The sequence below is a fragment of the Solanum dulcamara genome, chromosome 6 (genome assembly GCF_947179165.1).
Source record: "Solanum dulcamara chromosome 6, daSolDulc1.2, whole genome shotgun sequence".
Lineage (NCBI taxonomy): Eukaryota > Viridiplantae > Streptophyta > Magnoliopsida > Solanales > Solanaceae > Solanum > Solanum dulcamara.
In genome coordinates, this window is record NC_077242.1 from 5,661,487 (window position 1) to 5,731,977 (window position 70,491).

The 70,491-nt window shown below is 34.1% G+C and overlaps 8 protein-coding genes and 1 pseudogene across 10 annotated transcripts; 4 read left to right on the forward strand and 5 right to left on the reverse strand.

The window, feature by feature from the left end:
• The first annotated feature begins 1,617 nt into the window (after positions 1-1,617).
• Positions 1,618-9,179, forward strand: LOC129891265 (phosphoenolpyruvate carboxylase-like). Its single transcript, XM_055966562.1, has 10 exons — positions 1,618-2,145; positions 3,533-3,924; positions 4,219-4,303; positions 5,134-5,356; positions 5,824-5,927; positions 6,037-6,124; positions 6,314-6,468; positions 6,997-7,995; positions 8,279-8,665; positions 8,754-9,179. The coding sequence occupies exons 1-10, from the start codon at positions 1,981-1,983 to the stop codon at positions 9,048-9,050; spliced, it is 2,895 nt and encodes a 964-aa protein (XP_055822537.1). The 5' UTR covers positions 1,618-1,980; the 3' UTR covers positions 9,051-9,179.
• Positions 9,180-9,978: 799 nt separating this feature from the next.
• Positions 9,979-15,997, reverse strand: LOC129891957 (protein CONSERVED ONLY IN THE GREEN LINEAGE 160, chloroplastic-like). 2 transcript variants are annotated; one of them, XM_055967463.1, is made up of 10 exons: positions 15,525-15,997; positions 13,883-13,932; positions 13,727-13,802; positions 13,542-13,637; positions 13,066-13,146; positions 12,794-12,885; positions 12,257-12,352; positions 11,724-11,792; positions 10,603-10,782; positions 9,979-10,269 (listed from the first exon to the last, which is right to left on the reverse strand). In XM_055967463.1, exons 1-9 carry the CDS (start codon positions 15,831-15,833, stop codon positions 10,644-10,646), a joined length of 1,008 nt encoding a protein of 335 aa, XP_055823438.1. In that variant the 5' UTR covers positions 15,834-15,997; the 3' UTR covers positions 9,979-10,269; positions 10,603-10,643. The 2 variants fall into 2 exon arrangements, with proteins under 2 accessions (XP_055823438.1, XP_055823437.1); XM_055967462.1 differs by having other exon boundaries at positions 10,599-10,782; positions 15,525-15,996.
• A 1,124-nt stretch (positions 15,998-17,121) lies between these two features.
• LOC129892278 (protein AGENET DOMAIN (AGD)-CONTAINING P1-like) lies at positions 17,122-17,958 on the reverse strand. Its single transcript, XM_055967843.1, has one exon. It carries the CDS (start codon positions 17,651-17,653, stop codon positions 17,234-17,236), a length of 420 nt encoding a protein of 139 aa, XP_055823818.1. The 5' UTR covers positions 17,654-17,958; the 3' UTR covers positions 17,122-17,233.
• Positions 17,959-22,840: 4,882 nt separating this feature from the next.
• Positions 22,841-32,401, reverse strand: LOC129891717 (F-box protein CPR1-like). Its single transcript, XM_055967171.1, has 8 exons — positions 30,883-32,401; positions 30,673-30,763; positions 27,092-27,154; positions 26,948-27,011; positions 23,820-24,003; positions 23,376-23,628; positions 23,092-23,277; positions 22,841-23,002 (listed from the first exon to the last, which is right to left on the reverse strand). The coding sequence occupies exon 1, from the start codon at positions 32,314-32,316 to the stop codon at positions 30,916-30,918; it is 1,401 nt and encodes a 466-aa protein (XP_055823146.1). The 5' UTR covers positions 32,317-32,401; the 3' UTR covers positions 22,841-23,002; positions 23,092-23,277; positions 23,376-23,628; positions 23,820-24,003; positions 26,948-27,011; positions 27,092-27,154; positions 30,673-30,763; positions 30,883-30,915.
• A 3,183-nt stretch (positions 32,402-35,584) lies between these two features.
• LOC129893287 (heavy metal-associated isoprenylated plant protein 28-like) lies at positions 35,585-37,201 on the reverse strand. Its single transcript, XM_055968796.1, has 3 exons — positions 37,143-37,201; positions 36,981-37,056; positions 35,585-35,976 (listed from the first exon to the last, which is right to left on the reverse strand). The coding sequence occupies exons 1-3, from the start codon at positions 37,149-37,151 to the stop codon at positions 35,606-35,608; spliced, it is 456 nt and encodes a 151-aa protein (XP_055824771.1). The 5' UTR covers positions 37,152-37,201; the 3' UTR covers positions 35,585-35,605.
• Positions 37,202-38,834: 1,633 nt separating this feature from the next.
• LOC129891875 (F-box/kelch-repeat protein At3g06240-like) lies at positions 38,835-40,187 on the forward strand (annotated as a pseudogene).
• Positions 40,188-41,719: 1,532 nt separating this feature from the next.
• LOC129891761 (14-3-3 protein 9) lies at positions 41,720-47,218 on the forward strand. Its single transcript, XM_055967243.1, has 7 exons — positions 41,720-41,918; positions 43,167-43,473; positions 43,578-43,665; positions 45,364-45,473; positions 45,580-45,728; positions 46,707-46,762; positions 46,880-47,218. Exons 1-7 carry the CDS (start codon positions 41,846-41,848, stop codon positions 46,880-46,882), a joined length of 786 nt encoding a protein of 261 aa, XP_055823218.1. The 5' UTR covers positions 41,720-41,845; the 3' UTR covers positions 46,883-47,218.
• A 3,126-nt stretch (positions 47,219-50,344) lies between these two features.
• On the forward strand, positions 50,345-60,301 carry LOC129892264 (bifunctional riboflavin kinase/FMN phosphatase-like). Of its 2 annotated transcripts, XM_055967825.1 has the most exons (11): positions 50,348-50,513; positions 50,618-50,741; positions 51,345-51,531; positions 52,547-52,677; positions 53,374-53,443; positions 55,501-55,566; positions 56,593-56,747; positions 56,827-56,904; positions 56,993-57,129; positions 57,643-57,735; positions 59,878-60,301. In XM_055967825.1, exons 2-11 carry the CDS (start codon positions 50,654-50,656, stop codon positions 60,022-60,024), a joined length of 1,152 nt encoding a protein of 383 aa, XP_055823800.1. In that variant the 5' UTR covers positions 50,348-50,513; positions 50,618-50,653; the 3' UTR covers positions 60,025-60,301. The 2 variants fall into 2 exon arrangements, with proteins under 2 accessions (XP_055823801.1, XP_055823800.1); XM_055967826.1 differs by lacking the exon at positions 55,501-55,566 and having other exon boundaries at positions 50,345-50,741.
• A 700-nt stretch (positions 60,302-61,001) lies between these two features.
• LOC129891269 (ketol-acid reductoisomerase, chloroplastic) lies at positions 61,002-66,218 on the reverse strand. Its single transcript, XM_055966567.1, has 10 exons — positions 65,757-66,218; positions 65,452-65,544; positions 64,396-64,461; positions 64,105-64,245; positions 63,336-63,563; positions 63,131-63,248; positions 62,921-63,060; positions 62,640-62,807; positions 61,950-62,105; positions 61,002-61,515 (listed from the first exon to the last, which is right to left on the reverse strand). Exons 1-10 carry the CDS (start codon positions 66,060-66,062, stop codon positions 61,147-61,149), a joined length of 1,785 nt encoding a protein of 594 aa, XP_055822542.1. The 5' UTR covers positions 66,063-66,218; the 3' UTR covers positions 61,002-61,146.
• Between the last annotated feature and the right edge of the window lie 4,273 nt (positions 66,219-70,491).

The window sequence follows — 70,491 nt, forward strand, 5'->3', positions numbered from 1 at the left end:
GAAATATAATACCCTTTATATAAGCATGAATTAAAGTTTTGGACAAAGTAGCCTCTAAAAAATCCCAACTAAAATACGACAGAGTCATATAAAATTTCTATGTCTACGATCTACACTCCCTAATGTTTCATTTACTTGGTTCACAGTGACTTAACATTTTTCTTACTTTATGTAGTTATTTAATGATGAGTAATTGAGTATAGTATTGAAAGAAAATAACAAATTTCTCTTAATTTACTAAAACAAATCAGTAAGAGGGAAAAAAAATATATTAAAATGTACCCATAAAAGAAAATAAAGGATCGCCGACCACATGTGGTCCTTCAAAACATTTATAAGACCAAAAATAATACTATGAATTAAATGAGTCAAAATCAATTGTTGCTTAACTGTTTGGTCACGATTCTTATTTTCTAAAGATGACACACTTTGATTTGATTTTGCTTTCAACTAAAAATTTTGAAATTCAAATTTTAAAAATAAAGTCACCTTTTAATAATTAACACTTACCTAAAATGAGACTCTTCAATACAATTTAAATTAATTAAATCGTAAAACAGAAATAGAGCACAAAATAAATCTTCTAGAAGATATCCTTTTTAGTATTACTTATGTTATTTATCATACTTTCATATTCTTAGTTTGTTCGTTAAAACAATTTCAAAAATTTCTATATTACATTGATTGATCTTTTTTATTTTTTATTTTTTAAAATCATCATATAAGGTCATGAAGTAGAATAAAACGTCTTTGATGAACATTTATGAAAGAGGGAAAATTTAAAAAGAGAGAATAAAATGTAAAATCTTTGTGACCAAATCTCAAAATTACAAAGTTTAATTAGTCAAGCATTTGCAAAGAATATTATACGGCTAAGTGTTAAGGAAAGAATAAGAAAAGAGATTATACTATTATGCCAATAACTTTGGAACCCAAGACCTTTAGAAAGGCATATAAGTAAACAAATAATAAATAAATAAATATAAAGAAAAAGAGTTTAGAATAAAACCTCTAGTAAATGTTTGATCATAGATTTTAAATGTTTTTCATTTTATTTTGAATATATAGAGTTACATTTGGTTATTTTTTTTGTAAAAAAATATTATATTTACTTGTCTTTAAAAGAAGAAAGTGAATAGTGAGTCAGAAAATAAATCGTAAGTTATTTTTAAATATGAAATTTAACTTCAAGTTGATTTTAAAAGAAAAAAATACAATTTCAAGTTAAATTTAAAATTTTCGTGAAAAAATATTAATTTTTAAATAAATATGTTTTGAATAATTATTATGGTCAACAAGATCCTTAAATACGAGTTAAATTATATAAAAATACCAACAAATATTGTAGTGAAATAATAACTCATAAATATTCTTAATTAGATATCTCGAATTTGAATTCATTTAGACATTAGATGAAAAATCTAAAAAATATGTACATGAAAAGATAATTCCGTGGAATATTCCATCTCTTATAGGAATCTAAAAATTCTTTGATATTCAATTTTCAACTCATAAAGTTACCATAATTTAAAAAAGACACCACTAATTTGGACTCTTTTGGATTTCTAGTCAGAACTTTCCACTCTATTCTTCTCGTCTTCCTTCTATAAAAGCTGAAGCAAAATCCCAAAATTCTCTGCAACTTTTCTTCAAATCACTTCTCTTTTTTTTTTCTTCTCTCTCGTGACCCATAAATCTTCTCCTCTTTCCTTTTTCTTCTGCATTTTTCTTCACGGGGATCTTGAGATTACCCATAAATAATTGACTCTCTTTCATAATTGAACTTTACTTTTCATATTTTTTTGAAAAAAAATTGTGATTGTTTTCAGTTAATGCTAAAGATTGTTGACACCCAGTTTTCTCCGTGATATTGGGTGGAAGAATCCGTGATTTTTTTTCCTTTTTCACCTTTACTCAGAAAAGTCTAGAAGAAAGAGTAGATAAAAAAAGAGTGTTTTTTTTCTACCGAAGGAGACAAAGATGAGTAGGAAAATTGAGAAGATGGCTTCAATTGATGCCCAATTGAGGCTATTGGCACCAGCGAAAGTGTCTGAGGATGATAAGCTTGTGGAGTATGATGCTTTGTTGCTTGACCGATTTCTTGATATTCTGCAGGATTTGCATGGAGAGGACATTCGAGAAACGGTACTGTTAGTTAGTTTGTGTGATAGATTTTTTTTGGGTGTTTTTTCAACTTCTATTGAACCCCTTTGCTGTGTTTCTTCATAATTTGTGGTATGAATGCAGTATGATAATTGTACATTATGCTTAATTTTGCGTTTATCAACTTCTGTTGAACCCCTTTGCTGTGTTTCTTCATAATCTGTGGTTTGAATGCAGTATGGTGAGTGTACATTATGCTTAATTTTGTTGGTACTTGGTTTAATTTCGCGTTTATAAGCTTCTGTTCAACTCCTTTACTGCGTTTGTTTTGATGGTTATGTGGATTAGCAAAAAAGACTGGTAATTTAATTTCTTCATAATTTGTGATGCGAATGCATTATGCCAATTATACATTTTTGGTTTATTTTGTTGGTACTTAAGTTTAAATTCGTGCTTATCAACTTCTGTTCAAAACATTTACTGCAATTCTTTTGATGTTTATGTGGTGTGAGTAGAAAAGAGTGGTACTTTATTCATAGTTTCTGGTTTGAATGCATTAGACCAGTTTCCATTATACCACGTTTTGTCGGTTCGTATTAATCGTTATTGTTAAACTCCTTTTTTCGCATTCTTTTGTTATGTTTATGTGGTGTGAAAAGGCTGGTACTTTATTAATATTGTGCTCTAGGCTAATTTCCATTAGGCTTGATTTTGTTAGTCCTTGACTAGTTTATAGCATATAAAAAGTTTTGAGTTGAGTGCTCTTTCAAATTATACTTTTGTTCTTTTGTTTCGGGGGGAATGAGGTGGTGGAATCTTAAAGACTGGTAAGTTGTTCATAATTTGTGATTTCAATCACTAGGAAATTCTCATAATGTGTTATTTTAGTTAGTCCTTTGTCGGTTTAGAGCATATATAAAGTTTTGAGTTGAGTGTTCTGCTTACAACCAATAAAAAAGAGGGAATGGATTGTCGAGGGTGATGGAGCTTCTTTTAGTTTGACTAAGATATATAGTTGTGCCATTTGAATCAGTAAGGAGAAGTCTTTATTAGCCTTTAATCAGGGACGACATTCTTTTTAAATATGTGCAAAGTAACTTCTTTATCTTATGAAAAGAAGAAGAATTTTACTTCGATCCACCTTGTTCCTTATCTGTTATGATCTGATTTGGCATCTTCTGTTCTTCTACCAAATTAGTTTTAGCTTTGGTCCCTGGGTAGTACTCACATCTCCTTTAAGGTCTTCCTCTATCAAATAATGTTTATCTGGGATAAATGTGAGTCAAAGTTTGACTTTCGATTGTTGCACACCGTTTCTCTCTTTGCGAGGGCACGGTAAATTTTAGGTCTTGTGGTCTTAATCATTACAAAATATTAGCAATTTCTGGTAAAAGTGGAAGGAACTTACTGTGGTGCTACATTGTGTTAGGTTCAAGAGTGTTATGAACTATCTGCTGAATACGAAGGGAAGCATGACCCACAGAAGTTGGAAGAGCTTGGGAGTATGCTTACCAGTTTGGATGCTGGGGATTCCATTGTAGTCACTAAAGCCTTTTCTAACATGCTTAACTTGGGAAACCTGGCTGAAGAGGTTCAGATAGCTTACAGACGAAGAAGTAAGCTAAAAAAGCGTGATTTTTCGGATGAGGGTTCTGCACTAACTGAATCAGACATTGAAGAGACCCTTAGGAAGCTCGTCGGACAGCTAAATAAATCACCCCAAGAAGTTTTTGATGCTTTGAAGAAGCAGACCGTGGATTTGGTGCTAACAGCACATCCTACTCAGTCTGTTCGAAGGTCTTTGCTTCAAAAGCATGCAAGGTAAGTTATGATTGCTGAAGTTAACTGTAAATGAGTGCTGAAAATAGCAGCATATCCTATTCAATCTGTTTTTGTGGGGCTGTGCTGGCAAAAGATGCATACTTTTTGTAGGTTACCTAACTATAAGTCTATTTCTGAAGATGTAAAAAGAGGATGAAAAGGAGACAGTACTTTTTTGTTTGGTTCATCAAATATTTCCATCGAGAGAGCAGCTCTTTTCTTTCTTTTTCTTTTTCCAATTTACTTATTCTTAACTGGACAAGATAAGATTCTCATTTCCCACTTGCTGTCCAGGATTCGTGATTGTATGACGCAGTTGTACGCCAAAGATATTACTCCTGATGACAAGCAGGAGCTAGACGAGGCTCTACAAAGAGAGGTATGAGGTTCATAGTGTTGGTTTTTCTTGTCGTCTTCCTCTCTTTTCTATCATGCCAATTTCCTCCATTTCAGTAAGGGGGTCTTTTTAAGTTTTGGAAAGGCTTAAATTTTATATGGTATACAAAGTTGGTATACAGAAATGTTGTTTAGTGAACTTGTGCTAAGCTGAAATGGATGTGAGGAAACACCTTCAAGAATGGTGCTTTAGTAAATTTCTGTTGGTTGTAGAGTATTCTCTTAGTGCTTTTTCACTCCCCTGGTGCATAAATATTGATATTGGGGCATCTCTCTTTCCTTCTTCATGTTAGGCAAAGATGATATATAGAGCTGATAACAAAACTCGGATAGGAAGATCATTTGTACAGTGAGAAATATAGGTTCAATTGTTAAGGAAGCTAGTCCTTTCAGGAACCATATCTTAGCTTTTAAATGGGAAGAAAGAGATTGACCTCCAGAGAGGTGTTCTAGCTGCCAGATAACCTTTATTTTTGTGCATTAAAAAGGTTGTAAGCTGTTAGACACATATAAAAGCAAAGTTCTTAAAGGGGGAAAAACTAAGAAGAACTGAAGTACCTGCATTAGTGTTAAGAAGGCTAGTTGGCAGGTATTTAGTTTTTAAAAAATGAATAAATAAGGAGAGAATGCAGTAGAGTCCGTTAACAGGTGTCAGAACTATTTGATTTCTATATTTTTGCAACGCACTTCTTGCCCTCTACCGTGATTTTGGGTATTAGGCATTGCCGGAATATCACATTAGTCCTCAATCCTCTGCATAAAGAATATCAACAACTATAAATTTCTGTGACTCTGCTCTTTCGCTGAATACAGATACAAGCAGCCTTTCGCACAGATGAAATCAGGAGGACTCCACCAACTCCACAAGATGAGATGAGGGCGGGGATGAGTTACTTCCATGAGACAATATGGAAGGGGGTGCCGAAATTCCTACGCCGTGTCGACACTGCTCTGAAGAATATTGGAATAAATGAACGTGTTCCCTACAATGCCCCTCTCATTCAGTTTTCTTCTTGGATGGGTGGTGATCGAGATGGTATGGCCTTTCTTTACAAGTAGCACTGTCTTTCCTTTCCTTGTTCTCTCTCATTGAAAGTCAGATTAAGTACATATTAAAAGGAACTAACTCTGATACAAGCGGAACTTATGGTTGATTAAGATGGTTTAGTTTATTGAAATTCTCAAAGATCAATAAGTTCCGTGTATCCTTATATAAATCCATGGATCATATGTTGCAAATCTATCTTTGAGGGACAAAAAGATGGTTTTTGTTTAGTTGAAGTGTTCTCAACTCATTCACGATTTCGTAGTATCTGAAACATCACAGCTAGATGGTAAAATGGTACTTAAGCTTTACAATATGCTGAGGTTAGAGCAGTAGAAGCATCTTGCTTCTGATTCTCGAGTGAACATAAGAAAATATTCTCCTTGAAGCTTAATGTAATTGCATGCCAAGTTTGAATGTTTTTGTAAAGGTACCAACAATTTATGATGTACATGCAGGCAACCCTAGAGTAACCCCTGAAGTGACTAGAGATGTGTGCTTATTGGCTAGAATGATGGCTGCAAAACTGTATTTCTCTCAGATTGAGGATCTTATGTTTGAGGTGACAATTGGTTACTGGATGTTGTTGCCTGCAATTTGCCTCTGATCCCGTAGCAGTGACTTGACTCTAATAATTTTTGTCTTGCCCCATTTTATTTTGCTTATGCCAGCTTTCAATGTGGCGATGCAATGATGAGCTCCGTGCGCGTGCAGAAGAACTTCATAGGACTTCCAAAAGAGATGCAAAGCACTATATTGGTATTTACCTCCATTCTCTGGTCTGCTACCAGACTGGTTTTCTGAAAGTGTATTAGTTTGGAGCTCACATATTATTCTCTTCCACCTTGTCTTTCTCCTGTTATGATTATTGTTGCTAATATTCTCTAGTCGCTGTCCCTCCTACCCTACAACTACTTACTGTTCTTCTTGTTTAATCTACTAATACAGAATTTTGGAAGCAAATTCCACCGAATGAGCCCTACCGTGTTCTTCTTGCTGATGTGAGAGATAGGTTATATAATACACGGGAACGCGCTCGTCAGTTACTAGCCAATGGGTTCTCTGACGTTCCTGAGGAGTCAACATTCACACATGTTGAACAGGTGTCCTTCAGTAACTCTTTTTATTTCTGCTCACCTCTTCAATAAACTAGAACTTGTTAGCTTGACTTCCAAATTTACCAATGCTGAATAGATATCTTTCTATTTCCAATGTGTGTGTCAATGATATTTTCATCTAGGATTCTATATGTGACTTTAATTATTTTTTTTTGAAAGTGGATTTGGATGTATTAGTAGCAAATTGATAGAGTCTGTTACTCTGTTGATTAAATGTTGAAAGACAGAATAAAGTAGTTTCTGTAAGATAATAAGAAACAAAGTCCAGCGAGCTTTTGAAATTCTTGTTTGACAATATTGATCTTGCTTTAACAAAGTTCTAGCATACTACAACACCAAATTTGTGAGCTAAGTTCTACAGGTTATTTTGGGATTCTGTTTATCACCCGAAAGAGCATGGTTCTCATTTCTCAAATGTGTAAACATATTTCATGGCATTCGGATCTGCTAAAAAGCATGCCGATTTTGGTATGATTTGAATATGTGAATAAGATGGTTGTCTTTATCCTGCAGTTTCTGGAACCTCTGGAGCTGTGCTATAGATCTCTATGCACTTGTGGTGACCGACCAATTGCAGATGGCAGCCTTCTTGATTTTCTAAGGCAAGTTTCCACCTTTGGTCTGTCGCTTGTGAGACTTGATATCCGGCAAGAGTCAGATAGACACTCTGATGTTCTAGATGCTATAACAAGGCACCTGGGTATTGGCTCCTATAAAGAATGGTCTGAAGAGAAGAGACAGGAATGGCTCTTATCTGAATTAAGTGGCAAGCGTCCACTTTTTGGACCTGATCTCCCTAAAACTGATGAAATCGCTGATGTTTTGGATACATTTCATGTCATCTCTGAACTTCCCGCTGATAGTTTCGGTGCTTATATAATTTCGATGGCCACGGCACCCTCTGATGTGCTTGCAGTTGAGCTTTTGCAGCGTGAATGTCATGTAAAAAGTCCATTGAGGGTTGTTCCGTTGTTTGAAAAGCTTGCTGATCTTGAGTCTGCACCTGCTGCTGTTGCTCGGTTGTTCTCCATAGATTGGTACAAAAAACGTATCAATGGGAAACAAGAAGTTATGATTGGGTATTCTGATTCGGGTAAGGATGCTGGCCGACTATCTGCAGCATGGCAATTGTACAAGGCTCAAGAGGAACTTGTAAAGGTAGCAAAAGAATTTGGAGTAAAGCTAACAATGTTCCATGGCCGAGGAGGGACTGTTGGACGGGGAGGGGGTCCCACCCACCTTGCTATTTTATCACAACCCCCCGACACAATTCATGGCTCACTTCGTGTGACTGTTCAAGGTGAAGTTATTGAACAGTCATTTGGGGAGGAACACCTGTGCTTTAGAACACTTCAGCGTTTCACAGCAGCTACACTTGAGCATGGAATGAACCCCCCTGTGGCTCCAAAGCCAGAGTGGCGTGCCCTATTGGATGAGATGTCTATTGTTGCTACAAAAGAGTATAGGTCTTTCGTGTTCCAGGATCCACGATTTGTAGAATACTTCCGCCTTGTAAGTATATTCAAGTTACTTCATAAGTTGATTTGAACTGCTTTTAAATGACTCTAAATCATTATTTAAAGAGGTATAAGAAAAAAGAACATTCAGAAACCAAAATATTCAAAGAATTAAAGGGGACATGAACAATAGTTTTTAATAGGTGAAAGCAGTTGGTTCTAATAATTAGTCAAAACAGACATGGATGGCAATTGCATTTCAGACATTGATGTCCTATATGCCTTCAGCCCGATGCCTATGAAACTGAACTTTCTTTTTCTGTTTGTCGAAAATGCAGGCAACCCCAGAATTAGAATATGGTCGCATGAACATTGGAAGTCGCCCGGCCAAAAGGAAGCCAAGTGGTGGGATTGAATCTCTTCGAGCTATTCCATGGATCTTTGCATGGACTCAGACGAGGTTTCATCTCCCAGTCTGGCTTGGCTTTGGGGCTGCATTCAAGCATGTTATTGAGAAGGATATAAGAAATATGCAAATGCTCAAGGATATGTATAACGGATGGCCTTTCTTTAGAGTGACACTTGACTTGCTCGAAATGGTCTTTGCTAAGGGAGACCCTGGTATTGCTGCATTGTACGATAAACTTTTAGTATCCGAAGATCTGTGGCCACTTGGAGAGCGCTTGAGATCCAAATATGAAGAAACAAAGAGCTTTCTCCTTCAGGTACAGAAATTGATACTATTATTTTACCTCATCACCAGAAAGCTCACATTTTTTGGAACGTCTCTTTAATCTACGCTGCTTGTCTTAGGTTGCCGGGCACAAGGATCTTTTGGAAGGAGATCCATACTTGAGGCAAAGGCTCAAACTTCGTGATTCTTACATTACAACCCTCAATGTTAGCCAAGCATACACATTGAAACGAATTCGCGACCCCAACTACAATGTGAAGGTCGGGCCACATTTAGACAAGGAGATTATGGAATCAAGCAAACCAGCTGCTGAGTTAGTGAAGCTGAATCCTATGAGTGAGTATGCTCCTGGCTTGGAAGACACTCTTATCTTGACAATGAAAGGTATTGCTGCTGGAATGCAGAACACTGGTTAAGGCTAAGGCTAAGGCTATTATGTATGTATAATAAGTGGTGTCGTCTTTTAACTTATATAAATCCTGTTTCTGTTAAAGAATAACAATCATGAGTTGTTTCTGAAGAATGAGTGTTTGATTTTTGATTCACACGTTCTTGAATATGATGCATGGAGTTTTAAAAAAACTCGGAATCATCGGTCTGACGGTCTCTAATCTAACGATCGGGATGAGTCTGTATGATTTGATGTTGAATTTCAACAACTCATTAAATGAAATTTTTAACCAAACACCCGTTAATAAAACATTATGTTAGTGATACATGTTATGTTATAGTTCTTGCATTATAATTTTTGTTATTACATTGTAGTAAATCAAACTTTAAAGGTTGCTGGGCTATCAAGAAGTACTAAAAGTCCGCAAATCTAGTACTACTTGTCACAAAAATCCTTTTTGGTTTCAAAACATATGACACTCTAAAGGATGGTTTGGTTCGAAGATGAGTTATGGAGGAATTAGTTATTTTGACATTATTTCGTTTTGACTGTGTGGGAGAATAGGGATTGAATCTAGCCTCTGTCTGCTATTCAACCATGAGTTTGAGAGATTTTAAGCCTACTTCTTTAGTAGAAAAGGGGTTTGAGTTTGAGAGATTTTAAGCCTACTTCTTTAGTAGAAAAGGGGTTTGAGATATTTTAAGCGTAATTATTATTTTCATTGATTTATCCCGAAATTCAATCTCGATACTATTATGTTATCCTCTAGCAAGAATAGATAATTTCGATACTAATTATTAATCTTGATATAATGTATTGTGGAATTAATAATCAAACAAAGAGATAAAGATCATTTTCTTATCTCATGTTTAGCAAGAATAATAAATGTTTGATTATAAGTTCGATGTGGGACATATAAAATTAATCGAACTTGCTTTTGTATTAAAAAAATGTGATACAAAATGAAAACTCCTGACAATCGTTCATTAACTAGAAGAATTTACACGAGTTTTGGGGGGAAACGATTCAAAAGCTTTCAACAGGATAAGAAACTTGAGATGATCAACAAAGTTGAGAGCGGGGATCTAGTAGATAGAAGAATTTGCACGACGAAATCACCGATTTGTTCAATCCATTCTGTGATAAATTGAGAACTAAAGTTATAAACATTTTGAATTCCTCAAATTGACAGATAAACCAGTATAGATGTTGTAGCTCATCTTTCGAATCCAACGTCTTTGTCTCTGCAACAAGAATATGGTGTGAGAGAACAAAATGCAGACTAAAATTTGACATAAAAAAAGACTGCCCGATGCACTAAGCTCCCTGCGCATCCGAAGAAGGGATGAACCACAAGGTCTATTTTACGCAACCTTACCCTGCATTTCTGCAAGAGACTAATTCCACAGCTGACCCCGTGACCTCAAAATCACATGACAACAACTTTACAAGTTACCCAAGGCATGATTTTCATTATTTTCATGAAAATTTGAACACATTATTCAATCTAAGATTCATGGTAATTTAAAATAAAGATAAAAGTTGTAGATGGGAGAGTCAAGTTGAAGCATACCTACTATTTTCATTAGAGGTTGATGGAAAATCATAAAAACTAGAGTTAAGCTTGTGATTTATTTCCAATAATTGATAAACCTTCCTCGATTGCTTGGACAAAAGTTGCAATCTTGTAAGTGAAAAATCCGACTAGCATGGGTATCAACTCGAGGTGCATGAATCCATACTCTGGGACTAGGATCCTGGAAATAAAACAATTTGTAAGCTCATATGCATAGGAGACTCTTCATAATGCAAATACATTAATACTTGCTCTACAACAATGAAAGAGAAGTCATTAAGGTATTTTTTTGGATGCAAGTGTAGAAGGAAAAGGGGAATGCGGAAAAAAGACAAACTAGACTGGTTTTTTTGGTTTGTATAAGCAGGAAAATTGGCAAGAAAATGTGTTAGAACTATTCGACAGGAACGACTCTTCCAACTTGAAGAACTAGTTTATTCAGGTGTTGAACTTCTAAAATGAACATGTGCAAGTAGAAAAGAGCTTCTGTTTTATCTTAGCTGCAATTTTCTGAAAACATACATTTTCGAACAACTTTTGACATCAAAAGGAAACGTACAGGTAATGGTTTTTATTGTCCTCAATGTCAAAGAACAAATTCCAGCTGTGTAATAGGTACAGCATACTAGATTATCATATTGATTAAGAAGGTTTTAAATGCATTACTGCATGCTTAATTGAAATGGAATCAACAATTTGGGATTGCATAACAATTTCACTATGACTTTTGGGAACTACACATGATTTGAGTACAACAGAGATAACAGGGTAATAACTAATGGAGAAACCAGGCTGATAACGTCTTGAGTTAACTTCTCCAACTTACTCGAATTTCTTTCTTTCGTTTAGGAGGATAATGGCAAACTGCTAAGCTTACTAAACCAAAAGGTGAGATCTACATCTTGAAAAGGAGGTTAAGAGAGTAAGTTGAAGACCCGTTAAATAGCCCCAACTTATTTGACCGTTACGAAAGCAGATAAACTTATGCTACCAATAGTAGTTTTCAGAAAATAAACAAGAGGTTCTAAGAAGTTTGCATTGAATCAAGAAGAGAAGTTTCATTTAACAGTTAATCTCGAAACTTATATTTTTGGTCGATGTGGTAATAGTGGTAGATCTTACCCATTCCACCGGTTAAAAATCATGACCAAAGCAACAGGAACCAATAGCCTTGGCTGCCCAACAGCTCCCCTGCAAGTAATAGTTTCTGGTAAGCTTATCAATTAGAGCTCAAAACAGTCCATTTTAGGGATATAACAACTCTTCTTAGTCTCAAACAATGGCGTCATTTATCATGCAAGCGTTTGGTTTCAATTACAACTGTGGGTTAATAACTTCTAATCCTGGGATGATGAAACTGGCAATTCGCAAAGAACCACTATTTGAGTGACCTCGTACTACTCTAATTCAAGAATGACAATATCGATTTAAATGTGATAAAGTGGTAATAGATGCTCCATAAACATTTCTCCAAAACGAATTTGGACGGTAAAATTGTAGCACATGCAAAATGCATAAGGAAATTGGGGTTCCTATTTTCACTGGCATTAATCGCCTCCATAGAACACAAAGAAACAAATGATGTTAAGGTTTGAGATAATTCAAGAATGGCATAGAGGGAGCCATTGGCTAAAGATAAACAATCAAAAGTGTACTTGATAAGTGCTCTGGGTCCATCTGACTGCATAGAATCCACACTGTTTCCAAGCATACGCATGTACATCAAAGAACCAACCAACCCTGCACTGTAACTGCAAGAATGAAAAATACAACAGTTCATTAACATCGCAATTTTCTGCATGCGTGCAACATCGCCAAATTCATAAACCTAAAGAGTCCTTACATTAAGTAATCCTAAGCAAAGAGAACCTAAAAACGCCCAGGCCTGATAGAGGACATTAAAAGAACACTAGCAGCTTAAGCTATTGCAGTCAAGGAAAATTCCATACATTTTATCAGTTATCACAAATGTCATTTTCAGAAGAAATAAGTAAATTAAGACTCTCTTTGTCTAGAAATTTTTCGAACTGGCAACTTAAGGTACCAATATATTAATTGGAGGAACGATTTGTAATAAATAGGGGCCATGTCCCACTACAACAATAGAAAATCAAACACGAGTAAGTCTAAAGTAGACACGTAAAGGAATTAAAGTATATAATAGCCATATGGGAAGTCCTATATTGGATTACCTTGCTGCTATTTCAGGAGAATAAGAGATATAAGCTGAAATCACACCAACACCACCAATCCCAACTGTGAGGAGCTGCAATTTATTCTTTAACTGGAAAGAAAAGAAAAGTGAACAATCAAAACGGTGAAAGCGAATTGAAAGCTAAGCAGTGGGAATTCAAAAGATTCCCCCGGGCGAGTGAATTAGGTTTTAGTATTCCTTCTCGAGCTTCAGAAAAGTCAACATATCTCAACAAAGAATGATTTATGCGGAATAAACGCAAACAAGTACCTTAAGATACTGTTCCCTTGATTGAGCAGCCATAACCTTTGGATCCCCTTGAGGACGTTTTATTTCCCTGAACATCACATCCTGTGTGATTGAAAATTTCAGAATTACAACTTAGAGAAGTACATTTCTCTCTCTTATTAGTGAGAGACCAAGGTGACAAAGAAGTACTCCCTCCGGTCCAAAATAAATGAATTTTTGGGGTGTGGTACACCCCTTGAGAAAGTTAGTTAATGACATTAATTAAAGGGTAATTTGCCAATATTACCCTTTTGCTTCTTCCCAAACTCTTCTTAAAGCTAGAGATAGTTGAAAAAACCGAAGGGTAATTCTGGAAAAAAAAATTAATACATCTTTGAGCGTTGAAAATTTCATTCATTTTGGACCATAGAAGTCAAAAATTCATTTATTTTGGACCAGATGGAGTATTATAAACCAAGTTTCAAGCAATGAACTAATCGCAAGCTTTGATGACATACACTGCCCCCAGTTGCAGCCTTGGCAGCTTTGCCCCACTTCTCCTGCTCGCGTCGTGTTGGTGCTGGTCGCCATTTTGGAGATGCAGTAAAATGAGCCTGAAAATCAGTTTAGTTTTCAACAATGGTTGTAGAAAAGGCTAATGGTTAAAGATACTGAAGGCAAGTGTTTTAAAGTTACTACATACTCGAGTATTTTCGACTTCTGGTTCTAGAACAGGTTGTGAAGGGGCTGTTAGCTCCTTGGTCAAGTCAACTTCCAAACTATTCTCCGTATGTGATTAAATATTAGAAGAAAGCAGAATTTCTAAATCTCTATAAAGAAAAGAAGAAAAAGATCACACCTGTCAAGACTCATGACTCTGTTTAAGCTAAGAAATCCTGATGTCTCTTCCTGTAAAGATATCAAGTCACAAGAATATTGGCAACCATTGAAAAAAAAATGGTACTCCTTAAGCAACATGCATATGTTTTCACCAGCATATTATAAATTATAATGTAAAAGGCTAACAGCAACTTCTTACGTTCTTCATACTACAGTACTACACAGATAAAACACATTCCCGCACAATTTACGTGACCGTATTTCCTTTTTAGTTCATTCCAAAAAGAATGAGCTCTTTCTAAATGTTACTGTATGACATAGTTAAGATCACATTGTTTCAAAAGTCTAATAGTCACACAAAGTTATGGCATATTTAAGGCCACAAGTTTCAAAAGTGCTCATTCCTTTCTTTAACTCTGTGCCCATTCAAATAAGTTAACAAAAAGAGTTACTAATTATAAAGAAGGAGAAGGAAACCATTAAAAAAACCAATATGATTAATTGCCCATCATGAAAACCAGGATATACACCAATAAAGCGAAGCCTACCAATTAAAGAATGATTTCATAACTACTCCTTCCACTTTAACTTGTCTACTATACTAAAATCATATGTCCTCTTTTACTCGTCGAGTTTAGAAAATCAAGAAATATTTTATCACTTCATTCCTAATTTACCCTTATTATTAACTATATAGTCATTTCCTAAATGCATTTCCCAAAGCATTGAATGTATTATATTTGGGAGAAGGTGGGAGTGGCATCTGTGGTGGACAAGATGAGGGAAGCCATATTAGATAATTTGGGCATGTGCAGATGAGGTGCGTCGATGCCCCAATGAGGAGGTGCAAGAGGTTGATTGTAGTGGGTATGCAGAAAGCTAGGGATAGACCAAAAAAGTATTGGGGAGAGGTGATTAGACAGGACATGGCATCTTCATATTACAGAGTACATGACTTTAGATAGGAAGGAGTGGAGGTCGCGTATTAGAGTAGAAGGATAGTAGGAATAGAGTGTTGTCTTGCCTTGTGAGGTTGTGTAGTACTAGCCGTGTCCTTGTAGTTCTTGCCATATGTTATTTATTGTATTTCGATTATTACACTATTTCATTACTTTTCTTATTAACCATTATGCTTTCTCCACTCTGTTTTCCTTCTTTTATTTGGGATTGATGCACTTGAGCCGAGGGTTTTTCAAAAAGAGGACATCCCTTGCTTCTCGCAAGAACGGCTCCTCGGTGGACGAGTAGAAGCGCTGGTCCCCTTCAGTCTCGTTTGGTTTCGAGAGCCTCCCTCTCCCTGTAGGTCGAGCCTCTACCCTGCCCAGACCCTATTTTGTGGATTTCACTGAGTATGTTATTGTTGTTGTTGGCATTCTATTTATTGCTACTTAAGGGTATGCCAAGTTAGACAAGTAAACATGGACTGAGGGAGTATTAACTGAACTCAGAACAACACAACAGAGCATAGCACCAACAAATTCAAAAGTTGCGAGAACAATTAACAACAACAGCATACACAGTGAAATCCCACAAGTGGAGTGTACGGAGGATAGAGCTTACGCTGGCCATACCCCTGCCTCGTGGAGGTAAGAAGACTGTTTCCAGAGTAACAGCTTAAAATATGAATGCATAGTGAGGATCAATTGGGCCAAAGATTATACCTTTACAGAAGCAGAAGGAGAAGAAGGGGCCTTTTCTTGAGGGTCCTGAATGTACTTCTTCATGCGACCCATAAACTCACTATTCCATATAAAATCATCAGATGTGAGAGGATCCACATCCTCACCCCAGTACTTCCTGAGCTTAGTGGTGGTAGTGGGTGGGTCAGCATAGTCCCCAGTAGACAATTTCACAGATTTCAGCTTGGATTGTGTTGGAATTGACAATGGGGTTAGATTATTTGAAGAATCTTGAGACATGGGTGTGGCTGTAGAGGTAACTGAGAGGTAGCAGTAGTTTAGGACTCCCATTTTTACTCAATTTGGACTTATGGGTTTGTGTTTCTTGATCTTATAGACAAGAGAAAAGGAAATATCTTAGTGCCAATTGCTACTAAATGATAAGGGTGGACCTGGTTGATGATAACATTGCTTCCTTTTTTATTGTTTGGCCATGAGAAAGTTTGATTGGATATTTCTCAAAGGCATAATACATGTCCGGCCTGTACAATTAGACACATCTATGTGACAATTCATGTGCTATGTTGCAATTCGTAATGTCTATTTGTTTTAACTTTTTATAAGTTTAAATGGTATTTAAAATTAGAAAAAATAAATATCAAATAAGGTCAAACTAAAAGGCACATTTGTATATTATGCCTTTTGAAAAAGTCAAACAAATGTAAGGGAGGTAAAATTGGGTTTGTGTAATAAAAACATCTGTAGTATGTTTCTTTTAAGAAAATTAGACTTTATTTGGAAGCATAAGAGGGATAGATTTTAATTTATTAGATTTGCAAAAGGGCAGTAATTAGCTAATGATATCTGGATAGAATTTAGACACGATTGTAAAATGATTATTTGAATTAAGAACTTATCTTTCATTTCGTCCAAATTCGTTTAAACTTTCTTTTACAAAATTCCTTGGATCTTCCATAAATATTTTCCTTTTAGTTTTAATGTTTACGTCAGATACATTTCTTTTGAAGTTGAAGATAGTGAAACTACATCAAATAAATTCAAACGAAATGAATAATACATTTGACATCCGACATAACATCAAAATGTGCATGTCTGTGACAATTCGTCATTCCCTCCCGGGGTTCATCAAGATCAACTAGTTTTATGTCAAACTCGAAGCTTACTGGAGTTGAAGGTGTTGCACGGGATGATCAGGGCGAGGGGAGTAAACGGATTCTTCAATCGACTCAGTATGATAGCGAGGACAAGCCTTACAGCAGAATTGTGGATCACAGTTTGACCCAAAACATGTATGGTAGCGTAGTATAGAACAAAAGATATAAATAAAGTTGTAAATATTTTTTGTTGTTAAAAATTATGATAAATAAGGTTCATGACCATCAAACCACAAAGTGATCTGTGCACAGTTTAATTTATAATTAACCAGGTATATTGGATTTTAAATTTGTCGAACAACATTTAGCGACAAAGCAATATCGATGTCAAACAAATAACACGCATCCGCCTTTGATAATAATACGTCGTCTTCGAATCCTAAATTCACCTCTATTTTAATCCATACAAACACAAGTATACAATCAAATAATCATTTAATAAATGTAATAGCAAAAACTCAAGATTCATGAGAAATCAACAATAGAATAAACTACAAAACTATATAAACAAAATTCAAGCCTGAATATGAGGAATTCCCCAAAACAGAGACTCAAATAAACACACAAATTTCTACTTCAATAACAATTTACAATCTCTTTTGAACAAACCCATTTCCCATTAATCCAATCTTGATGAACTCTCAAATCACTTACAGCATAACCACATTCATCCCCACTAGATTCAAAGTGTACAAAATACTTACTTCCAATTTTACCAGTAATTCTTCCAACCCACCATCCATCATTACCAAAAGCATCGACTTGATCATTCAAATTAAACCCACTCACCGAAATCTCCGGCGGAACTGGCCGGAGTTCTGAGAGGGTAACAAACTCCGTCAACGGACCAGAGTGGTCATCTTTCAATAGGGTCTTATACTGCACGATGTAATCTTTCTTGAGAGGTTGACACACAACAATTGCCTCATAATAAGAACCCAGAAATCCATCTTCTTTGCTTTCTACTTCAACTAGATCGCCTCTGCTAAATCCCATTTTCAAAAAATGATGTTATTGGAAGAAAAAAATGATTTGGGGGTGATTCCTGAATGCAAGAAAATATATTTTTTGTTGCGTGAATGTAGTGAGATTGGTTTCAAAATTTTTTGAATGTTTTTTCTCTATTGATAATTTGGGCAGAGTAATACTAATCGGATGGTTGGAATCTGTCGACCCTTTATTTTGATAATCTTATTGGGAAAGTATCGCTATTAAATAATAGGAATTGGAATATGGAGAATTTTTTTTGTGTATATTCATTTGTACAATATCCTTTTTTTATAGATCTCGATGTATACAAAAATATAAAGAAATGCAATATTTATACTTGTCTATTTATTAATGTATTGAACTAAAGCTAATAACGTTTAACTGATTATATTTTCTTTTGTGCTTCCTCCTTGCTTCGCTATAGCTGAAAATGAAATTATTGAAATTACGTGTATTGTGAAAATTGTACCCAACACATTTGTGATTAACGATTTTTATTGCTTCACGTGTCTTTATGTGTATGTGTATTATGAGAAAATTCATTTTGAGATTTAGGATTTCTACTTCTTCGATATCCTTACATGCTTGTCTCTTCTCCTCCTTTTTTTTTTTATGTGTACATTTATCTAGACAATATCGCTATTTATACATTTTTATTTATATAAAAATAAATAATAAAGAAATATAATATTTATATTTGTCTATTTATTATTTGTCTAGGTCTAACAACATGTGACTAATTATATTCTTTTTTGTGCTTTTCGCGTGCTTCGCTATAGCTGAAAATAAAATTATTGAAATTATGCGTACCGTAAAAATTTGCCCAACACATTTGTGATCAACGACCTTTATTCTTTCACATATCTTATGTGTATGTATATTATGAGAAAATTTATTTTGAGACAAAGACTTCGACTTCTCTGAAACCCTATATGCTTGACTCTTTTCCTTCATTATTTTTTGTGTATATATTCATCTATACAATACCGCTATTTATACTTCCATGTACACAAAATTATATATTACAAAAATATAATATTTACGCTTGACTATTAATTATTTGTCTAGTGATAACAACATGTAATTGATTATATTCTTTCATGTGCTTTAAGCGTGCTTCGCTGCAGCTAAAATAAAATTGTTAAAATTATGTGAATCGTAAAAATTGTGCCAAACTCATTTGTGATCAACGATCTTTATTCCTTCACATGTCTTAGGCGTATGTGTATTATGAGCAAATTCATTTTGAGACTAAGACTTTGACTTCTTCGATAAGAAGTTTGCCATTTATGGGCCACATATTCCATGTACGGTTCATATGTGAGTGGCCATAGGCGATTTCTTAGCAACTTTTATAAATACGTAAAATCTTACCTTCTCTCTCATTTGTCCTCATCCCGCCCGACTTCAAGAGCTCCAAAAAAATCCTTCTCCTCTCATTCTAATTCTTTCATCTTTTTTTGTGTACATTCATCTATACATCATTGTTAATATATTTCTATGTATACAAAAACAGATAATAAAAAAATAAAGTATTTACACTTGTCTATTTATTATTTGTCTAATGCTAAAAACATGTAATTGTTTATATTTTTTCTTATGCTTTTCGCATGCTTTACTACAACTAAAAATAAAATTATTAAAATTATGTGTACGATGAAAATTGTGTCCAACACATTTGAGATCAATGTTCATTATTCATTCACATGTCGTATGTGTCATCTCACTTTGAGACAAAGACTTTGACTTCTTTGATAAGAAGTTTGCCATTTACGGGCCACATGCTCCATGTACGGTGCATATGTGAGTGGCCATAAGCGATTTCCTAGCAATTTCTATAAATTCGTAAAATCTGATTTTCTCTCTCATTTGCTCTCATCCCGCCCGACTTTAAGAGCTCCAAAACTCTTCTCCTCTCATCCTAACTCCTTCATATTTTTTTTTGTGTACATTCATCTATATATCGCTATTAATATATTTTTATGTATACAAAAATAGATAATAAAGAAATAAAGTATTTATATTTGTCTATTTATTATTTGTCTAGTGCTAACAACATGAAACTATTTGTATTTCTTCTTGTGCTTTTTGCGTGCTTCGCTACAACTAAATATAAAATTATTGAAATTATATGTACGATGAAAATTATGTCCAACACATTTGAGATCATTGTTCGTTATTCCTTCATATATCTTATGTTCGTGTATTATGAAAAAACTCATTTTGAGACAAAGACTTCGACTTCTTCAATAAGAAGTTCGCCATTAACGGACCACATGTTCCATGTACGGTCCATATGTGAGTGGCCATAGACGATTTCCTAGCAACTTCTATAAATACGTAAAATCTGACCTTCTCTCTCATTTGCCCTCATCCCGTCCTACTTCAAGAGCTCCAAAACTCTTCTCCTCTCATCCTAACTCCTTCATCTTTTTTTGTGTGTAGATTCATCTATACATTGCTATTAATATATTTCTACGTATACAAAAACAGATAATAAAAAAATAAACTATTTACACTTGTCTAATTATTATTTGTCTGGTGCTAACAACATGTTATTGTTCATATTTTTTGTGGTTTTTGCGTGCTTCGCTACAAATAAAAATAAAATTATTGGAATTACTTGTACGATGAAAATTGTGTCCAACACATTTGAGATCAATGTTCATTATGCCTTCATGTATCTTATGTGTGTGTATTTTGAAAAAAAAACTCATTTTGAGACAAAGACTTTGGCTTTTTCGATAAGAAGTTTGCCATTAACGGACCACATGTTCCATATACGGTCTATGTGTGAGTGGTCATAGGCGATCTCCTAGCAACTTCTATAAATACATAAAATCTGACCTTCTCTCCCATTTGCCTTCATCCGGCCCGACTTCAAGAACTCCAAAACTCTTCTCTTTTCATCCTAACTCCTTCATCTGTTTTTGTGTGTACATTCATCTATACATTGCTATTAATATATTTCTACGTATACAAAAATAGATAATAAAAAAATAAACTATTTACACTTGTCTAATTATTATTTGTCTGGTGCTAACAACATGTAACTATTTATATTTCTTCTTGTGCTTTTTGCGTGCTTCGCTAAAACTAAAAATAAAATTATTGAAATTATGTGCACGATGAAAATTGTGTCCAACACATTTGAGATCAATATTCATTATTCCTTCACATGTCTTATGTATGTGTATTATGAAAAAAATTATTTTGAGACAAAGACTTCAACTTCTTCGATAAAAAAATTATCGTTTATGGGCCACATGTTTCATGTACGGTCCATATGTGAGTGGCCATACGCGATCTCCTAACAACTTCTATAAATATGTAAAATCTGACCTTCTCTTTCATTTGCCCTCATCCTGCCCTACTTCCAGTTTTGGTGATACATAAGTTATGTATCTGATACATCAACTTTAGATGTAGAATACTTAATGCATATCAGCTATTTATGGTTAGTATTTTAATGTAAGTTTTGATTGGTTATTTAATTGAATCACTGATCTAATTAATGGGATTAATTTGTTTAAAAAAGCAACTGTGATGTTCATGAAGATTCAAGCCAAAAAACAGTGCATCGTCTCGAATGGAAAAAACAGAGCATCAATTCAAACCGAAGTTGATTTCAATTATTTTTTCACTTTTGCTGATACATAAGTTATGTATCTGATACATAACTTTAGTTATAGAATAGTTAATGCACATCAGCTATTTATGGATAGAAGATTGAGATAAGGTATGATTGGCTTAACTGATGTGCATTAACTATTCTATAGCTAAAGTTATGTATCAGATACATAACTTATGTATCAGCAAAAGTGAAAAAATAATTGAAATCAACTTCGGTTTGAATTGATGCTCTGTTTTTTTCATTCGAGACGATGCTCTGTTTTTTGGCTTGAATCTTCATGAACATCACAGTTACTTTTTTAAACAAATTAATCTCATTAATTAGATCAGTGATTCAATTAAATAATCAATCAAAACTTACATTAAAATACTAACTATAAATAGCTGATATGCATTAAGTATTCTACATCTAAAGTTGATGTATCAGATACATAACTTATGTATCACCAAAACTGGAAAAAAAATTGAAATCAAATTTGATTTGAATTTATGCTCTGTTTTTTGGCTTGAATCTTTACGTACACGACCGTTATTTTTTTAACCAAATTAGTCCTATTAATTAGATCAGTAATTGATTTAAAGAACCAATCATACCTTATATTAAGATACTATCCATAAATAGATGATCTTCATTAATTACTCTATAGATAATTGATGTATCAGATACATCACTAATGTATCAGAACAGTTGGAAAAAAAGGGGATATCGGGTAATTTTGGTACAATGAAGAATGTATAGTAATTAGACTTTTCCATTATGGGATTTAGATAAAGTTTACTAAATAAAATATGCAAGAAAATTAATAATTTAAGCTACGGCTCTGAGGAGTGTATGTATAACAATAATAATAATTAAAAAAAAATTAACTTATTAATTTTGATGCAATAAACAGTAACCATATATGTATGGTAAGTAAAGTGACCGATTTTGCTCTTAAACTGTTCCTTTATATTTTGTTCCATTTCTTCTTTTCTACATATTGGTTTTGTTACTAATTTACTCCTGAATAATCAATAATTATAGATTAGACGAGATCTGAAAAAATCATTCTTTACTATTCATTGTAAAAGTTGCCAAGAGATGTTAATTCCTCAATGTCTTTGGTACAGCAGAGAATAATCAAATGCTAACCTTGGTGAAAGGTACACACTTTTTTTGCGAGGAAATAAGATTTCTTACTCTCTTACAATTTAAATTAAAGAAAATGATCTTTCAGACCTCTTGTAAAAGAGACGTAACACTAAAAAAAACTTTGTAAAGAGCTAAAAAATCATTTCTCCGCACACTTTCTATATGATACACATAAGTTACAACAATATGATTTAAAAGAGTGTGAGGTATGCTTTCTGAAACTATAGCTACAAAACCAATTCACTTCTATTTTAGTGGCTGAACTGGTCTTGGTCTAGCATTGGTTTCAGATTCCTGTGATAAACAACAAAAAGGAGGGGGGGGGGGGGGGAAGAAGTCAAGAAAACAGTATCTTTATTGAAGAAGAAAAAGATGTCCAGAAAACAGTATCTTGAGTTTATAACTGAAGAGGGGGAATCAAGAAAGTCTTAAGTTTAATAAGAGTTGGATGCACATATATATAAAGAAATATTAACTATAATGGATAAAACATAATTAGGAAACATAATTATAAACTTATTGCTGAAATTTAATTTGGCGGCAACTTGCTTCATGAACAGCATCTGGGATCAGTTTCATTTGGTTTTCACCTATAAAATTGAAAAGCAAAATCACTTCAAATGGAAATGGATGCATATTTCATTTTCATAAACAAAAATTAGCATGAATAGCTTATTACCTTTCTGTCACTAGTCCAGACAACATCTATGGTACTGTTAGGGAGCCAATATACCTAAAACAATAAAAGTTTGGACTTTGCTTTTTCCTATTATAAGAACCAATATCTGTTTTCCCTTTCTTTTGTTCAGAGCACTATTTCAGCCAAGCAAGGTATGAGCAGCATATGCTTGGTCACTTCCATCTCCTAAAAGTGTATGGTTTCAATGCAAATGTTGCAACAAAAGAATTTACAAAAATATATTTATCATAACCAAACACCAAGAAAGATATCTTTTTACGTACAAAGCAAGCAGTAGCGAATGTAGGGATGTTTTCCCTCGTATCTGAGCTAGCTCTTCCCAAGTCGACAAAGAGATAGATCAGACAACATTCAAGAAAAAAAATAATGTTTGACAAAGAATTGAAGTAGAAAGAACAAACGAATAGGAAAGAGTAAGAAAGCTCTTCTCTGTATTGGAGCAAAAATGTTCTGAGTGCAGGCATGAAAGGCATATCAGTGGAATAAAAACTTGGTTGTGGCTGATGGCATGAACAACTGAAATAAGCAAAGAAAAGTATGTCAAAAGGAAATAACAATATCACCCTTGTTGTACCATCAAGTTTCACTTATTATGTCGTTTACAATTGAACTACAAGTAGAAAGACCAAAATCATCTTATAAGACTGCCCCTCTCCTCCAACAGGGAAAACCACACATATAAGAATAAGCAGAACAGGCACATATACCATAACAGAAGTGTTGAGCAGGCGTAAACCAAAGTTTACTTGGCAGCAGAATCACTGCTGAACAAGCGGTTGTGCCAACGTCTAAGAGCTCGTTGATGGAATATCACTTGTTCAACAATGGTTGTGCTGTCAAGGGAACTATAGTGTAGCTTATGGTAGATCCAATGGTCACTCTTTCAGAATTCTGCAGGGAAAAAGATAAATCAGTTGGTTAATAATTAGATGTGTAGATTTTGTCTAAAGAGGAGAATGTTACCAGTAAAATAAGCAGTGATATAAAGCGACAAAATGCTGACGGATATAGGAAGTGACCAAGTAGGGTTCTCAAAGCCATTCGGTTACGTGGAGTCGAGGCTGTGATCCGAGGGCCTAAAGCGAGAAGTTAACTGAACTCTAATGGTTGATAAATAGTATAATTGTATTGTTTAGAAGACAAGATAGTCGTTGAGGTGTTTACTTACTAAGTAATAAAGCTGCATGGAAGCAATGGATACGTAGCTAACTAACAGGAAAGAAAACCAAAGGCTAAAATCCAAAATCTGATGAAGACGTGCCTTTTGTGGTACCATTACTGGAAAGTTGGAGCAGAAAGACGCTTGTGGGATAAGTCAGTGGTTGAGTATACCTATATCAGTGGGGTCCATACCTATAGCAGAAAGAAGCACATACAACATGCAATCCTCATGTCTACCTATGGAATAGAGATTTAACAGAAGACTAAACAAAGTGATAAGAGAAGGTGTCAAAGTGAAGACGTTAGTAGAAAATATAGGCTAAACAAAACGAACAAAGGGTAAGTAAAGTTATTGAAGGCTGGAAGAGGCATCATTGATCGATAGAGATGCAAATTTTCAGAAAATTAAAGATAAGCATGAGCTCAAGTCAGAATATTACAGAAAGGCAGGAACTCATACTACTAATTAACAATTTTCAAATTAGTTAGATGGCCCAAAGCTGAAGAGAAAAAATGATAAATAAACATGGCCAAGAAGTACATCCAAATCTGCACAACCTAACAACATCATCACACGAACAGAGCTAAGTTCAACATAATTTTTGATGTACAGGTAAGGTTGTTCGTGTTCTAAAAATATTTCATTCTCTTCAGGAAAAATGCAGTGCTCAGAATTAAGTAACAATAAAACAATGCCCATGAAGTAAATGGTTACCTGCGAGAACGTAATGCAGGAATTATGTAGATGCAGAATGCCTATCAAAGATCAGATAAAAAAAGGAATATGGGTTGATTCTCAGTATATCCATTAGTTCCCACACTACAGAGTCATTGACTTTATCAGAACATGCCATTCTATTTACCAATTCATCATCACTATCATAATAGAAGAGTTGCAGATTTTCTGGTTTCTTGTCACCAGGATACAAATCATTTATCAGATGGTACATTCATCCTTGAACTCTAAATGTATAGATACCACAATTTCTGTGCCAAGTCTGTATCGTAATGCACACCAAACGGTGTAAATGCAAATAACTTATGATATGTTCTAATGTATGTCCAAAAGTGCGTATTGTTTTCATGATTTCCTAAATATAGAGCACACAAATTAGTTGGCATTTGGTGTGAAATTATCTTTACCATACGACTGGCACAACAAAATTTACAATTCGAAACCTTTTTAAATAGTACATAGTTTGATCGTAGTTCAATATTCATAGCAGATCTTTATTTTGACAGTGACCTGGATACTCTACAAGGTAGAAGGAGTGAAAGAATAAGAACACATAATGGTATTAATTAAACATGAGACTATTCACTCTGTTTGTATTATTGTAGCCCATCATATCACAATGTATTGTAGTGTATTATTTTGCAGATACATTGTATCGTCGTTGTTGTGAATAATATTTTTCTTGTTTGGCTTGATTGTATCGTGTTGTACTGTAATTGGTAAGTTTACTAAAATACCCTAACCTATTGTATACAGTAAATTTATCACCAAATTCCCCCCCCCCCCCCCCAAAAAAAAAAGACAGCAAACTTCTGCTAATTTGTCACAAATTATGCTTTGCAAATACATTAAGTTATTAAAGTTATGCAAATACAAACAAAATTAATGAACTACGTACATGTAAAAATAAATCAAAATCAAAAATTAGCCACGCCTACCCATTTATAAAATATGGATCTAATCTACCAAATAAATAATTGAAATATATCAATATTGTTAAGTATGAAAGACGAAAATACTGCTAAGAGGGATTTTGACTATGTGAATCAAATTACAAAATTCCACATCTTTTTAATATATCAAGGAAAGCTACAATAATGTTTTGACTTAGGTTTACAAATTTAAAGAAAAAAATCAAACCCAAGCCAAAACCAAACATAATTATATTCATGCAGCTGACTATATGAACATAAACTACTAAACAGCACATGCTACATAGAATATCATCTGCTCCACTAAAAACAACAAGACATGCAACTCAAAACACAATTACAAAAATATTTTTGAAAAGATTCTTTTCTTTTGGGATCAAGTATATCATACATGGTCCAGAACTTATAGCAAAGTAGGCGTTTTTCAACAAGTCGTGTTATTAATTGTTAACTGGCCCAGGCACTCTTTACATCTATTATATTGTTTGCATGTTAAAGTTCATAAGAAATATACGTGATGAAAATAAAGAACTGCAAAAAAGGTTCTCCATAAAGTGAGATATAGTTAAAGCAGAAAAAGAACTTTAAAAATATGGTTATGAACAAAAAAAAAAGTAGCTATAATTTCAAAACAAGGGCAGACACCTGAGCAAATAACATAACTAACTATAAAGAAAGAATGAAAAACAGTACAAACGTAGGATATGGTATTTGGGTGGAGTTAAATAATATAGGGTAAAGGGTAAAATAGAATTATGAAATATTAAGTAAGGACATAATTTGAAAGAGAAATTAGGTAACGATGTGATCAAAAGAAATAGGTCGTTAGAATTATGAAATATTAAGTAAGGACATAATTTAAAAGGGCGCTTTTCATTGTTACGTAACGACAGATTTAGAAATACAATATAATATATTTTAAATAGAAATCAAAACAAACATTGTATTTATAATATATAATAGGATAAAATGGGCAACAACGATCCAAACAAGATGTAAAACAAACCTTTAGTAATGAATGACTGGCTTAGCTGTATTGAAGTTTTTATTACAAGCACCTGATGTTGAACCTAACATAAAAATATTTTTCACTGAGTATCAATGAATTTTGTAGATTTGGCTAAAGTTATGACAACTTTCAGTAACTTACCTTTCTCATAGATGGAATGAAGATTTCCTTTATCAAAAGCGGGAGACGGGGAAAGCTCAGTAACTGCGTATATATCAGGCAATGATCAGACAAGATGTTCAGAATAGTAACTGAAAATACATATTCATGCACAGGAAGAAATATGCATTTGCACAAAACGGTGAAACAGTGTGTGTGTTTTTTGAAAAAGGGTAACTGTAAAACGGTGAAACAGTGTGTTCTATCGAGAGTTCGATAAATTTTAGATCTGATGTGTTAACCTTTTTTTGAAGTAGAGCAAGAGTTTTTCATATTAAGAGTACGCTTTTCATTAGCCATCATAAGTTTATAGAGTTGATGGCACCTAACATTTCTATCATCGTCTTTCTTATCAGAGTTGGGGTGTTTGCTTGCTTGTCCAGCATCCATGGATATAAATTTGTTGCTCCCAATTTTTTTGTCGCTACAAGTGTTCTACCCTCCTTACTACTGTTGGGCCTGTTTCCCCTAACAATTTATAAAATTAGTAGTACTATTTATATGGAAAATCTTGGATAAATAATATATAAAGATAACTTTCAATGAACAAGGTTTTCGATCCAAAAAAACTTCAAAAATCATGCTACATACTTAGATAGCAAATCAAGATGAGAAGTGCATAGTTTATCCATTCAATCAAGCCAAAGCTTGATCAAGACTTTAGCCAAACACTTGATCTGCAAGTTCAACTCTTTCCTCTACTTCACCTTTTAACCCCGATGTCAGTAGAAACAGAACTAAACTACTGGGAAAATGAAAGTCAACCAAACTATCAGCAGATAAACTAAGTAGCAAGTCAGAATATAAATTTAAACCCTTAGGGGTCGTTTTGTAGCAGCATAGAGTTATGCAGGTATTAGTAACGTAGGGATTAGTTATGAGTGAATATATGTATTAGTTTATGCAAGTATTAGTTATTCCACCTTCTAATCTTCTATCCTGCATAAAATAATACATAGATTCCCTCATAACTTATACATGTATTAGTTATGCGGGCATTAACTTTATACATGAATAATTTACCTCCTAATCAGCTACCAAACACAGTATTACTTATGCAGAATTCAATATCTGCATAACTCACATCTAATCCAGCTACCAAGCGACACCTTAATTCAAATAGATTACAAATAATGGTGGTTTCTATGCCACCTGATAACATGATATGGAAAAACCATCAGGATGGACTGTTCTTAATAAATAGGGTGTACAACAGGGGGCTGACTGAAGTAACGGGGAGGTCAACAGGACCCTGGAAGTCTGTATGGAAGAGTGTGGCACCAATTAAGTTGAAATGCTTCACCTGGCTAGTAGTCAGAAGAGCTATAGCTTGTCTGACCCATGACGCTCATTATGTAAGGAGGCTTTAGAGACAAACAACCACCTTTTCCTACAGTGTAGAATTACAGCACAAGTGTGGGCATTATTCATCAATTTGGCTAAGGTGAACTGGTCTATGCCAGAGCATACTGCTAATCTTTTAAGTTGTTGAATTAGGAGAGGGGGGGGGGGGGTAGCAAGAGCCAGGAGATTTGGTGCAAAACAATACCTGCCTGTATTTGGTGGAACATTTTGAAGGAAAGAAATGAAAGGATTTTTGATGGCAAAAGAGAGCTTTATACAGACGATGTCGCATTATAAAGCAAATGGCCAGGCAGGCATGTTGATGAAACAGAGGCCTGAAGGAGGTAACAGTTGCTTCTGATATAAGAGAAATGTACAATTTACTACATACTAACGTTTTGTCTAATGGCCAAAAGCCCCATGATGTTTTCTGGGCTCCTCCTTCAAAGCCTCCTCCATCTTATTTATCGACTTAACTGAATTATACTAATTAGTTACCCTTTTCCAGAAACTTCTAGTTCTCTTTGAGTGTACGAGGAGGGCCGGTTATTCACCTAGACTTACTGAATTAGGAATTCCACCAAGTTCTTGAACACATGCTGATATGAAATTAATGCACTGTATTTGTCTTTTGAAAGAAGAAAAGAAAAGGGAAAGATCTCTATATCTTTACCCTCTCATTTTTTCATCTTAGAATCAAAGATCGACGATATCCCTTTCATTTTTTTATATCCCTCGCTTCTTAGATGCTCATCTTTCTAGGAATTTAATGGTCGTAGACTACCTACTTGTGGCTTTGTTGAAGAATTATTTACCCCTAGAAGTAGCAAGGACCTGCAACTCTCAAAGGGGTTACCAACCACCTGAATCACTATAGCAAACCCTCTCTTTACTTAATGAATAGCGTTCATTCTCTTTCAATAAACAAAATGAGAAATTGGGAGAAAGAAGAAAAGCTAAATATGGTAAATGGAAGCTGGGCAGGACACCACGGTCATCAAAAAAAAAGCTAAATATGGTGATGAAACCAGTGTTGGCATTTGCTACCTATATGCCATTGGACCCTATACCTCACTGACCAAAGACAGGTGCATTGTATTGGACTAAAATACGACCACTGTATACCTGTGTCATTGACAAATATTAGCCAGTCAAGTATACATATTGTTTTGTAGTAGATTTCTTGCAGAACGGGCAAAATCAAAATAATGCTAAAAGAGGAAATACCAGATAAAGAAACCAAACAGTTTCCTTTCTTGAAGCAAAAATACTTCAGCAAAGAGTTGTTGCATGAACTTTCTAGCTAGTACATCAACAGAATCCCTAACGCAACTGCATGTTAATGGCAACTGAAATTGAAATTTCAGCCAAGACGAAGACTAAACTCCTATCAGCAAGATGTAGAAGAGAAGAGGAAGATAAAGGAACCAGTGAAGATAAGCCAATAGCAACTTGTTGTAAGATCAACAACAAGAAAAAGACAAGAATGTGATCATGACAAATTGGCTAGAAACAGTAGTCAGTTAGATTGCAAACCACAATCCAAGACTATTCCACCATTCTTAATGCAAGAGTTTAGCACCCAAGAGCAAAAATATTGACGTGCGCTTTAATTTGAGTAATGACAGGCAACTGTTGGAACTGTGATTACGGTTTATTGGACTGAGTTGGGTTATGCCTATATCCCTAAAAGAACCGTTATGTTGCTGGGAAGAAAGAAGGACCACAAGGCATCTGAAGATAACCTAGAAGACTGTTCAAGCATGTACTGTTTGGGTCTTTTGGAGTAATAACAGCTATGCTACGGGAGCTACCCAAGGAAGAAACACAACAGATATCCTCTAACAAATCCAATTTCAGTAAATAGGCAGTGCAAAAGTTTTCTAGTATACTAAAGAAACCCAAAGTGCCAAGACTGAAGGAAACAGCAAAGCACCAGCCAATCATTCCCTGCTATAAGATCAACAAATTATAAAGAAACAAAAAACTCTACAGCGCATATGAAGAAACTAAGTTCTGTTCATAAAAGTGATTTTTGGCATTACTACTGAGGGTCGACATATCTGGATGGAAGCAGCAAGTCAATTTTTCAACTATAATCCAAGATGGATAGATAGAAAAACAAACAAACCATAGAAGTATCATGCAGCAAACATCCACCAGGAAAGTAATTAAGACAAGTATTTACAGTCTGCCTTTAATACAAAGAGTTTCAGTACCCTAGAGTATTAAATGTGCCATACACTTCTGGCTCATTGAAGTTTTGACCTTCCAATACATCAAAAGAGGTCTTCAGTGTCAGCCTGAACCCTGCAATACAATGTAATGTTTGCATGAAACTGAGAAGACTTTTAAGAGAAAATAAGTTCGCATATGCCTAAGGGATCAGCACCTAAACTTCAGTGAACTAACTTCAATCAAAAACTTACTGAGCTAGAGGACTTCAAGTGCAACATAGCTAACTAATTGGACAATGAAGGTTTTTTGACTTGCATGCTCTTCCTTCCTTTCTTCTGCAGCCATTTCCATTTCATTTTTGACACGTAAAGCAATCCACTTATGTGCAAAAGAGATGCAATCCGCATTTTATATTTAGATTTTTCCCTTGAGATCTTTCTTTTCCCATCTTTAGGCTCTCTCTTCCATAAATCGGATGACTCCTCACAAGCATCTCCAACATAACTATTTGTCCATCTATCAGGTAAAACAAGACTCTCTTTGTAATACGTAACATAACGCGGATTGTAACACCAATCATTTTTACAGTTACCAATGTCAACATCTTTAAACTTTTCAACTGTGTCATCAACTGAAACCAATAATCTTTGGTTACCTTTCCATAAGATTTCACCATTTTTCGTTATAGCCATTGGCTTCACGAAGTCATTAGCAATTTCAAGCTCAGTTGGAGCAGCGCTTCCACAATAAGGTGTCCAGAAAATGTCATAACGAAGAGGAATATTTTGTGCCAGGTAATAATTTTGGATGCTGAACTGTTTCACCCATGAGTCTGGTTCACCATACCCCCTCATCATCCAAATTTCAATAGGTTCACGTTTGTCATAATTATTATCAACCAAACAAAGAGATTCCTGTGACACGAAGAGGAACATTTCATCATAGCGTGCTCTTGACGCATTGGTTAAACTACTTGGCAATATCATATCTGAGAATGTCTCATCATGCATGTTGAACACCACAATCACCCTCCGAAATGTTAGTACCTCCAATTTGGAAGCAATCCAATAAGACGCTCCGTTCACAAACACCTGTGGTGTAGTGAAAATGAATACAAAAGACCCAGACACATGGGTAATGTCTTCCCAAACACCAGTACTTGACTTATAAAGATCAACACGAGGTGGAAACGAATGAATCATAGTGTGTACTATTCTTACCACCTTGTAGTCATTACAAACAGAATCAAACCCAAACCCCAATGTAGAACCAGAAGTATTACATTTATCACATAAATAAGCTGGTTCTGCGAGTTTTACCGTCTTTCTGATTGATAGATTACAGAAATAGAAATCGTTCAAGTTGTCGGCGTCAGCAAGACACAAAATCCCATTTAAACTACCCACTATACTAATGGAATCGTTACTAAATACAAAATCTACGTAGTTGTGATCCAACCTCTCATTGTTTCCGAACATAGCATACATATCTACTTTGGTGTTCTCAAAGTAATTTCGAATCAAGATGTGATCATCTTGTTTCCGATTCAGATGTATGGAGATGAAATTAGGGTTAGCAATAAGAGAATACCATGACTTGCAAACACTTGTGCATCGAAGAATTGATATGACTGGTAGTCTTGTGAAGATGTCAACCAACAATTCTTTAGGCAAATAATCCGACATTTCTCTCCGGCGACGGGTTTTTCGAGAGCTAAACAAACTAAGCTGACCCCTAAAACTGCTCCTAATTTCTTTCTGCACATTTATATCTCGATTATATTTCCAGTTTAACACTAGAACTTTGTTAAAGTACAATATGGTACTTTCGGGAGCAAAAAAAGTTCAGTTTTGCAATTTAGAGCACGTATATACTCTTAATATTGAAACTAGTACCAAAATATTCTTTGTTGATCTATTTGGCTACGTTAATCTTTGTGGTCCTTTATTATCATTATTAAAAACAGTTTTATTAGCTGAATTAATTAGACTTCTCATTTAATACGTGGCATTTATTGATTCATTGAAAAAAAATAATTAATCAAACTCAAACTCGATCCACCTATTAATTCATCCGACCCAACTAAAACACCAATTATATAAAGAAGCAAACTCGTGACTCTAAATCATTCTCAATCCATCTTGAAGATGTGATTTTAGGGAGGCGATATTACGATAAAAATCTCTATGAAAAACTTTGATACTATATTCCAATTGACCTCATACTCTTACAAGTGAAGAACTGGAGAAAGAGTTTGTTTGGATTGATTTTTTCATTTTTGACTTATAAACCAAAAGTCATAAATTAGAAATTCTCTAACTTATAAATTTTGGCTTATTGTTAGTATTTTAGCATAAAACTATGTGTTTGTAAGCATTTTTTTAACTTGTCCAAACACTCCAAAAGTGCTTAAAAGTTATTTTAGCTTAAAAATACTTAAAATAAGTCAATTCAAACAGGCTTTAAGCTTTTATTACGGAAAAGGGTCAAAACTACCCTTCAACTATTCGAAATAGAGTACATATACCCTTAAGTTATATTCTGCCTCAAAAATACCCTTCATATCATACTATTGGCTCACTTCTACCCCTCCACATAGGATCTCCACATAAGCACCTCACCCCATCAATTAAAAGACCTAAACCTATCCTTAACTCCCGTAGTTATGGTTTCCTTGATTTCCATAGTTATGGCTGCCACAATTAATTTGCAGCAATTTTAAGCAACTTCCGTAACAATTTGCGGCAGTCAGACACCCCTGCTTGTTGGCCTGGCTTTAGGAAGAACACTTCAGCTACTTCCAAGCTTCTATGATCACGTTGAACGCACGATTATATTGCTCTGCAGCTCATTCCAAGCCCATCTTCTTCCTAGAAAAGCATCTGCTTGATCAGGTAGCACATTTGCTTAATTGTCATTTTGGAAAATTAAACCTATCACCATTTGTTAGCTATATCTACTGGATGAAAACTATAGTTTAGCAAATTAAATAGCTAATTAATAGTTTGCTTATAAACTGCTGCAAATTAATTGTGACAGTCATAACTACGAGAGTCAAGAAAACCATAACTACGAGAGTCAAGGATGAGTTTGGGTCTTTTAATTGATGGGGTGGGGTAGTGTGCTTATGTGGAGAGCTTACGTGGCGTAAATTAATACACATGGGATGCCACATTTCATTCCCTCAAATGGAGGGGTAGAAGTGAGCCAATAGTATCACGTGGGATATTTTTGAGCCAATAGTATGACGTGAGGGGTATTTTTGAGTCAATAGTATGAAGGGAAGGGTATTTTTGAGCCAAAATATAGTTTAAGGGTATATGTGCTCTATTTCAAATAGTTAAAGGATAATTTTGGCCTTTTTCCATTTTTATTATTCTGTGTTTTATATGTTTTAGTCTTTTGGTTGCATTTGGTCCACTGTACTATAATGTTATCCCAAGTTAGCGTTTTTTTACGATGTATGACATTGAAATTCTATATTGTTTTCTCAAGTTAGAATTATTGTGATTACGATGGTTTGTTTTAGGACTTTTTTTCTATTTATTTCGTATTTTTTAAACCTTGTATATTGATTTCTTGATTTGGTGCGTGTGAAATAGGCATGTGTATGATGATTTTCTATTATGACATTTTTTAAATTTATTTTAGGTGCTTTATTTCATGTGAAGTAGGCATGTGTATACTGATTTTACTCCAGTTCTTACTTGAATAAAGATAATATACTCCAGCTTTTCACCGGTAAGAATATGAGGTCAATCGAGATAGAGTATTGAAGTTTTTCACCGAAATTTTATCGTAATATCGCTGCTCCAAAATCAGTTTCAAGGCGATTTGGGAATAATTTAGGTTATTAATGGGTTTGCCCCTTTAGAAAATGAAATTTTTAGTTGGATCGGCTGAATTAATGGGTGGATGCGGATTGGAGTTGGGTTTAATTAATTTTGGTTAATTATTCTTTCTTGCGAATAAGAATTTCAAGCATTAAATGAAAATTTTGATTAATTAAGCTAATGAGGCCGTCGGTAATAAAGAGATATAAAGTTGATACCAAAGGTATTATGTGACCAATAGTTCAATGGAGAATATTTTTATATCAATTTTAATATTTCAAAAATATTTTAGGTTCTTTTTAGAAATTGATGAAGTTATTCTAAGTTTGAACTTCAACTGCATGCCTAACTTCAAATATGTATGTCTGAAATTTTGAATCATCAACATTGAATTTAATTTTAATTTGTTTTCATATGCAAATCACTTTTCCAAACTTGCTACAATTGTGTTTTCAAATAATGCTTTTACTTTTCTCTGATCGGGTAGAATACTTGTAGATCATAACATTTGAGAAACTTAAATAAAAAATATTGACAACTTTAAAATTTAATTGAGCTACCAATTTTGATTTTTAATTTCTGAAGAATACCAGCAATATACATTTTTAAGGTTCATCATCAACTACTCAACTAGCAAGTAACCTCAAATATTCTCATCTCAAACAAATGGTCCAATTAGTTTTTCAATCAGCAATATTCAACTACGAAGAAGAATTAGCAATGAGGGAGAACATAAGATATTTTGGAAATTTGCCATAAATTGCTATGTTTTATATTTTTAAATAGTAGGGTGAAAATTGATTATTATAAGGATTTTTTAATGGTAGGATTCAGAAAAAAAATAAAAATAAAGAAGGTCAGTCTATCATAATTTTTTTTTATTGGACGATAAATCTAATAAAATATTTCTTGCTTCTCAATAATTATATCACAAGACTATATTGTCATTTTGCACAAGTAATTTGTGAAATGCGGAAGTCAAGATTAGCTAGCACTATTATCCATTAAGAATTTAAAGTAAATTATAAGATTACCTCCTTTTAAAAACATTACTTATAGAGCTTACACATTATGCACTTACACTTGATAATTGAATTTATATATAAGACACCCGAAAAAATAAAATATCAAACAACAACGTTCACATAATACTACAACCACGAGGATTCTCATCACTAAATGTATCACCAACACGACTACCAAATGTGTTCGAATTGCCCCTATAAAGACTATAGGCACGGCCATAGTTGTCGTAGCCGTGTTTGCGGTAGTTATAGGCAGAAGCCGGTGGTTCTCCGGAGTAATAAGTGGACGGACCACCGCAACCTTGTTGTTGATAATAATGATCAGTGACATAATTAGGATTATTTCTCATCTCGGGATTATGAGGAAATTGCCATATTTCAGCTCTTTTACCAGTTCTTCTCACTGTTTTGAGTATTTTTTTTTGATCGGCCCATCCTGTTACTGTCACCTTTTGCATGGCCATATCTATTTCTACATTATCAACACCTGAATTTGACGTAAAAAGAGCCACAAATAAATTAGATACTTAAATTAACAAACTAATTCAAATTTTGTCATTCTTTTTTGAGTCGTGCCAGCCGCGGCCGGGCTATTGGAGTCGTTACGGACGCTACTAAGAAAGTCTCGACCAAAAATCGATCCGAACCCACGATACCTAAAAAATCTGTGGGCTAACACAAACGAAAAACTGGAAAAATCTCCTAATTTTTGGTGCGTTGCTCCTAAAATGCTCCCCAAAGATTAAATATTAATTTTATATCGAGTTGCATTCACTTATTTATATTTTATAAAGTATTGTTTTATTCTTATATTTGCATGCTTTATTGAGTTGAGTTATTTGAGTATTCAGTTCATTGAGTATTCTATGAGTATGTTTCTTTTCAACTATTTTACATACCATACATGGAATGTACTGACGTCATTTGACGCTGCATCGTTTCATGATGCAGATTTGAGTACTCATGATCGCAAACTCTTCAGTAAGACTTCTATCCATCAGCAGTTGGTGAGACCCCCTCACTTTCGGAGCCCGTTTAATTTCTACTATATTTACAATGATTGTGTAAATTTTCATTTTATAATATAAGTTACCTAAATGATGACTATAAATTAATGGTTCATAAAAAGTGTGATTTGTAACTCAAAGAATGTTAAGATAAGTTACGAGCTATAACTTGTTGAAATACGAATATTGTTCATTAATATATCGTATAAAATATTTCGCATTGGTAATATATATATATATATATATATATCGCATATAAGCTAAATCATTCTCTTTCTAAGATAAGGTATGAAACAGAGTTACAATTATGAGTCACAACATAAACTTCAATAATTTTGGCTCAAATTTTATATTTATATTAAAAAAAATAAATAATATGAACAAATTACCTATTAAAAATTCGAAAAGCAAAAACAAAAATTGTGATTCAAAACCTATAAACTAAAAATCTTAATTCCATCTCGGTTTTGAGGAGGTATATTACCTTTAACTTTCTCGAGAGATTTCCTGACCTTGCTCTCACATCCGGCACAATCCATATGTACTCTCATCTCTGTCATCTGTACTCAACCAAAATTTGTTTATAATCCTTCGTTACGAATTAAAGATTAGACGAAAAAATAAAGATAGAGGAGATGGTAATTACCGTTGTCATCTTCAAGCTCTTGATGAACCTTAGATATGTTCTTCTCTTTTTTGGTTTGTTTAATTACAAAAATATAAAGCATGCAACATTTAGTATCCAACTTTGGCTTATAAAGACTTGAAATACGTTTGATAAATAATTATTTCATACCCCCCCCCCCCCACTCCGTTCCCCACTCATACTTAAAAAAATATATATATGTGTACCGACTTGTCTCTTCTATTGCCATCGCAGCAACAAAGGGTGCAAGTGGGAATATGATTGCTTGAGCTGTCACTTAACATGTAACGTAGGAATTAGGATATATTAATATGAATATAATTGCTTGAGCAATTAGAAAAGTTAAGTGCTTTGACTTTGATTAATATTGAAACAATATTGAATTAGGAGTTAAGATAATTATTTTTTAAGAATAGTGGAACAGAGTAATCAAAATACTCTATAATCTAGTACTTACACGAGATATTATAGGAAAGTGGACGGTTGAAGGCGTTAGCGTTGAGAAAGTGCATGTGGAACAGGCGTCGATTGCGATTTTAGCTTCCCCATTGTCGCACGTCTACGGTTTATGACGCGGGCGCTGCTGCAGCTTCAATAGCATGACTTCGATTACATAAGGTGTTAAATGGGTATAAATTTAGGTGGCGGACTAAAGAAGCGAGTGATTCAATTTGCCTAAAGATTACTTAAACTGAAATGAAATGGATCAAGATAGAAAAAACAATGAGTTATAACCTAATTTGTATTTTTTTGAAAATTAGATGTTGTCCCTGCATTCAATGAACTAAAACAAAAATACTTTTACAATGAAAAGAAAAAATAGTATTCGAATCCACATAATTCATGATGTGTTCTTAAGAAATTTAATCCTCTTACTGTATTCAAGGTTATGGATTGTTTCCTCAAACGATAAAACAGATAAACTATTAAAGAAGTAACGGTACCTCAAATTTCAATAATTTCACCGAACTCAAAAGTCAGCAATGAAATCATACAAAGACTCAACTTTGTTTGTAAAAAAATATATGCAAAAAGGGAGAAAATTCGACGCAGAAAACTAAGAGAAAACCTCTCTATTTATAACCATCAATGTGTGTGAACTCACCTATTTAGAACAGTCTCATCTGTTCAGAATATGCATAGAGTTTTTTGAAAAAAGAAATGTTTGTTCAGAAGGAACAAGTCCTTTCCAAATCCGCAAATTTCAAATAAATTCTGTTTCGCGAATTAATTAGTTAATTCTATTTTGCTAATTCTGCGAATCAATTAATTAATAAATAAATAATTCAACGGATTAATATTAAGAAAAAAGAAATTAATTAATGAGATTAATAAATAAATTTTATCTAAAAAAACTACTAATCAATCATCATTTGTCAAAGTCGAAGCCGAATTCAAAGCCGAACCAAGCAGGTGATGACGAAGACGACGCAAAGGATCAGCCCTAAAAAAGGTGTTTGCTAATATACAACAAAATTTTTCCTTATCTACCAATGACTTAGTTCTCCATATTTCTCAATTTTCATTTTCCATTTCACACCTTGCTTTAAACCGAAGATTAGAACTGTTTTGTATCTTCCCCGAGTGTACCACATTTGATTTAGAATTGGACAGCCACAGAGAGAATTAGAACTGTTTTGTATCTTCCCGAGAGTACCACATTGGACTTCCAAAAGGCCTTTTTTGTACTCAATGGGTAATTAAATCGAACCAAAAAACAGAATGAACAGTCACAACTCAGAAATAAAATCGAGAAGAGCGCTTGAAGAGAGATCTATTAGAGGATTTACCAGAAGAATTGATGATTGTCATCTTCACAAGACTAGCAATCAAGTCAATCCTTCGATGCACAAGTGTTTGCAAGTCATGATACTCTCTTATTACTAGCCCTAATTTTATATCCACACACCTCAACCAAACCAAAACATGAATCACATCATAATGCAATACCACTCTATAAAACCAGAAGAAGAAATATACGCTTTAATTTGTTCCGTGACAATGAGAATTTGGATCAACATGTCCACTTTGATTTGCCATTTGAGCGGACTAGATGTTACTTAAATATTGTGGGTAGTTGTAATGGAATTTTGTGTCACTCGAACGATAACGCCTATTACCCGAACCATTTCTATCTTTGGAACCCATCCATTAGAAAATCTATTAAACTCCCAATACCAATTTATACATTTAAGACACCCTATGCTCATACACATGGGTTTGGATTTGACTGTGTTACAAATGAATGCAAGGTGGTAACATTAGTAGAAACAACTTTTCGTCTAATGCCACATATAGAGTTTTATAAGCTAAGCACTGGTGTTTGGAAAGACATTAGTCATGTTGCTCTGTCTCATCAATTCTTTTGCTGTACACCGCCGGTATATCTGAATGGTGCTTCCCATTGGATTGCTTCCAAGTGGGAAGAATTAGAAGAACCAACTCGGAATAACACGATTGTTTTGTTTGACTTGCATGATGAGACATTCTTAAAGATGATATAGCCAAGTAGTTTAACTAATGAGGTACGACTACATTGTGATGAGATGTTCCTATTTGTATTAGAGGAATCACTTTGTTTGATTGATAATAACTATGACCAAAGTAAAACCTATTGATAGTTGGATGATGAGAGAGTATGGTACAGCAGATTCATGGGTGAAACAGTTCAGCATTAGTTCTCATCACTTTACACGAAATTATATTCCTCCTCACGATGATAATTTCTTGACAGATTATAATGGAAGGTCTGGTCCAGATGAGCTTGTGGTTACTCATGACTTGGTGAAGCCAATGACTATAAGGAAAAATGGTGAAATCACATGGAAAGCGAACCGTAGATTACTGGTTTCAGTTGATCATATCATGTAGTTGGAAAGTTTAAAGATGTTGGCATTGGTAACTCTACAAATGTTTGGTGTCATATTCCGCGTCATGTTAATTTTTACAAAGCGAGCCTAGTTTTAATTACCTGATAAATGGACAAATAATCGTGTTGGAGATGCTTGCGAGGAGTCATTTACGTGTCAGAAGGTTGTAAATTAGCTAGGTTGCACTTGATTTATTGCCTGTGGCTATGTTTTAGCTTTTGGTAAATGTATGACAAGAGTTAATAGTGGAGTTGATTACTTCAGTTCTGCATATTCTATATATGAAACAGCAACAAACTTATATTAAAGGTTTATTTGTGCATATTATTCTTGATTTCCTTTAGCCGTGTAAGTTCTTGATTGAAGAAAGTGCACTAAAGTTTTGGTGCTGATCCCTTAGAGATATGACTACTTATTTTTGCTTAAAATCTTCTCAATTTCATGCAAATATTGCATTGTGTTGCAGCGATCAGCTAACACAATGACACTGTAGACCTCTTTTGATGTTTGGAAGGTTAAGTTTCCACGAATCAAAAGAGTGGTAGTTGTTTTTGTTTTTGGATAATCACAGTGTTCCGACAATCAGCTTGCATGCACCTCAACTATGACAATTTTTAATACTCTAGGCCCTACGGTACTCTTGTACTTGTATAGTAGGCATTTCCGCATATGTTACTACTTACTAGGATGATTATAAAATGGACTTGCTGCTTCTAACCAAATATGTGTTCGATCCTCAATCGTAATGTCAAAGATCATTTTTTTGAACAAAAAATATCTTGTCTGAGTTTTACGTTTCTATTGATTGTTGATCTTAATTTTTTTAGCACAGAATAATTTTTTTTATTACAAAATGGAGAATCGAACTATCACCAACAAGTTCAAGTAGCTAACCAACTGAGCAGGACTTCTCCGTAGATGGGAATGAATGGCCAGTGTTTTTCTGTTTCCTATAGTCTTGGCACATCAGGTTTCTTACTTTCTTTAGTATACTTGAGAGCTTCGTTAAAACTAAGCAGAGCAACTACTAAAAGAGTCAAAAGTGTTAAGAGACATTTGTAAACTAAAACGTTCAAAAATAGCTCAAATATCTATCATGATTCATGATAATAAGTCAAACAACACGAGTAGCATCTAGAATCATCCGGATCACGCAAGTTTTATTGATGCTATGATATCTTCTCTATAGTTTGGGTAAAGTTCCGCAATTGTAAAATGATCAATCCACGACATTCATATAAATTTAAATTATCTCAGTAAAATATTATGTGTAACTAGTGCATAAATTTCGAATAATTAAAGTGTTCATCCAAAAATATGTGAATGAATTTTAACTTTCACAAAAAATTTAAAAGTAAAATACTACGTGTGTAACTTATCCATAAATTATTTTTTTCATTAGTTTAATGTGGCAAAATCATAAAAACTACATAAACTCCTCATATTAATTGATCTCAGAATATGTTGACATTACTTTCAAGTTACGTAGTAAATTGTACTATACTAAATAGATTTCAAGATGTTTAATGGATCCACCTAACAATTAACCGGACAATCATGTAAAACATATAGTTTTAGAGGAGGAAAAATTGATTTGAACTTCTTTAGGGGTTATTTTAGTAGAAAACAAAAGTTAAAGGTAGATAAGTGCTATTTCCCTTTCGAAGAAGCCCTTGTTAAATAAAATTCCACTCACTGTGCTACTGCCGTAAAATCGTCATCGAGAAAGCACATTCACACAGAACAAGAGAAGCAAAAAGGGATAGAAAGAGCAAAATCTCCCTTTGTTTTCATTACTAAAAATCTTTGATTTCAATCGTAGCGAGATCGGAAATGGCTTCCTCCAAAGAACGCGAGAACTTCGTCTACGTCGCTAAGCTGGCTGAGCAAGCCGAGCGCTACGATGGTTAGGGTTTCTACTTTTTCTGTGTGTAGATCTATTATTGTTTCTGTTCATTTTGATTATATGCTTAAATTTGATGAATCGCGTTTGTGATTACTCATTAAACTTCCAAAAATGAAACTGTTAGCTATGCTTTTGGTACTCAGAATGTTAAATTTTACTGAAATGCTGCACTTGTTGCTTTCGATGTTTTAAAGTTTCATATATTAGCAAATGGATTTAGTTCAGTAGTTTAACACAGATTAACTTTTGTTGATCCGCTTTGGTTAAATGCAATAAAAATGCAGTTAGGCTCTAGATATTATTTTTTTTGACACTGGTAACATTTGTATTTAAGTCAGTACTTAGGTAGTACTGAAAAACCATATTTACGAATAAGAAGTATAATCTTCCCCAAAACTGAATCAAAATCTAGATGGATCCTAATACATCTATGATTGACTCAGTCTCATTGGAGTAGACATTTGTACACCGAAAACAGAACAACAAAATACATTTAAGCTTGACTTCCTGCAGGTTGTTGTTCCTATTTTCAAAACATCTATAATTTCTCTCTCTCCATATAGTCCACCATATACAAGCAGGGATCATCTTCCATCTTTCTCTGTTTGTAGCCCCAGCCCCAACCTCCTCCCAACTGAAAAGAGTCTCATCAATCTTACTAGGCATACTCCAGCTAGGCTCTAGATAGGTTATGTAGGTTGTAGGACTTTAGTACCTTTAAGGATTCGTACAGAGATGGTTGATGCACTTGAAGAGTGTTGAATTACTTATAAATTGATTTCTGGTTACTCAGAATTTAGAATTTTATTGAGATTCAACAATTGGTGTTTTTGAAGTTTCATTTATCAGCAAAGGGACTTAGGTCAGCAGTTGAGCACGCATTAACTTTTGTTGATCCACTTTGGTTAAATGCAATAAAAATGCAATTAGGCTCTGATTGTTTTATATAGGTTGTAGGACTTTAGTACCTGTAAGGATTTATACAGGGAGTGTTGATTCACTTGAAGATTGTTGAATTACTCGTAAATGTATTTCTGTCTACTTGGAATTTCGTTGATATGATATAATTGGTGCTTTTGATGTATTAAGAATTTTTTAAAATGTATTTAGAATTAGTATGTTAGCAAATGTTCCTTATCTGCTTGGAAGTTCCACACAGATTTACCTTTTCTTGATCTGTTTGGTTAAATGTAAAGAAAAATTTATGTAATTGCTTGATATTTTAAAGAATTGTGAATTGTGGTACAGAAATGGTTGAAGCGATGAAGAATGTAGCAAATATGGATGTTGAATTGACTGTGGAGGAAAGGAATCTTCTCTCTGTTGGTTATAAGAATGTGGTAGGTTCTAGGAGAGCATCTTGGAGGATCTTGTCCTCTATTGAGCAGAAGGAAGAATCTAGAGGAAATGAGCAAAATGTCAAGCGAATCAAGGAGTACCTGCAAAAGGTGGAGTCAGAGCTCACCAACATTTGCAACGATATTATGGTGGTCATTGATCAGCATCTAATTCCGTCATGCACTGCAGGCGAATCAACTGTGTTTTACCACAAGATGTGAGGGTTCTGATTTCTGTTTGTTGTCAGTTTATGTTCTAAATATATGAAGTTTTGGGAATTAGAAAACCAGAGTTGTTAAGCTGATTTGTCTCTGCCTGCAGGAAGGGGGATTATTATCGTTATCTTGCAGAATTTAAAGTTGGCAATGACAAGAAGGAGGTTGCGGAGCTTTCATTGAAAGCATATCAGGTATATGGTTTGCTTGCGACCTGGATTCTCAAAAATAGAGTGACACATATGTCAGTTCCCATGCCCCCCCCCCCCCTTATTCTTGATTGATTTCGTTACAAATCTTCTATTATTTTTGCAACTGTTTAATAAATATCACTATCATTGAAGATTGAGTTCTTTGATGGATTACCCCCACAATTTTTTTTTAAAAAAGAAAGAAGAGGAGCTATTTGATGTAAGAGAAGTGTTGGTGTTTTGAATGGGTTGATATTCTGAGTGGAAAATGTCCCAGATGATATCATTATTCTCTTGATTTTTTTTTTGTTAGAATCAGTGTTTCTAACTCTTAACTTTTATTTAATCTGATTCTCCTGTCTCTATTCCAATCTGTCAATAAATAAATAAATAACTGCTATGTCTGAGTATAGTGCTTCTTTACTTGTTTTTAGCTATACACTTCAAAGCAGTTCTTAAATGCACAAGTAAAAGATGAGCAGTAAAAGTAGGTTGACTGTAAGTGAATGGTTGATTCATAATCTAATGACTTGCAAAGTGAGAGGAGTTTGCTTGTTTAAAAGCTTGTCTTAGAATGAAACTAGTACTTGTTTTTTAGTTTTTGTTATGGTGATTTAACTGGAAACTGTCTTATAGTAGATTTTTACTTGTTAAAAAAAAGTTGCCTTGTAGTAGTTTTATTTTTTACCATTTCAAAAAAAAAATCTTTTTTTCTTTCTGTGTAACATTTTAAATATATTTTATAAACCATCGCAGTTTGCCCGCCAATTTGGGGTACTTGGGTTAGTGTTGTCAAAGACGCTCTTAAAGAGCACTTAAGCCCTCAAGTGAGTCGCAATACATGTTTGAGCGATTCACCTCGCTTAATGTGCGTTTTAGTGTTGTCATCACTCGTCAAGGCTCTAAGACATATTTTTTTCTTGCCAATAAGCATTTCTTGAAGATGCTACACTAAACTATTTGTATTTCACTATATTGTAGTCTTTTCTTCAATTTCTTTGTCAATATATTTGTTTTTCATGCTTATTATTATTAATCTTGGACTAAACATATATAATTATATTTTTTCTCCACTTGCACCTTTTTTGATTAAAACCCAAGATTTTTTGCACTTTTCCTTTTGATAGCATTGACATGGGTGTTATCACAGTCCTCTTTGACCGGGATAGTCTGTGTCCCATTTTTTAAAAACTTTTTTGGGTGGCGGTAGGACTGTGAATAGTGGGAGGAAGGTAGAAGAGGGATCATTTTTATAGATTAGAATCCTGCATCTAAGAGATGTGGGTCAGAGTAGCTACCTGTAGGCTGCAACTCCATTCTTGTATGTGCCACAATTGGTTACTTGGATTTAAAAGACATAAATGTGGTATTAACTATCTTACAGATTTTTTTCCATTAAACATTTTAAATTCTTTTATATTTGGGGTATTAGCAAATGCCATTGCAGAACTATGGAAAATGTACAACAATTCGGGCTACTTGGGGTGAAAGTGAAGACCCTTTGTATGTCAATCGCGTTGATCTTACAGGAGTCAAATTTATATTTTATTTATATGCATTCTTTCATTGAGAGCTCCATTCCTCTTTTCTTTTCTCCAATTCCCCTTGCTGCATTTAGATGTTGAATTCTCTATTAGTTTGGTGACATATATGTCTGTCTGTCTGCTTCCACTTATTGTTTGTTGGTAAAACCTTGTGCAGTCAGCTACAACTGCTGCGGAGGCGGAATTACCACCCACTCATCCCATTCGTTTGGGACTGGCTTTGAATTTCTCTGTTTTCTACTATGAGATCATGAATTCATCTGAAAGGTTTGTCTATTGAATTTTCATCTTCTTGAAGCCATCCATACCTTTTTTTTAAGCGGTGTGTCCATACCTGTTTCTAGCTCAGCTGATTATAATCTATTTTCTCCAGGGCATGCCATCTGGCAAAACAGGCCTTTGATGAGGCAATATCTGAGTTGGATAGCCTGAATGAGGATTCCTACAAAGACAGCACCTTGATTATGCAGCTTCTAAGGGACAATCTCACCTTGTGGACTTCTGATCTTCCGGAGGATGCTGGTATGTTTTGACTCATATCCTAATATCCTATGTCACCTTGGTGATTGTATAATCTGGAGTTTTTCTGGTGGTCATAATTTTTACCTGGTCGACGGCACTTTATTTATTTCTTATAACTATCCCTGTTTAGCTTGAAATTACAATTCTCAGGCTTGGTCAAAGTCTTTTGCCTGCCTTTTCCTCTAGTAGTTGCTATAGTTTCTTAACTGGTTTTGATAGCTTAATCACACGTGAGATGTTTACAGAAAGAACTAATTTGGTTCTGCAACCTTTTAGATGACATTAAGAGAACTGCCCCCATGGCTTTGATCTAAAGGTAAGAGCATAGCGCGTGATATGCGAGTTGGGCAGACGCCATGGGTTCTAACCCTGCCACATATAAAAACCTTATATTTAAGTGTAGTAGAGGAATGTGCCCATTATCAACTGAGTTTTGAATCGCGCGCCATTGCCTCTCCAAGATTTCTTGGTTTTCAGAAAGGAAAAAAAATATAATATTAGGAGAGCTTTGAGTGCATTGTAAGTGCTAACTCATTATTTTCAGAAAATAAGTCCAGGGTGATAAAGAAGAAGTGCGGCATCAGCCAAGGAAATATTAGTTCTTGAAGGGTTTTTTTTCTTATGTCATGGGTTTCTTTTCCTGACATAGGGTTAACCATGAAGTTTTTTTGTGCTAGCCTTCAGCTAAATCTTGGTATCTGCTTGTATTTTAAGGCGCTGAATCAGACAATTTTGACAGTACTTGGACAATTTTTTCAGTTAGTTTACATGTGCCCTTCATTCAAAATGCTTTTCCCCATTGAGTATCCTTTAGAAATATATGATAAATGCAGTGCAAGATAGTTTGACGAGGCTTAAAAATGTGATATTAATAACAATATTGGGTTGTTGAGCTAGATGAATAGATTGCCTAATTTACTGAATCTGAAGGGAAAACTCTCTAATTTAGTGTGTTAAAATTTTGTTGTCCTTTCACAGAAGATGCCCAAAAGGGAGATGCCATAAACAAAGCAGGTGGAGGTGATGATGCAGAGGTAGGGTTCTTTAAATTTAATCTCCTTCCTTTTGAGTCAAGTTTAGATTTTTCTAGACTGGTAGTAATTCAACTACGTGGTCATTCCAAACCATAATATTCTTTTGTGTTCTTGCAGTGAATGGGCCTAGTGGTTACAACTACCATGTGTATTTGGAGGTGTGAGGACGAGGATACACCAAGGGGGGTGTTTGTTTGTTGAGTCTTAGTAGATACTTATATTATGGGCATGTTGTGTCAGTTTCTTTAAATGTTAATTGGCTGTCTGCAATTCAGTGTGTAATTTGTATCCCTGTGCTATTTCCTCTCCGTATAGTGAGTTGTTTCAGTCTTTAGATAATTGGTTTGGTCTATAGGTGGTTTTATTTTTCTGACGACTGCCGCAGCCAAATGGAGGATATCAGCTATTTGTTTGTCCTCTCACCCTTATTATCTCAATGTCACCAATTTTATATTATTCTATCCTTTTTATTTAGTTTGAAGCTGAGCATATTTGTTACTCTATGTTGGTGCATATTATTGGCATCTTTTATCCCAATAGTATTTATTCTCTCTGCATGAGTAGTCATTTTTGTTAAAATATATCTTAAGCATGTTTCCAAATCCAAAATAAAGACAGGAAGAGTTCGAATATCTAGAGCTAGTGCCTTAAAATGGCTTGCTCAGTTATTCTTGATTATGGAGCCAAGGCAATGACCAAAATGCCTTGACAAATTCGATAGGTTAGGTTGATTCTTAGGGCCTGTTTGGAAAGGCACTTGGTAATTGAATTTGATGTAATTGGATGTAACTATACTGTCTGATATGTTTGATTGACTGGGTAATTACCTGGTCAGCAGGTAATTGGGTGTAATGGGCAGGGTGTAATAACACTCTACAAGTTGATTACTTTTTAATTTTTTTCCTTTTATTTCCTTTTATTACTTTTTTTTATGCCCCGGTGCAGAGGTGTGAGAGGTTGGCCATGGATGGTTTTATAAGAGGTAGGGGTAGGCCGAAGAAATATTGGGGAGAGGTGATTAGACAGGACATGGCGCAGTTACAGCTTAACGAGGACATGACCTTAGATAGGAGGGTGTGGAGGAGTCATATTAGGGTAGAAGACTAGTACATAGTCTCGGTATTCTTCCGTATTGATAGGCGCATTAGCGCACTATAATTTCTTGTGCTCTAACTTCTGTTATTATCTTTTTATTATTTTTATACTTTGATTACTCTATTTTATCTGTGTTGCTTTCGTTATTTGCGTTATTCGTTATTTGTTTTTCATATCACTTTGAACTTTCTAGCCTTATCTGACCTCTTTTTATGCTTCTTTTGAGCCGAGGGTCTCTCGGAAACAACCGTCCTATCTGGGTAGGAGTAAGATCTGCGTACACTTTACCCTCTCCAGACCCCACGTTGTGGAATTTTATTGGGTTGTTGTTGTTGTTGTTTTAATTTTTTTTTGTATTAATATTTTTTAAATCTTATTTTTTTAATATTTTTTAAAAATGTTTTTTTTATTATTTAAATTTCATTTTCTTCTCATTCTCAACCTTTACTTCATGTGATTTAATACAATTTTTTGTATCACTTTTTTTTATTCTATGTTTATTATTTTCATTAGCATAATTTTGCTAGTATTCAGATTTTTAAATTAAGTAGAAGTCATTGTTGAATAAAGCTGCAGATTTATATTTTTTTTTCCTTTTAAATCATATTTATGTACGTTTTGATGAAATTTGACATAAGAGTAGTATTGTGTTTAAAATTTTATTTTGAATTTAGAACTTATGTTATATTTTCAATTTCATTTATTTTAGTCATATTGACTTATATTTCACATTGCAAGCCATTTATTTTTTAGTTAGACTTGATAGATCTTTTTGTCAAATGTTTTAATAATTTTAAGACATTATATTTATAATATTAATATTTTTGTCAAACATGTGATCTTGTATTTTTAGTTTCTATGATTAATTAATTAAAATATACTAATTTTAAAAAATATAAATTAATTATTTTTTGTAATATTAGTAAGAATGTATGTTTATTAATTAATATATTTTCAAAAGACATTATATTTATAATATTAATATTTTTGTCAAACATGTGATCTTGTATTTTTAGTTTCTATGATTAATTAATTAAAATATACTAATTTTAAAAAATATAAATTAATTATTTTTTGTAATATTAGTAAGAATGTATGTTTATTAATTAATATATTTTCAAAAGACAATATATATATAATATTTAATATTTAATTTAATATTATTTATAAAGGTCCTTATTTGTTTATTATAAATTTTAAGTTTAGATTATTATTTTTTATTTTTAAAATTTAATATAACCATATAATTACACTTGTGCAATCAAACACTACAATTGTAATTACACTGTAATTACATTATGACAAACAAACAAGTCATCATAATTATTAAATTATGTAATTATTAGGCTGAAAATTACTACTTTAATAATTACACCAATTCCTTAATGATTTTTTTAAGGTGCTACTGATAACTAATGACTTTTCCAAGGTGCTGTGCTGTTTATTTTTTTTCCTGGTTACTTTTGTCTGAGCTCTGCTTTCTTTAATAGAGTGGACGGTTACGTATTTATATTGAGTATCATCTTCTCTCTCATTTGTCTCTTGGAACTGCATGCTTGAAAAAAAAAATTAGCTGCCATCGTAATACTTTTCAAGTAACTAGTCAGTAGTATGTCGGCTCTTACCAACATTGATACTAAAATTCGAATTTAATCGGGGCTCCATAAATTTTGGAGGATTTTTTTTTTAAAAAAAAAATATATCGACTTACTGTCGATCTAGTATAACGTGATATAACATGTATGCGTATCCGAGTATCGCCACTTTTGGCACAATGCTATTTGGTTAATGGATGATATAATTAATTCAATTTGGTTAGGTTTATTCGTCAAAATAATTTTTCCAAACTCTTTTCGGTCGTTCCCATTTATAACATTTTTTTCAGTTTGAAACATTTTGACTTTACACAACTGTGTTACTAATATGCTTAAACATCCTTATAACTTGACAAAAATTCATCTTCCTATAGCTATTCAAATTTAAATTATTAAAAGTGTTTTAATCAAATGAACTTTTTGAAATAATTCTTGGTATTTTACTCCACTAGCAGTAATAATGCAACACGTAGTAACATATCAAGTTGAATGTAGCATTTCTAGGTGATGTCTAACTGTCGGACAGTTAGAATGACAATCTTGAAAAGCTTATGTTATAATTAATTTTATAGAAATGACACTAAGTGAATCTTTTCTATTTATTTTAAGTCTCAGTGAACAAAATTATCTTACCAAATATATTATATTAATCTACGAGTGGGGTAGATCTAGGGAATGAGAGAGCCTTTACCGAACTTCCTCAACAAAAAATTCATCCTAAAATTCCAAATTTAAATTTAAAAAGCGCCGTTCGATATATTAAATCTCCCGCTATATGCGAAATTCGAGAAAAAATTTACCCATTATTACTCATAACCTTATTTTGTATTTCTGCGAGAGACTGTTTTCAAATCTTGAAATTGGGAATGCGGCCACTGTGTACAAGTTAAATTAGTTAATGCAAAGTGCAAGTTGATTGGAAGAGCACTGAAAAAACGGAGAAGACGACAAGAAGGATTTTGGAATTTTAGGATATACCTACTGCTATTCGGTACATTCCAATAGTGGAGGAATACCGAATAAATACTTTTGGAAGGCGGGAACAAGCTCCCCCACACTCTGTAATTTCGCACCTTTGCCCAATTGCAACTTGGAATTTGATCATTTCGTAAAATATTTCTTTAAAATCCCTCATATTCTCTGTTTTCCTCTGCTCATTCATCAGATTTCACAGCAAGCTTAAAACTTCTCTGACATAACAATGGGGGATCTTCATTCTGCAGAAGAACATGGAAAGACTCAAATTTCAGCTGTTATTTTTGATTTGGATGGTACCCTTTTGAGCACAGGTCCTCTTTTTCCATTCCCGTTGTCTTTTTTTAGTTTAATTTTTTCTGGGTCTGCAGCATGAGTAGTGTTTATTGTGTTTTGGGATCTAGTCCTTTTCAATGAGCTCAACTGACTCATGCTTTTGACTCGGACCATGTATGCGTATAGTCCCATTTTTATTGATAACTGTAGCGTCCGAGCCAGCTTGCCGAGTTTCTCGTGATACTTGCCACCTGCACCTCCCACCAGCAACAAGTATTAGGTAGCTTTGTCCATCAAGTCATTTTGTCTTTGCTGCGATTTGAATATGAGATCACATGATTCCCAATCCACTTTATTGATCACTAGGTCACACCCTTGGTACCTCTCTAAATCCCATTTTGTGTGATTCAATTTAAGTTGAATGGAGTTTAACAAAGAAAGACTTGAGTTCTTTAACTTATAATCTAAATTAGGCCCATAGAAACATTTTTAAAAGTGAAGTGCATAAGATATGGTAAGGATGCGTATGCACCATCCTCCCCAGACTCCACTTGTGGGATTACACTAGGTTATGTTGTTGTTGTATGCACCTCACTCTAATCGTGGCCACTGATACGAAATCTTGGATGTGTATGTTTTAGAGCACTTGACAAAGGAAATTCTGAAGGAATTTTTGGCTGGATATGGGAAGGTGCCAGATAAGGAGAAGGAAAAGAAAAGATTGGGCATGACCCAGAAAGAGTATGCTATTGGCATTGTCAGTGATTACGACCTCCCTCTCACGCCCGATCAGTATATCCAAGCAATCATGCCCTTTTATCATGACAAGTAAGTGTTTTTTAAACCATGTCTCTCACTAGTCACTATATTAGCTGATACTTTTAATTTTGGATATATTCTTATATGATATTCTCTTGTAAACTATAAAGCATAATTGGTTGACAGTGGCAGACCTAGTGCATTAGTTATGGGTTCATCCAAACAGAGTCGGATATACAGCATAACTTATAAGTTCACATTAACTCAGTCGTTTTTACTTTACCTTGTATATGTATTAAGAAATCCACTAAATATCTATAAATATTTGAATGTGAACTCAATTATAATTTTATATTAACTTGAGGTCGTTGTAAGAATCCATAAACTTCAAATCTTGAATCCTACTCTATGTCCAAACCAATAGCTTTGGTTCAAACCAAATATATGTGTTACAAAATCCACTAAATTAGTATAAAACATAGAGTCCGAACAGGCGAACACAATAGGTTAAGGTAGAATTCGGAACTCAAAGTTCAAATCTTGGATCCGCCTGTGTTGGTTGATGTCATCTTCTTACAAACTATCATCATATTTGTTCATTTCATTTTACTTCATATTGGAAGTAACAGGTTTATTGATCCTTACATTCTCCTATTCCTCTTACATGTTGGATAAAAGTCATCTTTGTGTTGCTTCAAGAGCCACATGCATCTTCCCTTTTTCCTACACTGTGTTATAAAGTTGTATTCTTAATGTCTTCGAGCTGAAATGTTCTGTGATAATGTCTTTGATTCTAAATGATACATGGTGAGGATGAAATACTTGTTGCCATGACATATTTAATAGTTTTACTAGCCTCACAATATTAATGCTCTGCTCTGTATAACTAACAGAATCTAGTAAAACACTACGCACTAGTCGACTCCATTTGTCAATAATTTTGCGCATCATCTTACGTAATGTTGAGGGTGTGATAGATTAACTAGTATCACTTTCCCTGCACTGACATGTTTAAGATATTCAATAATTAAGCAAATGTTCAACAAGTATTCACATATAGTTTTTTTTCCCTGTTTCGTTGCAGGTGGTTGCAAGCGAAAGCACTTCCTGGTGCTAATCGCCTTATAAGACATTTCCATAAGCATGGAGTTCCTTTTGCCCTTGCCTCAAATTCCAAAAGGAAAAACATAGATGGGAAAGTCTCTCGCCAAGAAGGTTGTGCTATACTCATCAAGAAATTAATGTATAACGTAGTTTATCTTCATTATGCTGCTTTGTTTCTTGTTTCATCAATTAGTAGTGTTATTTTCGAAGTAAATAGTCCATAAGACAGTTCCTTAGGAGTGAGAAACTTCTTTCCGCCAGCTGTTACCTTATTTGGCACTTCATTGGATGTTGCTCTCTGTTGTTACACATGTAGCGTCTTTGTAACTTTTTTTCATCCCATTTGTTCTCTGCTTGCAGTTCTATCTTTTAATTTTGTGGAAAGGATGTGAAGAAGCATAAAAAGAGTATTTAATGTTGGAAGTTGGATTATGAAAGGATGTGAAGAAGCATAAAAAGAGTATTTAATGTTGGAAGTTGGATTATTAGTGTACATAATGGAATGGTTACCACTATCATCTTTGCCCAAGTTTCTTGTATGCACTGATAACTCAACTGAATTTCTCAATGTTCCACCTGAAATCAAATCAGTTTTAAAAGAATATGAATCCTTTTAAAGGCCTCGAAAACCCGTAAAGTATTTTTATTGAATCATCTTATTGTTAAAAAGAAATGATTCCTTCTCTTCCTTAATGAGGTCACCTTATGACCTTGCAATCGTGGTCAGCACATCAACTTTCTTTCAGTTATTTTCTTGTGAAGGTGTATATTTTAAGCTAACATGATCCTTTTTCTTCATTGAACTAGGTTGGATAGAATGTTTTTCCGTAATTCTTGGAAGTGACCAGGTTAAATCAGGGAAGCCTTCTCCAGACATGTAAGTTAGGCTTTCTACTGTGGGTGATACTCTGAATAGATCTGGTTACTACTGTGCATAAGATTGACATACTCCTATATCCTCTATTCCTCTTAAAGTTTGTGTTATCACATTTTCTTGAAGAAAATCTAAGAATGTTTCATTGATAACTAGAGAACCAAGACGGTGCTTAATCACAAAAGCATGTACAAACTGCTCATCATACTCTTCTTTCAGCAGCTCATAAAGTTAAGGGAAATCTATCATTTGATCTCTGCTATTTAGATATTCATGGTTTGACCAAAAAGACTAAATAGGTAAGCAAAAGTATTTCAATTGATGAACCCTATAGCTAATTCCTTTAAAGTGTCTTCTATTAATCTCCTTCCATATGACCCATAGCCATAATAGACATAATGGCATTCTTTGCCCTTGCTTTTGTTGAATTTTCTGTATCTTTATTCCAGCCTAACTGTGGAAAACCCATGTCGATCCCATAAATGGCCCATTTGATGTTGAAATGTTGTGGGAACATGATGTACAACATCAATACTATTTTCCAGTGCAAGATTAAATGATTTAACAGTTCTCACTTTCCTTTCGCGTAGATAACACTTGCTACAGAGTATATAGCTTCCTTTAGCCACATTTCCAGTTTTTGTGTTATCATTTTAAAGGGATAATTAAATAGGAGGTACTAAAGATGTGGCTTAGTGGGGCAAAATTTTCCTCCCTACTTGTAACAAAAACGAAATACTTGTTACAAAGAAGAGTTAGACTATAGTTGAGAAATACAATAGTTTTTGAGTGTAAAGAGTGCCTGATGCAACGCGTAATGAAAATTTAGATATTAACTCACAGAGAAAAAGGTGGAAAAAGAACACCAGTATTTCTCACACAATTACATGATTGTGTAAGTAATTATAAATAACTTACATGCTTTATAAGTCTAAACTAATAGCTATATGAACAATTAAACAATATTAGAAAAGAGCATCCTAATAGAATTTTAGAATGTTCATTACAAAACAGAGGATGCTAAAGAACAAAGATCTGGTTCCCTTCGTTCTTTCTTTTCTCCCAGAAGATGGATAAAATTTCAATAATTAACAAATCAATTAAACCTTCATTGTTAAGTGTTAAATTAGGACTTAGGCCTGACTCACACCCCAAAAGCTAGCTCAAAGGGAGGAGGATTGTCCAAGCCTTATAAGGAGCCCACCCATCTCATTAACCACCAATATGAGACTTTTGTGTCATTCTTCAACACCCCACCTCACGCCTAGTGCTGCATTTGGTGCATGGGCAATTTTAATTTTGGGGGTCCAACATTGGGTGAGACGGGTCCTGCTCTGATAACATGAGATATTAGAAGAAGAAGCAGCTGCCCCCTCTGGCATCCCCGAAACTTGTGTCATTTGAATCTTCTAATAATGTCTGGGCTAAATTGGAGCTGATTCGTTGGAGTCAAATTACCTAAAAATTACACATTATCTCATTTTTTCTGCTTTTTTAGGAGTCGGTAGGTTTTTCTAATCTTATGTTCTACTGTATTCTATGTTTGTTATTCTTGGTCTTGTACATAGTGACAGTTTTAAATATACTTGTTCAAAAAGAAAGTATGTTTAGTGTAGGCGTGCATAACAGGTTCGAACCAGCCGCAGACAGAAACCTTTTATTCAAAGGGGAAAGGGTACAGAGGAGGCCCCATTATCCACTGAGTTTCAGAATATGTGCCACTGGCCTGGGGGATTTTCTCGGGTATAGAAAAAAAAGTTTGTTTGGTATATATTGGTAACAGGACTGACATGCAGCATTCCATTTTAAAATTAGTTTCCTCTTTTCCTATAATGTCTAAAATAAATCTTATAGACCCAATAACAGTTTTGTTCCTGTTGAGAGTCTGGATTTGTGGATTGATTGATACATGTTCAGAAGCTACTATTAGTCTAAAAATCACTTGCAAACTTTTCATATATCAGTGACAGACCTGAACTTCTTTTCCATTGGTGGATGGTGTCACACACGAGCTAATATTTTGCCTTCTGATTTCCTATGAATTCTTGAATTGATTTTAGATTTCTGGAAGCTGCAAAACAAATGGGTGCAGATGCAGCTCACTGCCTAGTGATAGAGGATTCTGTGTAAGTGGCTCTTGTTTAAGTTGGACAGTTCTTTACATGCCTATGTTGTGTGATAGTGAGTGATAGAAATCATCCACCTTTCAGGTTAGTGCCTGTATTTCTATTCTCAAGGATCAAACTTACATCGTCACATCGTAGAGATCAGCATAACTAGCAGTATAGCATTAGTTTACTGCTTAAACTTATAGCAGATTAACATTCACCTCAAAAAGTTGCCATTCCTCCTTTTTTTGGCCACTATCAATAGCTAACTTGACTAGCTAAACACATTCTCCTAGCTGATTTTGATTTTGACTCTTCAACATATGTTGATATCATGACTCTGTAATTTCATCTGATAATGTTTGTGGGACTGAAAACTGAATTTGAGATAAGTGTGTGAAATTCGGTTCTTGAAGTTCACATACCTGGTGCATGGAACATGTTAAGTTACTTTACCTCTAATAGAAATATTAATCGCCAACTGGGGTCAGTGGGGTGAGTATGAGGCTTATGCTAATCTTAGGATATGAGGCTTTAACCATAAATCCCTCTTGGTTTTGATCATTTCTGGACAAGACTGAAATAAGACGTTGATTCATGTACACACATGCAAGTCTTAATCACTGCAGTGTGTAAAACTAATTTTAATGTTGCTTAGCATCAAAGGCTGGTGATCTATTTTAGCGTATGATTTTGCTAATAAGAAACAGCTTAAACATGAGTCACATGACATGTGAAGACGGGCCATCTTAACTCTAGTCAAAGCTGACAATTTTGCTTAAGCTGTACACACTAATGCATGTAAAGGGCTTCAGGATACTTTCATTTCTACCCTTAATTATTTTCTCAGGAATCAAAGTAATCCTGTTTTTCATTAAAATGACTTGCTCCTTTTGTTTTGGTTTTCTCTTCAGTGAACTGATTGCTGATCATTCATGATTTAACATATTGAGAACATGTTTGTACAGTTAATGCACGACTGTTGAATTTTTTTATTAACTAAAATTGATATGACAGTAGTTCCTTACCCAATAATTTTGACAGCATCGGAGTCAAGGCAGGGAAGGCTGCTGGAATGAAGGTGGTAGCTGTACCATCTTTCCATTCTGAATTTGATCAATATTCAATAGCTGATTCTGTGCTTCGCTCACTCCTAGAGTTAAAGCCGGAACTATGGGGTCTCCCACCATTTGAAGACTGTATGTTTCTTTCCAGAATGCCTACTTTATTCTCTGGTCCTGCTAGCATGATTCAACGTTTATTATTTAATGTTTGCAGGGGTTGATAATGCGTTGCTGGTTGAACCTGTTCATTTCAGGGGTCTGTACAAAAACGGCCTCCTCCTTGATTTTGCAGGTCTTGGACAAAGCCCATGCCCCCCTCCCTGATTCCTTCTTATTTGTGTTATTAGACTATAAAATTTCTGACTAAAGATCATATCCAGATGATGGGCCATCTATTCTACCCGATCAAGTGTTTGGAGTTTATTTTGGCTGGGCAAAACCTGAGGCATACAAGTTCATAAAGATTGTTCTTGGCGTTGGATGGGGACATGGTTGCTGCAGTTCTAAGAGGAAGATTGTGAGTAAACTACCCAATGCTTCTTCACTTGACCCTGTTGGATGCTTATAATTTTCCCTGTCCTATTATGGTTGTTTTTTTTGTTTTCAGTTTAGGATATTGTGGAATACTTTGTTTATCTATACACGTATTATGACTGTTATGAGTGCTTATTGCAGCGGTACTCAATGTGTCTCCGTGTAATGGACACCTGCTATCTATAGTTTGACATGCTACCACTAAGCATCAAATAATGTAGCACAATTTTTGGAAGAGCGTGTGTTTTAAGCAATGAAAAAAAGTTTCCTGGTTTTCTTTAGTAGAAGAAAAAGTTTGTCAGTAATTTTCTTGAGGAATTTTAATTGCTTCATGCATGATGTTGCTTGTAATTAGAATTTTTCTATTTGCATAGTCCAATTCCTGCTTGACGTACATTAGCTTTTCATCTTTTATCAGCTGCTACTTTAAATTTCTCCTTCATATATGTTTTCCTGATTTAAAGATAACCATGTTGATATTTCTACTCCATTTCAGCAAGCTTGTATAGTTGATTCAAGTGACGAGCAGATCCAGCATTGCAAAATGGAAGCTGTGATTGTAGGTTACATCAGAGGATCACACGATGAGGTGATAAATATAGTTGTTTAATTAATTTTGCACTGGTTTGTCTTAGTAACTGAGGGATAACGAGATTTTTATGGGGAAAGTCCTTCTCAACTAAGGGGAAACCCACAGCTCGAGAAGACAATAATATCACTATAACAGGGTATTTTAGAGTTGCTACTTCCGAGTATCACAAAGTCCTTGAGACTCACCCACTCAAAACTGAATACCCAAAACCCACTGGTATTATACACTCTCAGAATACATTTCTTTTAATACCTTGGGGGGTCCTTTAGTAGCTGGTTAGAGTTATGCAGGGATTAGTATGAGGGAATCTGTGTATTATTTAATGCAGGTATTAGTAATGCAGAGGTTAGTTATTCCACCTTATACATGTAGTAGTTATGGAAGTTTCCAAATTGCAAACCTAACACCATATTAATTTTGTACATGAATAACTTACCTCTTAACTAGCTACCAAACGTGATATTACTCATACATGATTTAATACTGCATAACTTACCTCCAAACCAACTACCAAACGACCCCTTACTGTAATACCACTCACCCTTTCCCCCAAGACAGGTCTAGTGGTAAGTAATATGTTAGATACCATCACAGGTTTGAATCCTACCACACAAAAATTTGATACTTAAGCGGAAAAGAGCAGAAGGGTGGACCCTTTATCCACCGAATTTCGAACTGTGTGCTGGGGACCTCGAGGATTTCTCGGTTATCGAAAGTACCACTCACTCCTAAATTCTTTTTTTTCCCTCACAGAGAACTACATCGTGTAAAAACCTTGGCCCAACTCTCCTGTTGAGAAAACATCTCAACCCAAACAGGGGTCTCACATCTTCCAATCCATTGCAACCCCATCGATGGTTAGGTATACAAGGGTCTCGTCATCTCCCATCCATTACAACACTGCAAATGGCTATGCATGCGCTTACTTTATTCTTGTGCATATAAATAGTACTTATCGTATGCCAGTGCCTATGAAAACCCCTTCTCACGTTCCTATACTAGCTAAAACTCTAGGATTTACACTGGGATGATAATCATAGTAGAAACATGAAAGTAAGGAAGGACAATGATATTCTTGCGTGGAAAACTCTTCTTTCACAACCCAAAAGGAGCAAAACAATATCACTATAGTTGAAAATTTTGCAATGGTAGTTTCAAAGTCTTGGAGAGACTCGCCCTCCCAAAAGAGGAAATCCACTAGGCTATAGACACTCAGAATACATTTTCTTTGACACCCTTACAAGAATACTACTCACTCTAGTTCTTTTTCTTCCCTTATGGAGAACTACTCCTTGAGCAGAAGGTTTATTGGAAACAACATTTCTGACGTTGGGATAAGGTATGCGTACGCTCCACCCTCACTTTGTGGGACTACACTAGGTATGTTGTTGTTGTTGTATGGAGAACTACATCTTTCTCTATCTCTTGATTGTCATACTAATAATTTAATAAGCACATACTTATAGGAGGAATAATTTGTCCTACAATAAAATAATGCCACAAGAGAATTACTTCATAGAACAGAAATCAGACCTCCTTAGACTTTCTTACCTTCCAAGTTTTTCTTTTTTATTCAAGGTTTCATCCACATCAAACAACTGAACCACCTCTTGAACTTCATCGGATACCTTTTTTGCCATTTTATATTTATTTCTATCTATGCGGCTGGATCCCACAACTGTAGTGATATGTATGCGTGCATTTCATACTTGCTTTAGTTGCTTAGTCAAACCCACAAAATTAATGTACCTGTTACTCAGTCCATTTGCAAGTTTATGGCAGATATTCCACATGATGACAGCAGAAACACACTCTCTGCTGCTGTAATGTTGTGGCCAAAACATACTTTTCCCATTACAGCAACTGATATCTTTTCCAAATTTGTGAAGGATCATGTGGTAGGCTTAGACAGATACTTCCTCTCTTTTCCTTCTTTTTTGGTTATACAAATACAATATAATTGATAAACATTTGCGTTCCTTTTCTACCCTCTTCCACGATGTACAAAGAAGTTGGTTTCCGATGCTTAATTATTATATCACTATGTCCATTGTTCGCGTATTTTAGCACTCTCTACTCTATCTTGCTTATTTTCTCATCTGTACTAATTGTAGCATTTTCCATGCATCATTCATACAGGGAAAATCTGACAAAATAGAAATACTTGAGGAAGACAAGTCAATTGCCAATGCTGCTTTGAATCTGTCTGAATTCTCCCTTGGTGCATTCAAGTCCCTCTTCTCTGAAGTTGCTTTACAAGATGATTGCGACCTTAACATAAAATGAACAAGGATACGATTGGCATTGGCACAGCGATTAGTTACATCCATTACCCTGAAAGAGGAAATTTGTCTTCTTGGGATCAGGGTGACAAAAAGAAAACATGAAATAATTTTGAAACTCAGAACATCAATCACCGTTCAGGTTTCTTGCTCACATGTTTATGGATTAGTAGCCTGGCTACCAATTCTTTTGTAAAATTAATAGTCCCATGGATGTATTTCATGGTTACTGTTAGTGCTTTGCCAATGGACTGAAAATAATGAAATTAGTATTTAGTTTAGACTTTTGCAGTTTCTCCTTTTACTCTGTGTTCACATCCAGGTGAATTCAGTGCTGCTTTTAGTATTCTCAGGGTCTTAATATGAATGAAGTCTTTGTTTCCGTGTCCAGGAGTACACGCCTGAAATTTTGGCCATTTTCAACATGTATTTTAATCATATATGACTGAGCACAAACATACATGAAAAAAATTAAAAGAGTGAATTAGTTAAGACTTATTAATATTTTGACAAATTGATGATTGAGTGGCATGAATTATGGTAGAGAATTAGTTGGTAGTTGTATATTGCCTAGCTTCTCCTTTCATACAAATATTAGTATGGTAGTTTTTGTATTTAGATTTTTGTTACTACTATCTATTGTTTCTTATACTTCAATTAGCTTATTATTTTGTTGTAGCCCTGTCGATTTTTATTTTTCCAGCCTTCTTTTTTTAGCCATTGGTCGAAATAACTTCTGTACCTCCAAAGTAGGAATAAAATATTCATACACTCTATCTGCTCCATACCCCCACTCGTGAAATTACACCAAGTACGTTGTTTGTTGTAGATGCATTTCTTTGAGGAAACAAGTGCAACTATGTGGAGATTGAAAGATGCTACTGCCATATTATAGTTAAAAGGGTTCCCAAATTTCAAAATACGTTTATCCTGTTATTCAAGCAAAAGGCTACATAAAGAAAGTGCTAGTACTAGCGTAACTAAGCAACGAAAAAGAGAGATTCTTATAAGCTAACAGATTCAAATTAAGCATTCTTGCATTCACCAACACACATCAATAATATAAAGTCTCAACCGCACAATTCCACAAAATTCTCACTTGCTCACCAGGTAACCTGCAAAGCCCTTAATTAGCAGATTGCCTGAGCTCAGGGCGGACAAAATCAGCATCAGCTGTTACAGAAATATCAACTGTTGGTCTCAGTTGAGCACACACTTCAATAGCGCCATGCACAGGATCTGCAAAGAAGTTGCTGATGAGATCTTGATTGATAGGGGCGTTATTATCCACGGCTACCAGTGCTTGCTGGGTGAGATTGTAATCGAAGCGAGGGGCCCACTTTCTGGAACCTAAACGTGCTGTTGTAGAGCAATTGTCAACCATGAATGACACTCCACGAGCGTGCATGAACGGATTCAATGAATCTACAGACTCGATGACGCTTTCATTGATAATCTCGGAGTAAGAGTGACCTTTCTTCCTCAGAACCTCAATCTGTGTGTATTTTCCAAAGACAAATTTTTAGATGACAAAGAGTATCAGAGAACAGGACATATCATATTCATGTAATCTTTCATCATTTGGGAACTCTTTCCATTGTGATTTTATAGAAATTTTTTTAAAAAAATTAGTAGGATTCATTTGAGTTCCAAAGAGTCTCAGGCAAAAATTTCTTCAAAAAGCAAACTTTCTCAATTCTAGATTCAGATGTTCAAGTGGCATGCTAACACCGTTTGAGTTGAATGTCCTAAAAGTATCAATCCAAGACCCTTGAGCAAAAGAGTAAATATGATTATTCTAAAATGAAGAGAAAGCAACCAGAGCAAAAGAGCACTTCACGCATATCCTAAAATATCATGTAAGTATCTACTTCCATGGCTCAAGCATAAAAAATAGAATAAAGATGGTGTATAAATAGAAATGCTAACCTGCGCCATCATCAATGCCACAAAGACACCAGCAGTGAAAGGATACAGAGGACCAAGATCACCGGCTGGTCGTGTTGCTCGAACGCGCTCACCAACCTTCCACATCCTTGTTTGGTCAATTTTCCCCATTGGGAAGGCTGGTAAGCCCTCCTTTTCCTGCATGTACAGAACCAAAGATAAAATCACTTGTGGGATTTCACTGGGTATGTTGTTGTTCTTGTATCCCCTTGAAGACCTTATATTACCAGGCCTAACATGTGAACAAAATTAAGATTTGAGCAAAAAAAGGCACATTGGCTAAAGTAGTAGGAGGTAATCTGAAAGTTATATGGAGGGCAAAACCACCCTTCAGCTATTCTCATAGCTGAGAGAGGGTAAAAAGGGCCACATTTGATTAGAAAAGTTTTTAGATAGTTCTCCTAAACTGAAAGAATTGTGTTTGTTTCTAAAACAGACTCTTTTCAGGAATCATACTTAATTTCCTTTAACTGAAAAACCAAAAGTCTCACAAAAACTAGTCCAAATATACCGGGGGGAAAACATTTTCTCATACTAATCCACTTGGCAAAACTTCCCCAGAATTGTTCTTCAGAAACATCTCAAAACCTAATCTTTTAAGAACTAAACTAAACCGAAGTCTAAACCCACCCAAGTGAATATTATAAAACTGCAGATTCAAACATGACTTACATAAAAGCGACGGCCAGCCAACACAACACTCCTGATCTCGCTACCTGTAGCTACATCTTCATAGCACTCGTACAAAATCTCCATGCAGGGGTAAAATGAAGCACTGTATGCAGCCTCAAACTCCCTCTTGCCCTCCTCAGTCAATGAGTTGTACACAGCCAACATGCCCTGGAAAATGGATACATGTGCATAGAACAATTTTAGGGCGGACTTAACAAAAATGACATATAAGTATCTTCCTCGACATAATACTCGTAAAAAAGATAAAATCGAAGACTAACCTTTGTTGAAATGGTCTTTGAAATGACTCCTGTTATGCACTCTACAGTGTTCTTGTATGCAAGCTCCTCATTCATTCCATTCTCAGTGTACCTTCTGAAAAGTGACTCCACAACTCCATGGACAGCACCGAGTAAAATGCCTAATGAGGGAACCAATTACTCAACCATAACAGCTTCAATAAGCTAGAAATAGACTTGAAAACACACTACCTCGTTCTCCAAAAATGTCACTTCTATATTCCTGCTCTAGAGTAGTAGCAAAAGTAAAGGGAGAACCAAGGGCAACAGACCACCCTAGAGCAACATCTGTGGCCCTTCCATCAATATCCTGGAGATAGTAAAGGCATCACATCTGATTGAACATAAGACTAATGGCTGGACGGAAAGAGTGTAGAGAAAGGTCATTAGAAGAGACCTGGTGAACTGCAAAACTTGAATTAATTCCAGCACCATTGACTTCTTTTCCTTGAACATATAATCTCCTGACTGAGGGACCCATTCCCTTGGGACATACAGCAATCACACTAATGTTCTTTGGGAAGTCGAGGCCCATTGACTGCAAATGGCCAAGGAGGAATCCATGTGAAAGCCCAAGTATGCTGTTTGGCTTCATGTGAGAAAACACTTTCTCATAATTATCAGCCTGCACATACATCAGAAAATTAGACAGAGCAGTAATGAAACAAAGGGTGCTATCTGCACATTGATTAAAGAATAAACTGCCAGCTAAGCAATCATTAATCTAGATGTGTTAACACTTAACAGAGATTCACCTGACATTTTGAAGCATTTGTGGAGCTTTAATCCCCCCCCCCTCCCGGCTCCCAAGAACGCTTCCGTTTACATTGATTCCAAATACTAAAAATTTATGCTTCAGCAATAGTTATACCAAGACAAAAATTGGCCCCAACATTGTAATTCTCACATTTGAGCACCCCAAACGTAAATGTGATTTCAAAAGATGAAGAACAAAATACCATAAACTATATTGTATCTTAGTCCAAATAAATTGTAGACTCAACAAAAAATAATCTACTTAGTTACCCAAGACATTGAACTATTATGTGAAGGAAACCTTAAATAAAATGTAACTATCAAAAAACATAATTACCAAATGTACTTGTTAAAAACTGAAATTACCAAATGTTGCCACAATAACAACAGAGGCTAAAATAATGACCAACCTGAGCAGCATCTGAAATCAAAAGCAGCACGAGATCACTACCAGAGATAGTCTCATATATGTCACCAAGGGTCCCATTCTCTTCAGTAAACCCAGCTGAGCGGGCCTCTGCAAATGAGCTTGAACCCTTTCTCAAACCAATCTAAATAAAACAGAAATTAGACTTGTAAGCTTAACATAATACGCCAAAAGTATAACAACCAATTCACACATTCACCACCATATCAAGCAACATCTTGTTATATGTCTCTGTGGGATGGCAAGGAAAAAGCAGAAGAAGATGAAGTATTACCTTAACAACTATATCAGATTTTATTTCTGCGAGAGAATCCCTCAGGTTCTGGGCTTGAGCAGGTCCCTACAAATGAAATGGTATTTATTAAGCAAATCTGAATATAGAAAAAAAAAACAGTGTTGTTAAAAGCCATTGCTTAGTCACTTATAGTGATGAAGCAATGCGAGCAAGAGGTTATTGTTTCATGGGTGTAACTTTGCAGTTCAGAGAAATGTGGTTTAAACAATGATGCGCAAAGTGATCCAAAATAAATGTTTGAAGGCTCGTTCAATCTCAACCTTTTGAGAGTTGGATTAATATTGACATTATTGAATTGGAAGTTGAAATATGTATAGCACTACATTAATGTATATTTGACATTTTTTAACTTTTCATAAATTTTAACCCATAGTCCAAAGAAGAGTGTGCTCCATTTCTCCATTTTTGCTTTTCAAAACACCGAAAGAGAGAGCATAAAACATGAAAGAATGCATATAGAATATTTATCTCACACATAAGAGAAAAAGTTCCCCTTTTCACCAAAATTCGACGAAGATAACTCATGGAAACCATATTTAAACTAGATATACACACTTGCCGTGCTCACAATTAGTTACTACAACCCAATAGCTGACAGAAAAAAATTTCAACCTAGTATGAAGTGTTACGAGCAATTCAGAAAGAGCAACAGAAAAAAGTGGTTCAAAGCTGGGTACCTTAATACATCGACAGATAATAGCTCACCAAGAAGTTAGAAAAAGAAGGGGAATATTTACCAGATTCCAACGTTTTAGAAAAAAGGAGTCTTCAAAAAATTCTATTAACCAAGATTTTTACGCACTCAAAAATATCATCTTTCTCTTTTTACTTTAGACAGACAACACTAAAGTATACTATAAAGGAACTTTTTCCTTAAGTTTAGATTGGAAATACCAATTAATTCCTTGGAATCAGAACATCTCATACTAGTCATTTCTGACTTGGGAACATCAAACAATGAACTTAAGCCTCAAATTAGTAAGGCAATTTCTAATTAAAAATGGAATTAACAAAAACTGAATCCATGAGATATACCTGAGAACCCCAGCCGATGACTCCAATCTGCTTGATTCCTTTGAAAGCATCCGGCAAATACTTGAACAAATCTCTCCCTCCCCTCACAATGTACTGCACCACAATATTCCATATTACACATCATGCTCAAAAACTTCAAAAACAATAGCATAAAGATAATACTCCCATTGTCCCAGTTCGTTTACCCCTTTTAGCTCATCAGCGTCAATTTAACCAATTTTCAAGCTAAATTAGACTAGATTGATTCATTCTGTCAATTAAACGTATAAATCCTAATACAGTTATGGAGAGGGGGAAGAATGAACCTCATCATTTCCAGCTAGGGTTACTTTCTCCTTCTTAAAAACGTATGTTTCAAAATCGAACGAAGCAGGAGCCTTGACGGCAGCAGGTGCGGAGACCATGCGAGCCGCAAGCGCACCGCCGCCGGAGCTTGAGCTGTCAGATGAAACGGCGACTTTAGCTCTGAGTGGCTTAAGCGACGGAGTTGATGAGGATAGAAACCCTAAATTACCAGCAAGAGAAGGTTTAAGGGATTTGGATGATAATGATGATGACGACGGAGGAGTAGAAGTGGAGATGGAGAAGGAAGTCGCCGCCGCCGCCGCCATGATTGTAAAGTGGGAAGCAGCCAAATAATGTGCAAGTGTTACAGAGAGGGATAAAGAGAAAGCAGAGGGAGAAAATGAGGAACTGAGGTCCCTTTTATGTATGTCGCAGACTTGCAGTGTAGTAGTATAAGTCTGCTAGGGTAAAAGGTTTACTATTTTTCAGATTCGTCTAATTTGAATTTGCGCCACATAAAACTTCATTCAATGAAAAATTCTTTCTATGGAAAAAAAAATTCATATCCACTTGAATTTGCGCTTCATAAAATTTCATTCGATGATAAATACTTTTTATGAAATATTTTTTCATATCCATGAGTCAAAAATCCGAGTTCTCTCATTTTTTAGAAAAAAGCAACACCATACAATACCTGAAATATGTTTAATTGTATTGCAAAGTGCAAAAAAGTAGTATTTTTTTAATATATAAATTTGGTATTGGTCTCAACTAGTAGTACCAATATTCTCTATGTATATGCTTATCAATGCTACAATAAATGAAAAAAATATATTTTTATTTTTGCTCAAATTTAAATTTGAGATTTCATGATTTTAAATACAAATCATTATCATTAAAGACGGGTCATTCAAATAAATATGTAGTCAAATGACTATATTCGCCTCCGCAAATCATTAACTACTAAGTCATAGCCTTGTGTGCAAGAAAAAAAATATATATATATATATATGTCCTACTATTTGGAGATTCAATTTTATTAATTGGGATTATATTTTATTTATATCTTTAGTATTAAATTTTGTTATTCATGGTACATTTATAAAATTTAAATTTTGGGAATTGTATTTTAGAGAATAAAGAAATTAATGTCAAAATTCTCATAAAAAATCGATACACAGATCATTATATTAAATCTTATCGACAAATAATAATAATAACAAATTGAGTGAAATTGTATAGGTGGAGTCTGAAAGGATAGTGTGTATGTAGTCTTTATCCTTATCTCATAATGGTAAATAAGTTGTTTTCGAAAGATTCTTAGCTCAAGTATTGCATCTCAGAGCAATAAAAAAATAATTTATATAAAAATAAAGGCGACATAACAAGTAATAAAGAAAGCATTATATAGCATTCAATAAAAATGAATAATATCAAAATAGTATGATAATTGAAACACAAAAAATAACACATAGATTATAAACCTTATCAATTTTTGGAAATTGAGCTAGTACAAGTTTTATTTTTTGTTTCAATTAAATTCCTTCGAGCACGGAGCGTGTTTAATGAACAATTTCCCATAATTTTTTAAATCTAAAATTCACGTAATTAGAACTACTATGAGTATTAATGATTTCACACTTGAAAATGTTAAAAGTAGGAGTTGGAATAAATCAATAGTTAATCAAAAGCTAGCAAAGAAGTAACAATACGACTCCTTTGAGATGGGAATAACGATAAACATCAACATTTTAATTCAACATCTTAAAAAATCCAATTAAACATCATTACGTAAAATAAAATGACCAAAAAAATACTTCTTTATATAATCTACTACAAGCTAAATTTAAACCAGATGAGTAAGAGCAATGTTAATTAGGGTCATAGCACTAGCTGTAATACTGATTGGCGCGGCTGCTAAGATATCGGCTTCTTTTTCTTAGGTCTTGATAGAGCCTATTTAGGTGAATTTATTTTAAATAATTTATAAGTTGAAAACTACTTGTAAGTTTAAAAACTAAGTAGGTGCAGCTTAATTTTTTTGACTTATAAGCTGTTTTTAATTTATAAGTTGTTTAAAATAAGTCTATCCAAACAAACTTAATTATTTATTAGCTTATTTTAAGCACAAAATGACTTTAAGTTGATCGGTCAAACACTTAAAAAAACTGAAAGCAACTTATAAGTAACTTATAAGTTAATCCAATCAGGCTCTACATTCAAAAAAAATAAAAAAAATAGTACACTCATAATAACAATTCAACTCGAAATTCATTTGAAGGAGGTAGTGAAGAAAAGTTAAACTAGTAACGAGAGTTGAGGTAAAATGAATAAAGTTCCTCCATTTTTAATCAATTATTTCAAATTAAATTTTAAATGTGAATATATATATAACACTTTTCTTTTAAATGAATCTAATGTGATGCGAATTTGAATTAGTTGAAAGACAAATATCAGAATTCGAACATTAAAGCTTATTTTCATTGAAGATTTGTTTCTATACAACCTTTACTCTTAAAACTTAATAAGAGATTTATGGAATAATAGGTTGAAAAATTGTTTCAACTTTTGCCAAAAAATAAAATATTGTGCTCTTGTTTGGTTATAGATTTAGAAAATAAGTTTATTTTTTAAAAATTGAAAATATTATTTGTTTATGAAATTTGGTTAGTTTTTAAAAATTTATCTTTAAAAAAAACAAGTTTTGGTCAATCATTTTTTGAGTGAATTTCACTCTCACTCATAAATTTTTTCAGATAAAATGCATATCCAAATACTAATTCAAATTTCATAAACTTTGTTTTTTTAAGTTCAGTTAAATCTAGGGACAAACGCTAGCATAGTGTTTGGTCCAAAAAATAATTTTTGATTGTTTCTGTATATTCAAATTTTTAAAAAATAAATTTGGAAAACCCTTTTTATAAAAATTATTTTGTTTGAAATTTGTAATTATTTTTAAATTAAAAACATTTGATGGAACCCTTTGAGAAAGGCAAGAGTCGTTTAAATGTCGTGTCGTCAAGTTTTACGAGACAATAAATTAAGATGATTAAAAAAATAGAATTAAGATTGCGGTTTATTTTCGTTACTTCCTCTTTTTTTTACCTGTTATGTTTTTCTTTATATATATATATATATATATATATATATATATATATATTAAAAGTATGAAATAATACAAGTAGCCATGAACTATAATCGAAATTGTTAGGACATATCATAATTATACAGTATAACCTCAATGAAATAATAATCTATAAAGTAATAATCACGCTAAATGAATATTTTTCTCCGGTCCCTACTTGGGGCAATTATATTAAAGTAATATTCTCGCTAAATGCATTAGATAATAATTAAAAATAAAGTATAAAAGGCCAAAAAAAATATAAAGTAATAATTACTAAAATACATCAAAAATTTATATATATTTAATCAGTCAATAATACTCTGCCGACCTTTTGAGAGTGTGCGATATTGTTGATTGACTAATAGTCAAATCAAATTTTTGTTTCACCCATGCTTGCAAATCTTTTTGGCTAATAGTTGAATTCTCTTTCTTGTGCTCACATATTGTGTTTCTTATTTTATTGGTTAAAAATAATTTTTGTACGTCTTTCAAATTATGATAAGACATTATACTTGGATTATGATTTTTAAACATCTAGCTTTTTCATTTTATAGTTCACATAAAATCTCTTCATATTCTATATACATGAATACAATTAGAAACATTAAACTTCACTAAATTCGTTTAGTTTTTCTAGATTTAAATAATATATATGCAAAGACTACACTTTTTAGTTTCCTAAATTTAAACTTTTGAAATTCTTAATTCAAATATTTTTTTTCTTTCTTATGACACATACTGCAAATTACTCTCTAAAATAATAAATATTTATTTATCAATAAATAAAATATTTTATGCATTTATCGATAAACTAATAATCTCGATAAATAAATATTTTTTCTGATCCAATCATATGCATTTATAGAGGTTTTAATGTACATGACTTCTATTACTTCCTAAATTATTTTAAAATGTAATAAACACACCCTTCAGTGCTGAGGTGACACAAAGAGTGTGTTAACTCTCTTGGAGGCATGTTAGAGACGAAAAAAAGTATTAAAATCTAATTAATTTGGACTCATGTCCATTTTCAATTAGACATTTTTATTATTAATTAATACACATAAGTAGTTAGCATTAAAACTTAAGTTGATATTTTTTTAATTAATTTTTTTGTCATTATGAAATAGAGCCCAATTTTATCATTTTTAGAAATATAAATATTTTTTTCACAACATACTTAAATTGTCGATGATCTTTTTCCAGATATTTCATCAATTTGTATAGTATCAGAAGAATTTTTCTTTTTCTTTTTCTTTTTTACTCAAATATTAATTAACATGAAATTCAGATATATTTTTTTACATATTAGAGATTTAGTTTAGGCAATATATGGTGAACACAATTTAAATTAATTTTTTTTTTTAAAAAAATAATTTTTAATTATCCTCCATTCATCAATTATCTACGTCATATCCCAACCTACCCTCACCACCACCACCCCTAGCCCCACCCTCACCCCAGCCCTCACCCCCGCTTCAATTCTTCGTTGATATAGCACCCCTACCCTCACCTCCAGCCCACTTCAGTTCCGATTCGATTCTCCAATATAGTGATACCCCACCTCCTTCTCTTCCTTTTCCACTTCAATTGGCCAGTTACTTCATCTTGCCCAAATAATTTTTGAT

Coding starts and splice junctions, on each gene's coding strand:
- LOC129891265 (XM_055966562.1), top strand. CDS start 1,981: ATGAGTAGGAAAATTGAGAAGATGGCTTCAATTGATGCCCAATTGAGG. Junction 3,925..4,218: donor TTGCTTCAAAAGCATGCAAG/GTAAGTTATGAT, acceptor CTTGCTGTCCAG/GATTCGTGATTGTATGACGC. Junction 4,304..5,133: donor ACGAGGCTCTACAAAGAGAG/GTATGAGGTTCA, acceptor CGCTGAATACAG/ATACAAGCAGCCTTTCGCAC.
- LOC129891957 (XM_055967463.1), bottom strand. CDS start 15,833: ATGGGAGTCCTAAACTACTGCTACCTCTCAGTTACCTCTACAGCCACA. Junction 13,638..13,726: donor CAGAAGTCGAAAATACTCGA/GTATGTAGTAAC, acceptor ACTGATTTTCAG/GCTCATTTTACTGCATCTCC. Junction 13,147..13,541: donor AGGCTGCAACTGGGGGCAGT/GTATGTCATCAA, acceptor TCAATCACACAG/GATGTGATGTTCAGGGAAAT.
- LOC129892278 (XM_055967843.1), bottom strand. CDS start 17,653: ATGGGATTTAGCAGAGGCGATCTAGTTGAAGTAGAAAGCAAAGAAGAT.
- LOC129891717 (XM_055967171.1), bottom strand. CDS start 32,316: ATGTCGGATTATTTGCCTAAAGAATTGTTGGTTGACATCTTCACAAGA.
- LOC129893287 (XM_055968796.1), bottom strand. Junction 35,977..36,980: donor ATCTCTCGAGAAAGTTAAAG/GTAATATACCTC, acceptor CGTCAAATTCAG/GTGTTGATAATGTAGAAATA.
- LOC129891761 (XM_055967243.1), top strand. CDS start 41,846: ATGGCTTCCTCCAAAGAACGCGAGAACTTCGTCTACGTCGCTAAGCTG. Junction 41,919..43,166: donor GCAAGCCGAGCGCTACGATG/GTTAGGGTTTCT, acceptor ATTGTGGTACAG/AAATGGTTGAAGCGATGAAG. Junction 45,729..46,706: donor TGATCTTCCGGAGGATGCTG/GTATGTTTTGAC, acceptor GTCCTTTCACAG/AAGATGCCCAAAAGGGAGAT.
- LOC129892264 (XM_055967825.1), top strand. CDS start 50,654: ATGGGGGATCTTCATTCTGCAGAAGAACATGGAAAGACTCAAATTTCA. Junction 50,742..51,344: donor TGGTACCCTTTTGAGCACAG/GTCCTCTTTTTC, acceptor TGTATGTTTTAG/AGCACTTGACAAAGGAAATT. Junction 57,736..59,877: donor TCAGAGGATCACACGATGAG/GTGATAAATATA, acceptor TCATTCATACAG/GGAAAATCTGACAAAATAGA.
- LOC129891269 (XM_055966567.1), bottom strand. CDS start 66,062: ATGGCGGCGGCGGCGGCGACTTCCTTCTCCATCTCCACTTCTACTCCT. Junction 65,545..65,756: donor CCCTAGCTGGAAATGATGAG/GTTCATTCTTCC, acceptor ATTGTGGTGCAG/TACATTGTGAGGGGAGGGAG. Junction 62,106..62,639: donor TGGCTGGCCGTCGCTTTTAT/GTAAGTCATGTT, acceptor CTGTACATGCAG/GAAAAGGAGGGCTTACCAGC.